Below are 72,089 nucleotides of genomic sequence, written 5' to 3'. Positions count from 1 at the left end.
TCTAGAGTGAAAAAAAGGGATGGTGGGATAAAAATAAAAAAAAAAATTAAAAATACTGTAGGATTAATGAGAAGGAAAAATAGATTTATTTAAGACAGACTCTTCAAGTGCTTCATTGACTTAATATATCAAAGGAAAGGCTAAAGGGTGATTTCCTTCAAATGCCTTGAAATCTAGGAAATTGAAATCTGATAACAGAGACTTCTTCGACCTGGCTAGTGGCTGAAACCAGAGAGGTGCAGAAAAAATAAAATGCACATTTCTAACAGGGAAGATAATAAATCCTTAAATCTGCACATTTGGAAGCTGTGATTTTACCCAAGGGCTCAGACTAGATGATCACCATGCTCTGTTCTGGCCTTCAAAAGTAAAGGAAACATTAATTCACTTAACATGTTTCCTTTTCAAAGTATATATAATTAAAGATAATATATATAAATAAAGGTAAATTGCTGCAAAGAAAGGATTAAAAAAAGCAAATAATTCTTTTGAAGCAATCTGAGCACCATTTATGTTTTTCTATTACCGAGAGCAGCAATGACTTCAGAGACTCACTGTGATGTTGCCTCCCTACTGTTATTAGTTTAAAGATATGTCAATACATGCAGTGTTCATACTCAACAATAAAAAAAAAAGTAATTCCTAATTAAAAAGAATCAATAAAAAGATCAAAAATCATAATGTTTTCAAAAATCCTTACAAAGCCTGTTTTTCTTTTCGGATGAATGCCCTATTTAAAGGAACAAACTTAGCTGGTAGTGGTTTTTCAGCTGCTGAAAGCTGATGCTGATCCAACAGAAATGATAGGATCTATGTATACTTTGGAAAAGAATTTCTGTTGGAAAAATAGAAGCATTTAACTTACTTTTTGAAAGACAACTTCATGTCTACAGAATAAAAACATTTTTTTTAAGGGTTGAAATGCTCCTTTTAAAATAAGGATTAACCACCTAGAAATAAAACAAACTTATGTTCTGTGTTTGTAGAAACCCTGCATAAGCATAAGTGATTTTGTTCCTGTATTATTTTATTATGATACTGGAGCTAAAGGTATTTGCTTATTACTTCTTAAGTTTGGCTATGAATACACACAGAAAAGATATTTTTTTCCATTACTTTATTGTCAATATCTTGTGATAATTCTTCTTGGGGTTAACAGGAGGTGCATTGCATTTGGTAATATGCAATTAGGCACAGCCAGTGAGACAAATAGCTGATGATTTAGCTCCATTAAAGAATGATGTTCCACCAAGGAACGATGTCTGGTGACAGGAAGAGTAAACCACCTAAAAGCATGAGGCTGAAGGGGGGATAAATTTCCTAGCCCTTTATTGGGGTCAGTGACCTCAGTGGTAAAATTTCTGGTCCAAACTGGTCTGGAAAAGGTATTAAAAACTGGACTGTTGCAGTCAGAGGTTGAACATTATGAATCATATAACCCTCTAACCTGTGCTGAAGTAGAGTATGGAAAAACTTACAAAAGACACAAAAGTTGATTACTCTGACTAGATATGCAAGCATGAACTGAGGGGGTATTGCTTTAGTCTATCATAACTCTTCAAAATCCTATCTAGGGATTTTATGTTTTAAAATAAAAATAGATTAGAGTAAATTGTCTATCCTAAAATAAATAACCAACTTCTCAGGTTGAAGCATGTTAATGGCTCTGATCTATTACTGTTCTTGAACAAACAGGAAAATCTCTTTTCATGTTATATCTCTGAATTCTTGTTCTCCAGGTGACAATGATTTCACTTAGGAGGTGTGTCTGAACTCCAAAGGCTAGCTTAGAGAAGACTCTTTTCTCTTCTTACTGCCTCCATGTCATCAACTCAAGGTATTTACCAAAAAAAAAAAAAAAAAGAATAACTTTGAACATGATCAAAACTGAACCTCAAAGCTACAAGGTCTTCTAACTGAAATCCTTCTCCTTAGCAGCTCACAAACTTAATGCACTTCCTATACTCTTCCTGACACCTTCCCCACCACCAAAGCAGTACACTGATAGGTTACAAAGGAAGGCTTAGTTCAAATAATAGATATTTGCATATTTCTGTATCTTTTTAATATACTGCCCTGATATATTCTCCACTGAAATTTCTAAAAATAAAAAGTGTGTTCTATTTTTTCATTTGGGTTCTATTGTTTGCATTCCAGTGATTCTGATGTAATTCCTTCAATGTCTGTAATTTAACATTAATTTAAGGCTAAATTTCTGAAGTTTTCAGTAGGCATATGTCAGTCAAGAAAAAATTGGGGTGATGGTACTCCCTTAGTGAGCAGCTTTCAGAGTAAATTTATTCATAGTAAGAGATAATGTCTGGACCAAGGTCAGGAAATCTAAATCTCCACAGAAATACAGAGATAGCTGTCTGCAGACAGCTGAGGAAATAATTATGTCTGAATTTAAAAAAAAAATTAAAAGAAGAAAAGAAAAAATAAAAAAAAGAAATGGGCTGAGGTTAATAATTATTTCAATTCTTTGACCCAACATAATTATTGCAAGCCCAGATAATTCTGGAAACTCATTAAAGGACTAAAAGATTTCACTCCTAGCTGAATCTCTGTTTGAAAATAACAACAGGATTGTTAGCAAATATGTCCTGGAGTTGGCCATTCTATACATATACTCAAGAGTGACTGTACAGGCAGAAAGGTAAAAAGTGCCAGTGACACAGAGAGAAATGTGGTGGCAGCCAGTAGGGCTTGCCTAGGGAGGTCAGGGAGATCTTAAAGTTGAAACACATGGGTTGAAAGGGCACGGACCATATCATGAGTTCATTGCAAGTATGCACACACCAGACAGACTGACACAAATCATTCACTACCCAAGGACTTCTTTATGTTTTGCAAAGGCAGAGTTTTCCTCACCAGGTATTGTAGAGCTTGGGAGCTGTGTTTACCAGGCTTCCCAAGGAGAGCAGAAAGGGTCTGCAGGACTCCCTCCACTTCAGAGGAAGGGTATCCTTCCACAGTCTTCACTATTGCAAACCAATGAACAAAAACCTAAAGCACAGCCTAGGAGAATTTAGTTTTGTAGCTTTTTCTAGTTCTAACTAAAGAGAAACTGACACAGTACCAGTGAAAGTACAGCTCTAATTTGTGGAGGAAATAATCAGTACACATGAAGAGCAGATAAAAAGAAATTACCATTATAAGGGAACAGACAGAAATGAAGAAATGAAAATTCCTGGAATGTCTCCAGTGTAGTTTTGGTTCTATGTTGTTTTACTTATTAGAGACAATTAGGAGAGATTTGTCTGCTGCTATGAGTCCCTTAGATTAGATTAGAAGACAAAAAGTTTTATTGTGTTGGCCTTTTCCTGCCCTTGGGGAAAAAAGCCCTATGGGAATGCTAATGATGGGTAGAATCTCTGAAGGGTTTCAGATTAGCTGTTTGCTCTCTTTCCTCTGCCCTCTACTTTCCCCTTTTCTTTTCTCCAGTTTGTTTGCAACTGTACCTGTACAATTTTATCTGTCAAACTGTCAGGAAGTCTATGAAAAATTATGAATTCTCATGGTATGCCATTAACTCCTTGATTTCTGATAATACTCATGCCTCTGCTTGCAATAGGAGGTGAAAGTAGGTAGTTTGTACAGGAAGTAGAAATGAGGCCCTTTTAACAGCAACTAAGTCATGTTGTCTGTCCTATCTGTTATACCCACACATCACAAAGATGGAAAATATAGACTATTTTGTTGAAGAATTTAATCAGCATTGACTTCTTTTGGCAATGTTTTTTTGACAGTGTATCAAATTAACAACAGCAAATCGGTTTAAAAAAATGTTCTGCAGTTGTTTCACACAGTAAAATTTCCTGCAGGGACCTTCACTGCAGAGACTGTGGGTTTGTGAACACCCAGGTACTAACTTTTGCAGAAAATGTTGCCTAAAGGGCAAGTTACCAGTGGTCAAGTATCATTTATCTCAGAAGTGGAAGCCAGGACCCTGCAACTTGGGGAAAGAAGAGATTTATGGAAAAGGAGGATCCAAGAATTGTCAGAATTAGATGGAAGGTTTTCTTAATGTAGCAAGAACACCTTGAAACTAATATGAGCTCAGATTAGCAACCAGCAGTGTAATGGAGCCAGGTATGGAGTTATGAGCTGTAGCTATTCAATGCCAGCAAGACCAGGCAAGGGAACTCTGTATCAGCTGTTAATTTTGCATGCAGAGGTATTAAAGAGAAACAAATCCCTGCAGCAGCTTAGCCAGGACAAAAGGAAGGGATAGCAAGGACCTCTGCATCAGCAGAATTATGACATTCTCCTACAGTGTTACTAAATTTAAACACATAAAACAAGAAGAGAAAAGATAGCCCCTATGATGTATTAAAACAACCGAAAATCCTAATAATGTCTTCCTTCCTTTGCCCACTTCAAAGCATTTTACATTTTTTTAGCAATTTCTTAGAGGGTGTTTTCTTTTAATGGAAGGCTAACCTGAAGAAGCTGTTTATTGTTTAACAGCTAAACATGATGTTAACACAGTGAAAATCTGACAGTGGCCCAAGGCTCCTAGACTCACTGCAGAGATAGCTTCACCAGTATGGATTTTAGCATCTCAGATGTGACCTGAGGAGCAGGGAGTTTTCTGTCTGACCCCATCACCTTCCTCAGCACTGCCCAGCCGAGCTTTTCCTGCCCAGCTTGAGGCCAGCTGTACTTTGGCCCTTGACCCTTCTTCTCCTTAGGCTCCAGAGATCAGTGAAGCATCAGGCTTGACTGAATCACACAACATCCAGGGGAGTGACCCTTCTGTGTGCAACCAAGATATCTTCAACAAAATTCAGGTTATATAGGCAAAATATGACCATTTTCTATTTGCCTACAGGTAACCCAGGGTCAGACTTGATTAGTCATCTGTCAGCTTCTGAAAATTAAAATTTCATCCACCTTGTAAAAGCTTCGTGAAATAGCATAGACTGACATCACTGACTCTCTCCTTAAGGTGCTCCAAATCCAAAATAGCTCTGCATTCTTTCTATTCACTCCAGAACAAACAGGAACTACTTTTGCTCCTTTGAAAGCATGTAATATCTTTGTTCAGCTACCTATAACAAATGCTGATTCTTCTTCAAGAAATAAGTATCACTGAAAGACTTGTTCCAAGGACATACTCAAGAGGAAGGTATTTATTGTTTGGGTTTTGACACATCTTCTGGTTTACACAGTCTGCCTTAGTCTGTTCTTCCAGTGAGAATTTTGAGAGCTGCCTGTGCAACATATGAAACTCATGTATCCCTAATGGCTTCCAAGCCAAAATATTAGCAAATTGCTAATAAAGTATCTTTGTTGTCATTTGATATCAACATACTCATGAGAGGGAGAGGTAAAGTATAAGGTAGGAAAAAACCACAAAATTGGCACTTTCAGGTGAAAGACATAGCCCTGGTTCCTATCTTGCCTTGTCAGTTGCCTCAAAGCAAGAGGAAATAACAGAACTGGTTGCCAGGGATATCCCCAATTACAACCTTAAGCAGCAATATGTCACACACATTTTCTCAGCCCTCCTCAAATCCCTGGCTGTGGCAGCTGGGGTACAATAGATTCAGCTGCTTCTTCTCTCAGGAGGACTCTTGACAGGTAGCATCACCTTTACATGTCATTTCAAATTGAACAGTTTTATCTATGTGACAATTTACACCTCATTTGCCAACACATAAGGAAAGTTAAAAGATTATGACAGTCTCACAGAATTAGGTCTCTGGTTGCATATGGAGTTTTAATTCCCTCTGCTGTTACTGCACATTTCCAATTCTTTGTGAAGTTGCAGAGGAGATGCTTTTCTTCCAGAATCAGTTTTTAGCAATGGGAAAACTGTAGAGGAAAAACATATACCAAGAAACAGAATATATAAATAAAATAGATTAAAATACTGGCTTAGATTCTATGGACTTGAAAATGCATACTGGACAGCTATGCATACTTCCCTACGTAATGGCCAACTGAATCTAATCTAATACAGCAAATAAGTCTACTTGCAGAACAAATCCTGCTGTCCTAATAACATACAGAGATACTAATAGAGTTTCCACTCATGAAATTGCTTTTTCAAAAAGCATATGGTTCAGTTTGGCTCTACAGTTTTTATTCATTTAAATGTCAACAGTTTGCTGAAAATATTACTATTAGTTATAATTTATTTATTACCTCCCTGAAAAATTCCTAGCAATATTTTTTGAACTCTGCCATTATATTTAGAAACAATAAGAGCCTAGCAACTGACAAAACTGTGTCATAATAAGTTGGATGTATGGTGCCTGTGGTTTTAACATAGCAGCAATGTCATTATTTTGTCTTATAACTTTAAGGGAAAAATTGTTCGCTTTTCTAAATCACAAAGCACATACAGTTATGAAGACAATACATTTAATGCAATAGTACATCTAGAAATTATAGTAAAAGGGTGTCCAATTTGCAGTCTCAAATCAGCAACTGAGGAGCTGCCAGAATTCAGCTGTCCAAATGAAGCAATATTTTGGCAGGAGAAGGTTCCTGTGTCCTGGTCTATGCTGATACCTACACACTGGAAAGAAAATGATCATTTCTTTTCTTGAAGTTTTCTGCTCTGCTTGCTCTGTACCCTGGACACTTTTCATAACCACATGGTTAAAGACTGAATAATAATTTGAAATTTTGGGAAAGAATTTAGTTCATAATAAAAGTTTTTACTCTAGCATTTCCAAACTTGTGTGTACTGCTTGGCAAGACTGATTCTCTTTCTTTTTGTTTTTAGGAAAAATAGTTCTTATGTTTAAATTCTTAGACTCACAACAGAGGGGTAGTAACCTCTAGAACTAATGACTAATTAATAGTAGTAGTGAGTGACTCTGTGAGCAGGTCTCTGGGGGTGGGTACAGCATCCTGAGCTCTTTCGTTGAGCCTGTGGGCTCAACCAAAAGCCAGATCCCTTTCCTCAAATAAAACAGAATCAGGGTGGGAATGCTGCTAATCTCTCTCCTGCTTGACTATCCAGAGCAGTTCCGAAGCCTCAGCACACAGTGGTACAATATTTGCTTCATAGACACGTCCTGATCTCTGGGAACCTGGGAGAGGGAAATGATCTAAATGTCTTGGAAGTGGAGTGCACAATCAAAACAGAGCCAGCCGGTAAATTTGGGGAATAAAGCATTTGGGTTGAAATTTTAGCTTTGAAGGAAGAAATTTGAGAATTTTGCAGGCAGCAAATCACGTGCATTTATCTGCTCTGGCATCTTAGTATGGTACAGAGTCATTAATGGAGTGATAGAATTGTTAATAACAAAGCAGAAAAGCCACGAGTCTCTCATATCTGTGTTTTCTATATCATCGGTATTAGGAGCAATGCAACCTGATGTGTTTCCATTATAATAAAAACTTGAAGCTAGAATTCCTGGCACCTCCCGCCACCCAGATCTCCCAGAACTTTTAAGGAGACTGCTGCAGAAGGGGAAAATAACCTTGTAAGCTAAGGAGAAGATTGAGAAGGCTGAAGGCAGCTAGTCCTCGCTGGAACAGCCCCCAAATCTCCTTCCTCAATGCCTCACGGACTTAAAGCACTTGTTATAAAAAGGGTAAAGAGTTTTACATCTTTTGCAAATCAATCATAATTATAGTGTGTGAAGAAAACAGAGCTGCTATACACTGGATCTGATCTCAGTGTGACTTGGAGCTGAGAAAGAGCCTGCTGCAGCTGTTCCACTGCATTAGAGACATCAGCTTCACCTCATTAGGAGAAACATTCACCTTCCTATGAGATCCCTGCTGCATCACCTCCTGCCCTGCCACTGAGACAGATGTGACTGAGCAGTGTCACTTAACCCATTGTGTTCCCAGCTGTATTTGAATGTAGGGAAGAGAAAGTCTCAAGAACAGCTATAAGAACAGCTCCTTGGCAGTACTAGTGTCTGGGTGCAATAAAAATATAATTTGATGTACAAAAATATTCGTGATGCCACTGTGTGCCTCACAGTCTGACAGACCAACATCTGGTGGAGCACCATGTGGTATGCCAGCAAACACCAAGCAGTCACTCCAGCAGAGACAATGTGCTAAGAAAAGAGACAATGTAAAAAAAATGAACAATAATTCCTTAGTCACCTCACAGGAATCTAACACAGACAAATGTTTCTCTCAGGCTAAAATCTATTTTGGATTTTCGGAGGGAACAGAAGAGCATGCAGTGCCTGCTTATATTTATTAGATACTCTTTCTGTCAGTTATATTTTCTTTTTTTAAAATTATTTTTTTATTATTAATTTACTTAGTTTTTTTTAGGAATTTTCCTTTCCAAAACAAATGTACATAGTATATGCATATTATGGACATAATATGTATAAATTGCTTTGAACCTTAGAACAGTATACCTAAAAAATCTTTGAGAATTCTGAACAGAAACACATGTGCATGCTTCTTCACGGAGCTGAGTTCTGATTTACACCTCATGACTGTCAAAATACACAAATTGTATTCATAAATGTCTGGAGAATATATGAAGTAAGGCTGGATCACAACAAAGGTGAAATCCTATATTATGGACTTTGGACACAGGGAGCTGTGGTTTTTTGTGGTTTTCTTTAATGTACTATGTGACCTTTTTTTTATAAACTTTATTAGGCTGGTGTTTATAGAGCAATAGAATAGTCTTTACTCTCAACTACTTTAATATTTTTAGGGCGTTTTGTGAGCAAGAGTAATACAAACAGGGCCTAACTGTCCTTTTATGTTATATGAGCTCTGTTAAGGAATAACCCCCTGGATTGCAAAGTCACTCTGTTAAGGAAATGACTCTTCAAAAGGCTCTGAGCTTCTCCGGTGTTCACTTCGTTTTCCGCCTTGGAACATGAACACGTTCCAAAGCAACAAATGTATATTTTGGTGTCCCCTCTTCACAAAAAGGTAGAGAAGGAAGATTGTGTAAGAGATTAGATGATGGAATTCTCCAGGCTCTTTTGTCTCTGCACATGTTCCACCCATGTGAGGCCTGAGAGCAACACCAGGGCATTACTGGAGCTTTGATCCCCTGCCCATAACGGGCTGGAACTGGGATCCGCACCTCACTGAAACTCTTTGCTGCTGTAAACACAGAAGGAAATCTCTTTTCATATTTGCCAAGCCTTCCCCTCTTAGGGAATGAAGGTACCATTGGAAAAGGGACTACTGCAGGATGCAGAAGTGGATATCCTGCAGTTACTGGGTGACAATGGGCCCAAATGGAAACAGAGCACAGGACTGGGTTTGTCCGATTGCATAAATCCAAGAGAACATTTTTAAAAATGTTTAGAGGGGTCAGGTAGCAGTGTGTGTGTGTACACCTTGTGGGGCAGTGAAAAACAATTCATAGATCATTCAATGATTTAGAAGTAACTGCTAAAGGAAAAGCTGGGGCTGTGAGAAAGAGAAGCAGTTTCAAGGAATCTTGTAAGAGGAAAAAATCCTATTATATGTTTTTATTTTAGCTTTTGTTTTGGGTCTTTTTCTAATGGTCATAAGCTCCACATAGTTTTTAGAAAGGAACATGCTTCCTTCTCACCTATCCCATAGAAGGGGCAGGGGTAAGGGAGATGGAGTGGCTACTTGCTTGGATTCCACAGACAATATTTCAGATTAATTTTTTCCAACCTTCTCTGAGCTCTCAGACTGGTCCCATTGCCTGTAATCACTCTGAGACCAGGAGTGCAGCTCAACCTTAACGTGGAACTGCTTTGTAGGATAGCTCAAGGTCTCTAAATGCTTTCCATTCCTTTCATTTAATGAGGCAACAACATCTGGTAAGATGGAGTGTATTCAACACCCAAGAGAACTAGTGAAGCATGAGCTTGGGTAATGAAGATTGTATCTCTGTACACGTATTCATGCGGACCAGCAGTATGTAGATATTCCATGTTAATACCCTCTGCAAACCTAATTTGGTGTATACTAGATAGATTCCTCCCAAATCAACCCAAACTGGATGTTCACTCTATATTAAATATTTTCCAACCCTTAACAAGTTCTTTATTTTACTTAGCATCCAATCTAAAGGACATTTGGACAGCCTTGATGACGCAGGCAGAAGAATTTTTTTCCTAGACCAAAATAAAACTCCAGAACTGCACTGAGAAAATACAGCAGTCTCAGCACCAACTGATTCATTTTTTTTTAGGGCCAAATTGCTTGCTAATGTCAACACACTGCAAGTGAGCCACCAGCAGCCTTCTCTCACATAGATCCCAGCAGCAGAATTTGATGCTATTAATGTTTATATCCCCCTTCTTACACACATTTTTCCATGGTGATGGCTAAGGAAGAAGGCCATTCTTGACAGCAAGAATGCATGTGAACATGTTGGAAAGCAGTGTATTCACTTTATACTACACAAGAGGATACAGAACATGGTGACATTTTTGGAAACTGAATTTCAAAGGATGTGGGAATAACACAGACCATCTGTGTTGTCACCTTTTTTTTTTTCTTTTTCTGTTGAAAACATGAAATTTACAAACAGGAAAAAGTAATCTGGCCCATCATATGTGCTTTTTTTGTTTGCCCTAATCCCACTTCCCTGTCTTTTTACTCCATTCCTTGACCCCTTTTGTGCCTAAGAAGGAAATCTGAGGCTCTCTTCAATTCATTTACAACTCTCAGAATGTCTTCCCTTTGATTATTTATTCCATAGGTTGAGAACCCTTTCAATGAAACAGATCTTCCTGAGTTTCCTTGGTTTAGTTTATGTTGCTACCATCTTTTGACTTCTCTCTAGTAATTTTGCAGATCAAAAATGCTGGGTTTTGCAAATATAAAGTGTTTCATATCAACCAACACCATGAGGATTTTTTTTTTACTAAAGCGGGAGAAGTAATAGCAGTAATAATGTGGAATATTAACAATATTTTTAGTATTTTTAAAGTACTTAGGTTTTTTTGAAGAGGAGGGTGGTGAAGAACTAGGAATACACAGTTCTGACTTTTTTACAAATTCCTATAATTTCCTGAATTAACGCATATCAGAGTCACCATGGCAAAATTTAGATTTCTAAAAATCAAATGTCTAAGTCTGGGTTCATCACAGTGAATTCCTGTAGCTAATGGCCAGAACAGTTTATAGGAAGTCATGATGGATATATTTTACTAGGAAATTAATTGCCCTATAAGTGCTTATATGTCTTCATCACTTGCTAAACAAACTAAAAGAATCTAAATCAGTGTTAGATTCCTAAGTCTAGATAACTAAATTATGGCTGATAAATTCCACACCATGTGTCCACTGCTCCACAATAAATATTAAGTAATTTGAAATAATAAGACTGAGACGTAGTTTTTCGTTGTGACTCCCTTTTCATTACCTTATCCACTGGACCACTACCCCAGAAAATGGAACTGCTGTAAAAGTAACAACAACTGAAGAAGCTTCAGTTTCAGTTTCATTAAATATTGCTGAAGAAGTCAGGCGTGTGACTTCTCCCTGCTGGGTAACATGGTGAATCTAAATCTGAAGATGTGCAGCCACTGACTGAGAAATGGGGCTGACAAGAAGAGCAAGCTGCTGTTAGATCATAAACCTTTTGAGGCCACTGCAAAAACAAAGTATGAGTCCTCAGAACATTCTGCAACTGCTTTAAGGAACTCTAATTCTGACCTCTGTGTGGGGTGAAGGATTTTGCTAGGAAAGTCCAACTCAGGGCATTACTTTCAGCAAAGTATGTGGAAAGCAGGAAAAGGAAAAAGAAAGGATGCCCTTCTCTCTATGCTGATCTAGATTTTTCCTGGGTAGGGATCTCTAAATGAAGAAGAGCAGCAGTAGAAGGAGAATTTTGCAGTCATGGTAAGAATTAAGCTCCTCTCAGGTTCATGTGCAATACTTTGTTCCAAAATTTTCTGCACTTATAATTTTCTTGTCTTTAACATTATTCTATCTGTCCTGCTAGTAAGTCTGCCCATTTATGTTAGTCCTTTTTGAAAACAAATTGATATATAACAAAACCTTACATGACCATTTCCACTGAACCCAGTCAGTTTGGCTGTACAATTTCTTTTGCAAATGATTTAGAAATATACTTAATATGACTCCCACGCATATGGATGCATGGAGTACTGTGTATCTCTGCAATCCCAGGAGAACAACTGATCCATTTACAATGAGAGGTGGGAGTCTGGAGGTAGAGCAGTTGGTCAGATTGTTGCTGGGCTGCCTCACAGTCACGCTGGCAAAACACCTCACTAGGGCAGGAGAGAGATTTGGCTCAGTCTGATTCTATTTTTAAATTTAATTTTCCACAGATGCCTTCTGAGAAGAGTTTTGTCCTCTCCTTATGCTTGGCACTAGAAATGTCCTAGCGAACCATATCATTCTCATCAGCGTGATCCAACTCTCCTTTATACTCTGCAGTGTCATTTAGATCTAGAATTAAACAGTGCTGGAGAAATATGTGCTCAAAAATTATGCATGTGGTAGATTGTAAAATACGTATTTTATTATTTGGTCTATTTACCACTTAGGCTGAGAAATATATATAAAAAAAATAAAAATCATCTCACTTAAACACTTGGAATTTGCCAAAATACAAGCCTATTTCATGTCCAAAACTATGGACACCCTTGGGGAGCTAGGTAAATGTATATAAATCAAAATGAGAGGCCATTATTGCAGAGAAAACAGTGGCGAGAAACACTGTGCATACAACTGGGACAGTTCTTGGCAGGTATTATATTTAATAACAATGCTTTCAGTCGAGAAATGTATGTTTTAGGCTATTGGCCCTGCACACTACATCTAACATAAGTGATATACTATTAAACTGGGTTTCTGTTTTATTGGACTGTAAAGTTTGTTCAGAAAACAATTCAAGCTGAGCATGCTTCCTTTCCTTGCTTGTGACTAGCCTTAGCTTCATATGCCAGCACAGGCATGGAGGCCAATATTTAATGCGTCATTTTGCTACTTTTATAGAGAGAGGAAACTATATGTAATTTACATGATTTCTTAGTTTCTGCTGCAAGCTGTAAAAAAAACCCAAAACAATAACACACAAAAACCAAAAAAGCCAAAAAAACCAACAACAAAAAAAACCCCATAAAAACCCGAGAGATCTTTCTCTTAGGTTGCTTTTATTTTGGTTTTTTTTGAGGGTATGTTTGCCAGACTGCAGCAAGGCATATGTTCTATGGAGGGAAAACCTTCACAGCTTGGAAAAAAGTAGCATCTGAATGTGTTTTATTCCCTCCTCAGAATTAAACAGTTTTCACAATTAACCCCACTGCTCTGTTTATACATAAAATAAAATGTGGAGAGTACACATAGTTGTTCTCATTAATTCTTGATAAGCAACTTAAAAAAAAAATCACTCTATGGCTTATGCATTACTAGGTCTTCAACTCAGTGTGAAACATATGTAGAAACAGACTTAGTCTTGCTCTGTGACAAAAGAGGTGGAAAGCCATGGAATAAATATGCTCTGATATATCTGTTGTATTGAACATCCTTTCTCTTTTTTTTATTGAAGTTTCCGGCAATACAGACAGATAAAACACATCATGCTTCTGATCTGCCTCTTCCATTTGATACTAATCAGCACTTATACTGTAAGGTGGTTAAACCCAGTAGGAAGAAAAGGTACATAAAAATATTCCATTGTTGTCTCATGGCTACATATGCAAAGAAGCCCTCACAGCAAATCTAGACATTCCACATGTTGTTATAGCTAAAAATCTGCAAACATAAAGACCCTCTCTAGGAAACACCTTGCCTGCAACCCCTGAATGTAATACCATGAACATAGGCATATAATGATTCTTCAATGGGGCAATCTGAATTTCGTTGTTTTCATCTCAGAAAGAGAGAGAAACATATCATTTGGCTATTCTGATTAGGTGATTTGAGGGTACTGAAACTCACAGCTATTTTCTTTTAAAGAAGTTATATAGTTGTAATAAAAATTACGAGTGATAAAGTAATGTATAGGTAATAAGCTGGAGCCGGAATACGTAGTGCTGTGCACCTAAAGATAGGCACTCTTTATTACTTCATTTTATTGCTAAAAAAGTGAGATGATTTTCAAAAACAGGACCCTGATGTACTCAGTGGTCATGAAAATTGAACCAATGATTTGCCACCTAGTTGCTCTGAAACTTACATTGAGTTTTATGTTTCTAAAAATGAGACTAATGGAAACATTATAAATCCCCTGGGAATTTGGAGCTAGGAAGGCTGAAAATTTTCTCTAGACATGTGGTGTTATTGCATCCCTATGAAAGACTGAATCTGGTCATTTCCAAATCACATAATTTTGGTTAGCTTCACAGAAGTAAGACTTACTTGGCAGTAAATGAAGATTTGCTGGTCTAAACCACGGCACTAGTATTCATGATACATATGCAGAGTTTTTCTCCTTCAGGATGAGATGGATCTGAATAGAAATAATCTAGGAAGGGCAAGTGTTGCTAAACTATGCTTTTTTCCAAATGCATACTAGTCTAACAAGTGCTATCCCCTTACCTGTGCTCTTCCCATCATGCCTGTTGACATAATCTCCTCTCAATGCAGACTGTGTGTACAATCATCCCAGGGCACCACTTCCCTAAGCTTGTACCCGTGGCTCTACTCTGTATCTGCTGATTCTGGTTGCAAAATGGGCAGAACTGAAGTTCAGCCCTTAACTGTTGAGAACAGGGAGATGAATATGGATTACGAGAATCATAGAATCATAGAATTGGCTGGGGTGGAAGGGACCTCTGAGATCATCAAGTCCAACCCTTGATCCACTACCGCTGCGGTTACCAGACCATGGCACTAAATGCCACATCCAGTCTCTTTATAAATATCTCCAGGGATGGAGAATCCACTACTTCCCTGGGCAGCCCATTCCAATGTCTGATCACTCTCTCCATAAAGAAATTCTTTCTAATATCTAACCTAAACCTCTCCTGGCACAACTTGAGACCATGCCCTCTTGTCTTATTGATGGCTGCCTGGGAGAAGAGCCCAACCCCCCCCGGCTACAACCTCCTTTCAGGGAGTTGTAGAGAGTGATGAGGTCTCCCCTGAGCCTCCTCTTCTCCAGACTGAACACCCACAACTCCCTCAGCCCTTCCTCACAGGACTTGTGCTGGATCCCTTCACAGCCTCCTTGCTCTTCTCTGGACCTGCTCCAGCACCTCAATCTCCTTCCTAAACTGAGGGGCCCAGAACTGGACACAGTACTGAAGGTGTGGCCTCACCAGCACTGAGTACAGGGGCACAATCACTTCCTTGGACCTGCTGGCCACGCTGTTCCTCATACAGGCCAGGATGCTATTGGCCTTCTTGGCCACCTGGGCACACTGCTGGCTCATGTTCAGCTTCCTATCAATCCAGAGTAGACGGTTGACAAAAGAGAGGTGGCACTTTGCTGCTTTCTCTCCACTCAAGCAAAGCAACCAGTTTCCAGCCAGGGGGTGGCTGCTCCTTCCATGAGACTTTCCTGTGAGCCACCTTTCTCGCCTTGCACAGAGCTCACACTATGCAAACTTGGAGTGAAGTAGAATTACAAAATATGGCTTGGCTCTGAGTGATGCCTGCACTAAAGAAAATCAAGTAAATGATATCTTTAGTTCAGCTCTAACAGTAAAGAGCCCCACTGTGACTTAAGTTCTCCAGAAGCACACACAGAGGTAAAGACAGCATTAGTTGTAATGATGAAGACATCTTTTGAGCAAAAAAGAAAATCAAAGAGAAATTTATTTCTCATAATAGCACTTTCTGAAGTAATAGAGGTTTTCCATTATTTTCAGTTAAGCTCAGGCAAAAGACAGTCCAGATATTACAGACCCTGAAAGACTACCAAAGACCACACAAAAGCAAAAGATGAGTGGTATGTTGTAAAAACAGACTGTAGGATGATATGGATCTATAGAAGAGTTACTGGAAAAAAGAAAAAGCATCTTGCTGTTTAAGGAACTGAGTTTCTAATAAGAGATCTGAGCAGGACCTGAAACCAAAACTTGAATGAAGACTCCTAGAAGAGTAAAAGATCAATTTTGAGGAAGGAATTAACATCTGTCACTACATGTGTCAGCACATACCGTCATTAAAGTAGGTATATGGTGTTCTGATACACTGCACAAAATGGAAAATTCAAAATACTAAAATAGGACAGAGGCAGAAAGATCTGAGAGGTTCAAGATAACATCCAGAAAATCCTGTCCAAAAAGCTACAAGTAGAAACCAAGACATGTCCTGAAATTCAGGAGACCACACAAAATTATACCACTCTGCTAGAAGAAATAAATGGCTTAGTTAAGATGAAGACTTTGGCACCAGCATTGCTACCTGAAACAAATTACCCAGGGTGATTTCACCCCAAAGGGCCAGAGATGTTTTAGTGTCCCCAGAGAAACATTAGGGAAACTTTTATTTCATATATAAAATTACAGACCAAGTCAAGAGAATAAGCACATTTTGATAGTAAATTTGGACTAAGTTATTATTATTATTTTGCCTGTGAAAAATTGTCCCAGACAATTATTTTTGTTTACATGTCCTTACTAAAAAATAATGCATATTAATGCATGATTATGTGTAATAAATTAACTTTTTCTAATGTGACAGGCTTCACAAAATACTGAAAATTTTTCAGTGGATCTAAACAGTTTGCAATGAAGTACCCACTTAAAATATTGCCACTTCACAAAATTACTACTGATAATGGCTTTGGAAACAGAGTGTGATATGCCATATAGTTAAAACACAAAATATCTCTGACTGGTGTCCAGATGACATGCACCCTTACCGTTTAGTGTCAGTTTAAGAGTTAAAACAAGAACTCCTGCACTCCAAGACACTGATGTCAGAATCAGCAGGAATTTCTGACAGACAAAAAAAAGAAGAAAATCAATGCTATTTGATGTCTCAAGTGATGGCGTCACTTCTGCAGAATAACACAATGCCTGCATCTGATAGTAAATACTGTTTACAATCAGAAGGGCTGTTGCATGATGTGGCTCATGGTCCTTTTAGGCTGACTCTCCTGGCAGACAGAAGTTATGGAGCCATTTTCAGGTCTTAGACTATGGGAATATAAAGGCCATTGGGTGTGTAATTTGCTCAGGAAATTCTGAGATAGACAAGAGCTTTAACAGTTGGTCACCCATCCCAGATAGGATAAGAAGTTCACTGTTTTCTGGGGACAAAGGTGCCTGCAGCTCAGGGTAGACCTACCCAACAGTAACACTTCCCTCAAAGTCTAACAGAACACCCTTAGGCAGTGTGAAGCACATTAATGTTTGGAATACTGTGTGGGACTAAAACTTTTAATCCTGTTAAGTGGCAACAGAATATGTAATAGGGAAAAAGATTTTCCATTAAAACTCTCTACTAGAAACTTCTGCCTTTGCAGAGGTACAGTACTGGCTCTAATTTCAGCCACTTGAATTTCACTCTTTGTGATTTTTAATTTAAATAAAACCCAGTCATCTGCTGCCATCTTGTTTATAGCAACACCTTACTAAGTGTCTAGCTAACAGCTCAGTAAGAGAGCCTTCTGTTAAATGTACTTTATATACACATGGGTAGGTCTCCTTCAAGCTCCATAATTTAATTTACTCCTCACTACAGTAATTCAATCAGATCCCCATTCAGTTACAGAGCTTGTCAGTGTACCACTGAGAGTATTCCCATGTTTGTCAGAACTTCTGTTAATCCACTCACATAATGCCTCACACATTTACTGAGCTTGTCTTTTCAATATGACTTTAGTGACTCTGCCTGAGAGGGCTTGAAAAATTTTCTGCACATTTTTCTGTTTAATTCAGATTGGATTTGTGAAGAGTGTTCACTTCCTTGATTATTTGTATTAAACTCTAAGGTATTTGAAAAACAAGAATTTATTTTAGGATCACACATCTTTCTTATGGTAATGTTGTTACCCTTATTTTATTAAAGCTGTGAAGTATCACTCAGGCAACTGCTAGAATTATTCATGTGTTTATCTTTGATCTGTTGCTATGTTGGTAAATACTAGATTTTTTATTAGTAACCAGAAGTCATGGGACTGCCTATTATTTCTGTTAAAAAATAGAAGAGGACCCAGTGGCACCATTAATCTAAACTCCACACATTGTCTTCAAACATTTGATATTTCTCAGCTTGACACTGAGGCAGCATGCATGGATCTTGTAAGTGGATTTGCCTCACCTGTCCTGCCATTTTCATCAGTCCTATAATCATATTTCCAGCCACGAACACTCTGTTGCAATATTTATGCAGCTCTTCAGATTCATGCAATCTATTTTCTGCAACTGTGCATGTAATTATGAAGTTCAAAGAGAAAAAAATGAGTTCTTTTAAACTGTGACAGTGATGTCCTTACGGTAATTTTTTGTTGTGTCAGTAGATTACATGTAACATAGAAAACATATGGCTAAACTGTGCTTCTTCCTGGAGTGCATGATCACAGAGGGAAAGAAAAAATGCCACTGCAAAGAAACACATTGAATGCATTTGGAAGAATTGCATTAATCTTACATTTCAATCATTGACGGGATGTATATGTATGACTGGGAGGGGAATCAAATCAAGGTAAAACTCAACAGCTGTGCCTCTGTCAACTCAGAACAGCTGGCTCAGGAAAAAATAGAAATTCGGCAAAGTTGGTATGTATGGTATCCACATGGTTGAAAAACATGAGATAACATGCTCTATCAGGATTTGCTAAGAAGTTTTTTGGGAAAGTTGGGTTTCTCTTTCTGAACACCTCATGGCCCCTGCACTCTCTTTTTGATTGGTAAAAACAGTTATTTCATTGATTGAATGGACATAGTAGTAGTCAAATTATGGGATGCAGTTTATCTATCCTGTGAAAATTCCTGAGATCTAAACATTTTTTGCATTTAAATAGGTATTTTGTTGTAGGCCCTCAGATAGTGAGAAAAAACCCTCTATGAATAAATAAATTACAAAGAAATAGATTATCCGAAGTATTGTAAAATTAACATAGCCCCCTACCTTGAAGAAATTATCAAAACAATTGAAATCCTGAAGCATGCTAAAGCTCCGGGATCATGCAGAGACCTTTAAATTTGGAGACATGAATCATATTTAAATATAGAGTTAATTATAAGAATTCTTTAGCGACATATGGAAAACTGGGTGGTAATTATAGTTCATTACTATCTACATCAGTAAAGGCAACAATTCAGATTTGGAAGTTACCACTCACATCAGCATGCACGGTTTCTGGCAACCCAAGCAAACATCAGATTTCATCACAGGCTGGGCAATTCCATGACCTGTAAACTATCTAGGTAGTTGTGAAGTCTGAGGCACAAATAATAACTACAAATATCTGTAGTTAGCAGTTGCAGAGTAATCTTCACTGGGTTACTAATACTGTTCTAAATACATGGGTGAAACCATTAAAAGTTATCAATACAACTGCAGTCTGGCTACTGCCATCTAATCCGAAATACCAATCCAATCCCTAATATAATATAGCATAATATAAAATAATCCAATATAATCTGATCCTATCTGATCCAATCTAGTCCAATCTAATCATAAACAACATCATGTGACCAATTTTAGATTCCTGTGGTGTAGAATCAGTCAACGCAGTCACCGGAGGGTGAGGTGATGTCTACATAACCTTCTATCAACATCAGGTTTAAAATATAATAACTGATCTTCCAGCTTCATTGACAAGGTTTACTAGACAAATTTTTACTGTTAAAAGAATATAGAATGCACCTTCACAATGTCTATCTTTGGTCTTCACATGCTGTTTTTTGTGTACTTTTACTGTTACCTGTGACATGAAAGAGAATTATGTGACAGCTCAGAAGATAAGCTAACAGGTCTCAACATGGCAGCTCAGTTCTGGCAAGCAGATACATCTGTAAGTGATCTGGAAATCTGACAGACTTAGCAGGTGCAACAGAAATCCTTTGGGCATTATTGTGCTGTTTGCTAAGGAATATGTTTTAAAGAGCATACCAGGGGGAACATCAGCAATGTTAATTTGGGGAACAGATGCCTACAAAGCCATGATGCAAAAAAAGCACATCAGGAATGCATATAGAAAACTGCAAGGAGAAACAAAAAGTAAAATTGGCAGCAGACTATTGGAAGCCATCAACTTATTTCGTATACTGACAGTAAACTTCTGCAAGATGCTTATTCATCAAGTAGCTGACATGGCATTAGAAAGCTTGCACAACTTTTGGTCATGCATCAGGAAGTTTATTTGCAAATTGGGATCAAACTTCTGACCATATTTAACAGTTTAAAAACTTCTTGCTTCCAAGGTGCATACAATAGACTTTCTATCAACAATATATATAGATCTCGGAAAAATTTCACCTGTAGCTTTTTTATTCCCTGTTGTATATTAGATGGCAAGGTGACTTGGACAATACAGATAGTCTGGAAAAATTAACCCATACTACTCACTCTTGCAAAGCCACGGTGGGATAGTCATATACATAGAGTAGAAGACACCAAATTCCCACTGCAGACTGCTGTGAAGGATGCATAAAACCATTGGAATTCTTAAAACTGTTTAGGTTTTTAGTCAAACAATCTACCAAAGTGTGCTAGGTGTTGTAAAAAATTATGACATGTTGTAACTAGCTTAGATGAAATTTGCAGTTGCATGTCTTTCAATCTTTGATGCCTGCATGTTGCCATCAATACAGAATCAAAAAAAAAAAAAAAAAGTATATAAATCAAGAAAGGTTTAGAAAATTTTAGTTGGATCCCCCAGTTGCCAAAGTATGATCTGCCCCTTTAATCAAAAGGAGGATCAATTTCAGCACCTTGCCAGGTTCCAGTGTCCTCTGATTACATATGTAGCTGATGAGGAAAAGACTGTTTTTTATTAAATGGCTATTTTTGGTCATATATAGCCACATTGGCTCTAATTGTTACAAATAATGTAAACAACAAGTTTTAGTTTTAATAAATCCTGCTTTTCTAGGGAGGAAAATTTTGGGGCCTTTTCTGATAGACAGAGTTTCCAGGTTCACAACATGTCTTGCTTGTTTTTCAGGCAAGATATTTTCCAGCTTGTGGATGGTGATGTGGATGACTACTAAGAAATTATTTCTGGAGCTCAACAATTATCTCAGCCCAGAACATCCACTTTGCCCTTCAAAAGCCATGTGTTTTTTTTTTCCAATAATAAACATAGAGAAACCCAACACAATTGAAAGAAATACAAAGGAATTATTTATGTAAAGGAGACATCTTGTTCTCATAAATTATTGAATAAGAAATAGCTGACAACCTGTTGAAATTTCCTACTGCTGTGCTGACTGTCTATCAACTTTATATATGATTTATGAAAGTAGAAGCATCAGGGTAAAAATTAAAAGAACCTGGGTTGGATGCTAATTAAGAAACATCAGTGAAACCAATATTTAGAAGTTGTAAATTAGGTCAAACTGCTCTGAGTTTTGCTTCAGCTGTTTTTTGTTTTTTTTTTTTCAGTCTTTCAGACATAATCGAGGTGATTTTTTCCAAACTGGTAGTTAAAAAAAAAAAAAAAAAAAAAGGGGGGGGGGGAGAGAGAAGAAAAGGGTTTTGCAGTACTCCATGCTAATATTCGCCATTCACTTCTGTTTCTCCTCAATTCCATCTACAGAAATTCTGTCAGTTAGATAACACAGTATCACCTTTGAGCTTAAGCGGGGATCTGATACAAAGTTCCATACTAAAATCAAATGTAGCTCTCCAAATGCACAAACATTGCAGCATCAGGGTTAGGAACTGATCAAATAAATTTTAAAACACTACACCATTAGAAGAGTAGCAAGGCCTTTAAAAACGGACATATTTAATACTTATAAATCCTCTAGCACTTAGGTTTTCAGAACTCTGTATTATATCATATCTGGCAATACTATACCAATATCCTTCCACATGCTTTTTTATTTGGCTCGTGGGAAAATTACTTTGCATACCAACACACGGCATAAAATATTTGTGTTCAGTACGATATGGAACAGAAAACAAAAACCTTCATGATTTGAAAGCACATTCTAAGGCAATGAACAAACCCTCTCATTTTAGAAGAAACTTCAAATGAGATGAGCACAACTTTGTAACCTCAGGCTGCTTATTTTCCAATGGAAAAAGTAAGCTGCAGGTAAATGAATAATATTGTCTGGCCTTTCCAACAGTTATTTGTCCTTGCTGGACATCTATCTAGTAATCTGTGTGTCTATATATTACTGTAAGAGGAAATGTACTTTTTAAAAACAAAAGCAATATACAAGGGCAAATCCCACCTGCATTGTCAGGGCTGCATAAGTGAGAAAATGAAAGAACAAGTAGCTCATCCTATTTCTCTACTTATAGTTGGATCTGGGTGGCAATCAGATGGCTGAAGTTTAGCGTGGGCACAAACACAGCACGGTGATGATGGGCTGGACAAAACAAGAGCAGATGAAGATGAAATATTTCTTAGAGACTTTTACTTGAGAAAAACCCTATGAAAAACTGCAAAAGCTCACAGCCTAGCTTTGATTACCAACAATCACTTACGATTAGATGACAGTAGAAAAGCAGAATATTTCTTCCCATCCAGGCACAACCAAGAAGTAGCTGTTGTTTCTCTCAGCTCTGAACTCTGCCACTCACTGTGACACAGTGTCGGCAGATTTCAAAAACCACATGTGGCCCAAAGAAGATGCAGGGGTTTAGGAGGAAACAGCTTATTATTCCATGCCTCTCAAACAGGGCACCTCAGAGAACAGAGAAGGCATTGCAGAAAGGCACCCGAATGCTCAGTTTTGCCTGTCAAGAAACACAAGGATCCCTTGGACACCAACCTCTACAAAACCTGGCTTTTCTTACTGGTACTGCAGTATTTAATGGAGGTGTTTGAAATGAACTCCTCTCATGTACCAAAACAAGATTCTGTGAGCAAGAATTTCTCTCAGCAGAAATCTCAACTCTTAAATTTTCCCTGCCTACAGACTAGAGAACCTCCTGAGAGTCCCACATTGCCTGTGGCTCCTTAAGGGGAAAAACAAAAGACATATTTCTAGTTGTTGGGGAAACATCTTCTACTGAATTTCTTTCTTTTTTTTTTTTTTTTCTTTAATCTGTACTGGCCTGCTGATCTTTTAATGTTTCTGAATAGTCTGTCTGTAAGAAATAAAATTAATTGCCAAGGCATGATTCATTATCACTTTTTGTGAACAAAGTTTTGGGATAGTTTTTCTGTGTAGAGAAATACAAATAAATTAAATAATTGCACATGCTACTGGATATACCACTGAATAATTTTGCACAGGGGTGACAGAGTAAATACCAGGCCATTTCAAGCTGAATGCATAATTACCTGTGCTGTGCTCACAATTGCCTCTACTGCACATAAAAATCTTGGATAAATGGACTTCAAGATACTCGCGTTAATTTTTTCACAATTATAATATCTTATAACTTTGATAACCGTATGACTTTATAATTAGTAACTGTAAAAAAATGCTTAAGGCTTTGAATATAGATACTTTTATAAAGCAAGATAAACAATTAGTTGAATGGATCAAAGCCCTACACACAATTCAGCAGCAGTGGGGGAAACAGAAATGAAATTCATCTGTATCAACAAATGGGAGCTCCTCACTTCCCATGCACTGGGCTTTCCCTGCATTGCCCTTTTTGTGACTGCCTCTCACACTGCCAGGTATCTAAACTATCTCTTGAGCTTTAGGATTGGGTGGAACTTGATACTGACTGCTTTACTATGTGATAAGGACAGCATTGCTAAGGAAGATGCTACATTTAATGGCAGCTTTCCATCTGGATCAAGGGGAACAAAAAGAGGGCCTGTGTTGCCTTATAGCTGGCAAGTGCAGAAGCCATGAAAAAATATGGTTGAGAAACTTTACTGAAAAAGGAAGTCGGTAGGAAGGAAGGGAACTGATGCCTATGGTTGATTTTGATGGTAACAGTCCCGTTATCTGGAAGGCAAATGTTTTAAGGTACATAAAGTCCTCTGAGTTCCTCAGAGGGTCTGGGCATGATGAGGGTGGTATATTTTCTTTCTGTTCTGCCTACCTGTGGGACACGAAACTATGAAGAGACATGAGATGAGGTCTACTCATAGTGCTAAAATGTGCAAAAGCTGGGCCAGGTCTGAAGCACTAAAGGAAACAAATCAGTTTCTGTGGCTCATACTGATTGCTGAACAGGACTGAAATGGCACACTGAGGAGAAAAATGGAGCAGGTCAATAACTTACTATTTCAGTCTGAAGATTACAGAAGGTAAACAACATCTTGACATTGAGGCCATAGCAGGGAACAAAAACGCTACAAGAAATCAAGCTTGCTATAGCAAAGGCATGCTAAATCAGAGACCACAAACCAGCAAGGGGGTTTGTGGACTCTTCGTGGGCTGTGGTTTACAACACAAGTCAAAACAACGGCAAAATTCAGAAAACAGGCTGCACTGCCTTACTTTGTAAGTTTGCTGTACTATCAAAAAAGTCTTGTCAAGGAGGAGCCTCTGTAGGAGAAGTCTCAGAATAAAGCAAATGTAAAAAGGTTTGGCACCTTCTAAGGAAGCAGGGTTGTCCTTCTAGAAGCCAAGGTAGTTAGAGGGGCACCGGCCTCCTGGATTTACATACCCAGAACACTGGACTGGAAAATAAATGAGCAGCCAAATAGGCCAGTCAGGTTGGACATCAGAACAAAAAGCAGAAGACATACCCAGAGTCTTAGATCAGCTGGACAAAGATGAGACTCAGTCCTTAGGCTTATCTGCAAGTTCATGCTGTTCTCCAGAATTAGGATCCTATTTGATCTAAATCCAAGTCTTTTTATTTTCATGAAGCGAAGTAGGAATTCTGAAGGGTTCAGCTGCTCAGTGGCTATTCTCCGAAAGGGAATTGTTACTCCTTATTTAAGTGAAGACTTTCTAACTTTCCTTTATCTTTACCACCTAAAAATGTGCAAGTTTAACATCTCATAAGTAAGTATAGCACTTACTCAGAAACGGTGCTTTTCCATGCTGCAGTGATGAATGGAAATACCTGTACAACATGTACTGTTGCTGAGCTAAGCCCAGAAGAAGCACTATTATTTGACTGATTAAGAAGATAGATAAAATAGTTTATTTGGTGACTTGTCTCATGAACTTAATGGAAAAAACTTGTCCATGCATTATTTCTAGATTTTCTACAGCTACTGTCTCAATACTTTCCTCTGAATTAAATGAGAAAATGAAAAGTACTTTAATATACATATTTATGTTGTCAACTCTATATTTAAATTTCCATAGAAAATCCTTATGTTGCATTAAATGATTGCTAAAGATTGTCCAGGTTAAGATGCAATAAACACAAAATATAGACCATTTGCAACATAATTTTACAGTATTAGCAAGAAACAGTTAGCTGCACTTTTCTAGTCTTTTATAGTTGCTTTGTTTAATTTATTTCTAAGTTAGAGCTGGAATGAAATATAGTAAGATAACATACTGAAGCTATAGCATGTTGGTTTTTAATTAATACTCTTATAAAATATGAATTAGCATGGTTAGCAACTCACTTGAAATCTAATTAACTTGCCTTAGCTTTCTTCTTAGATGCCTGCAATATTAAAATATTTTTACAAGGTTAACATATTAATAAGATTGTGATTATGCATTTCTGCTTATTTAATTACATTGCAAAATCTTGTTTGTCCTCAGATGAGCACTGAACATCAATTCAATGAGCTGTCCTTTAGCAAATCATTTGATTGCTGACATACAAAATCTGAGTTAATTCCAAATATACTATTAAGCACTTTTAGACTTAATGTTCATTTCATAATTTACTGTCAGTGTGTAAAGACTCTTAAATACCTCTCAGATGTTTTTAGAGAAGGAGAAAAAATTAGGCTTTTAATCTTGGAGTGAAAACTAAGAAATTAGCCATTCTACCTCCACATTCTGTGACAATCAGGTCTGCAGCTACAGGTGGAGTGAATCTCTAATTATTAAGGAAAGGCTGGGAATACTAATCTCATTCCAGTAAAGCACAAGCAGTGGTAGAGTTTCTTCCTCCTGGAAATGTTTTCCTACAGACTTCATAAGAGCCACTGAGCAAAATTTTACTGTGCTTAACAGGCAGGGGAAATGTTTTTTTAAGATTTGAAACATTCTTCTGTGAACACCTGTGGTCTTTGTATGAGATATGTGACTCTGAAATAGTGAAGGATTACATGTCTGATCTTTATAAAGTAATCATCTTAAGGAGTTAAATTAAAGGAGAAAGTGTTATACTGATGTTATTGTTACTTCCTCTTTCTCCCCTTGTGAGACAGATTACAAGGGGTACTGTGGTGTCCCCCTGAAACTAGCAGTTTTATGTAGGACCAAGAGTAGAAATGATAGACCTCATAGATCAAAACTGTATCTCTCCTAGGAATTCCTAATAGCTCAATTAGGGAGAGGTACCTCACAACAAGTCTCACATTTTTGTAATTATTTTTTCAGGGTTATCCTGAACGTTACTACAGATAAAAAGGTCTAGAACTTTGTTTCATAGTCATTAACTGTACTGAGTCATCAAGAAGAGAAACATAGAAGAATTCATCTTTATGTGTTAATGAAGCTGTGCTAAGTTTTCCTCAAGAAATGAGAGGCTCCTTTTATTCTGTGCTATAATAATTTATTATTTTGTAATAGATGAATCTGCTCCTCTGACATATAACTTCTTTGATCTCTGTGTAGCTATGCCTGTTAGTGTCATGGATCTTTTCAGATCTTTTTCTCCTATTATGATTTTTCCCCAGTCACACCTGTAAAATCCACATGTGCAGGTAGAAGCTTATAAATGCATCCCCAGCAAGAGTTGATTTCTAATATGACTATGTGGATGAACAAGGAATAAATGATCAAACAGGAAAGCTATTCCATAAATTTATTTTTTGCATGCTTACCCTTAGCTTTTTACTAAGAAACCATGTTTAGCTTTTTCTAGCTTAATGAACTGTGTTATTATTTAAATGGTCATGAAGTAACTATTTAATAAAAAATAATCATTTAAAGCTGAATGAATTTTCCATTAGAAGGAGTTTATTTTCTGAAATTCCTCATAATGATTATTTTCTGTTTTCAGAATTAATCTCAAGCAATTCTGTATCTTGCAGGAAAAATGTAAACACATAAAGAATAACATTATTCTATAATTTTAATGTAAGGGTTTGCAAAATTAAAATGCATAGAAAAGTATTGGAGTTTTGTTTGTTTTCATATACATAGCTGAGTGGTGAGGAACAAGATAAAACTAACCTCATAAACTATAAATCATCAGCATTACTGCTCGGTAGGATTGCTATATATAATTCTTGTGCAATTTATCTGGAAAACCTGATTAAGATACACTGCAGAATGAAACAGCTGATGCCTAAAAATTTAAGGGATGATTATAGGGACACATTGCCTAAATTCTCCTGTAGCACTGATTTCCACACAGAAGGAAATGTTGCTGTCTGACTGTGTCATTGCCACACCTCTGAAGACAACTCACATGGCTGTGCATTGCAGTTCATATTTCTGCTTGCAGTCATGCATTTAGTAGAAATATAGGTACAGATTTAGCTAGAAGAAAGCCTTGGCCTTTTGAAAAGCAACTAAACCAGCTAGATTTTAATAGAAGCCATAGCTGAAAACCTGTATGACAGCCCTAACTGGTGACAAGATCCTTCCTATCATCCAAACCTTATGGTGAGGCAGTTCAATACGGTAGTGACATGCTGATCATACTGATGATCCTAGGGATATTATTTTAGAAGAGACAGATGGATCTTTTCTCCTACACAGATGCAGACTGTGAATTTTAAGGATTTCTCAGTCTGTGTTTCAGAGCAGGGGAACTGAAAGACACATCCCCCAGTAAGATCACATTCATGAGTCATACACAGCCAGGGTGAGTATCCTCATTGTCCTTTCACGGTGGTAAAGAAGTGTCACAAAGGAGATGACTGGGTAAACAAAAAAGTGGCAGTAGAAGTGGCCCAAAATATAAAAATATCCTAGTCCAAGACAATCTTCATTCAGTCCCAAAAGTGAAGTTTGCATCACATGATCAACTGTCTTTACAGAGATTTCTCTTTCGCCGTGTTTTGCATACAAAAAGGAAGGCTACATATATCAAGCAGAGGAAGGCATGTAAGCGGAGGTGGCTGAAAGTGTGGGAGAACATATGGATGCTGCAGTAGGGAAACAAGCTGGGATACTCAGTATAACCTGTGTACCTGATGAGCCAAAAAGTGGCTGAAATTTCTGTTCAGATGAGCAAAATCTAATTTCTTCTGGCTCCATTTTATTTACCAGTGGGTTGCCAGTTGATCTTTGACTTTGTGCTGCAGGTGAGCACAATTAACTCTACATGTTACAGTCTTAATGTGTGCTGCGAGTTGGTTTTGTGTGTTTCAGTGCAACTCCTATAAGACAATCAATTTAATAAATGCCTTGCAGATGCACAGATATGTTTCTCATCCAAGGGTGATCTAGGACATCATTAAGTATAAATGGTCTGTAAAGATATCTTTCAAATGGGGTAGTATCTGAGCCTATTTAGAACTAAATATGTTTCTAACCAAAGAACTTTAAATATGTGTTTAGTTTTTCTAAGGCAGGCCTAAGAAATTTGGCCCTCGCTATATGGAAAGAATGGACATCTACAGCCTGGAGAATAATTGTTTGCTATACCTGCTTTGACCATAAATTTTCTGATGATGTCATAAAGGAAATTTAATTATCTTTTTCATAATCAAGAGGAACTAATATTTATAAGTGGTACAAAATCTAACTTTCCTGTCTGTCTTTAGTAATTTTTTCATATTTGTCTCATGGTACACATGATGTTTTTCATTCTTTGGTTGGTTCTTTTTTTCAAGTCCACAGCCTGAAATAGACATTTTACTAATTTTCTGGAAATTATCATGTGATTAGAGTACTAATGACTGCAGCAAATATTTACATTTCTGATAAACAGATTTTCAGGATTGTGTTTAGAAAGGGGAAGAAAAAAAAACAACAATATGCAGCTTCACCGCCAATCAAAATCCCAACAGATTAAAGAAGGGAGAATGCTGTTGCTTTGTGAATAGCTTTCAAATAATATTCCCCTTTTCATCCAATATGTGATCTGTTTGAGTGTACTCTTCAAATTAAATTTGTCAGAAAGGGAAAAAAAGTTCCCTTATCTCTAATCCACAGAACCCTAAAAATAAGAGACAGTAATTTATTAATTAGGGAGTAAACTGTTCTCCACTTGTTCAAGAAAGTTATTCGTAAAAGTGGCCCTAAGGGTACTTTACAAAGTATTCATCCTATTTTTTAATGAGTGAAGAGGTAAAAACTTAATTTTAAAGATATTATGGGCTCACATATCTTTGCAGTCTAAGCTAGAAGCACTAATTTCATAAAGGCTAACAGTGATAATAATGCCACATTTAGGCACACGATAGCATATATGATGATCTGTAAGATAGCCTCCTGTCTCTCTGGAACTCATTTCATAAGTTTTAATTTTTGCACATTCTCAGATTTTCTATCCTAAGCAATGCTAACTGTCAAAATTAATGAGTTAGAAATGCCATGAAGGCTATGCATAGGTATCTGTCCTTTTGAGTAAGAAATCGTTTTGTAATTCTTTATTAAGTAATTGCTGTGCAGAACTCTTGACCTGAAAAGAAATTCAGTTCTTAAAGAAAAACAAACAAAAAGAACCCCAATGTTAAGGAAGGCTGGTACTTTAAAAATCATACTAGTCACCTAAGCATAACATGGCATGGCACAGAGGAAGACTGTGAAGCACAGCAGGAGTTCAGCTTTTATCAGCTGTTAAGTTCTTCACTGATTTCAACACAAGATTGGAGCAAAGAGTACAAGTTAAAACACATTGTTGAGAGAATTGTCAAGGAGTATTACAAGCTGGTAGAGACAAAGACAAAGGGGCCAAATAAAAAAAAACCAAACAGATGCATTTAGCAAGCTACCTAAGAACAGCAAGGATGACTGGAGAACTGCATTAAGAGTGGCAAGTAGTAAATCTAAAGTGAGTGTTTACCTGCTGCCTGTGTGAAACAGAGAAGCTAATTGCAGGTGATATTGAGATGAACAAAATGTCACAGTATTCCATGAGATAAACTTCCTGAAAAAGTCCAAGCTATGAATAGAGGATTAGTGTAGGTGGAAGGAGAGGAAAACAACCAAGATCATCAAGTAGCATAGAGAAGACAAAATTTAGAGATTATGAGGTTAGGCGTTCATCAAATCTCTGAGTGCAGCCCATATTTCCTCAGGGGAAAGGATTTGAAACTGGCCATGATTGTCCCTCCAGCCTGCCCTGCTCCCCATAACCACTGGGAGGGGGGAAAGTACTGCTGGAGGAACAAGGTAGAAATTAAACAAAACTAAACAAAAAACAAACAAACAAACAAACACACACCCCCCAAAACAAACCAATCAAACAAAAAAATGAACCAAAACCTACCAAGCAAACAAACAAACAAAAAAACCCAGAAAACCAACTCCAATCTAAAATGGGAAATTTTCTTCAGAGAGGAAAACAGAGGAGTACAGGAATTACAGATTACTGACATTTCAGCAAAAATCTGAAGCAAATAACCGAACTACCTCTAAGACTGGAAAATAACAACTGGGATGTATTTGTCATGAATCATAATATATATAAAAAAACTCAAAAACTAAATTTCTTCCTCATCACATTAATAGTTATTGTTGAGAGTAGAAGATTTTATGGGGTTTGCTAGCATCAGTGACACTTTAGTAACATCTCAACAACCTACAAAAGGAGATTAAAAAAAGCTTTTGAAATTGTGCACCACAAGTTTGACAACCATATGCAGAGTAGTTATCTAACAAATTTCTGTGGAAAAAAAAAAAAAAAAAGGGAAATTATCAGATGGAGCTTTGTAGAATCAAACTGCATCCACTTCTGTGCAGTACTTTCACTAATGAAGTGCATGATGTAACAGAAAATAGTCTGGTTAAATTTCAAGACAACATCTGTTCAGGACTGTAAGTGTATCAGAGTGCAAGATTAGAATGCAAAAGGACAATTCTTGATAAATTCAAGAAATAGCCTGAAAATCTAGGCTTAAAATCAATAAAGAAGTGTGCAATGAAAATCAATTGCACAATAAAGGACATGGGAACAATGAGTTAGGGATCATTTGTGAAAATGATCTAGGTTTAGAGAAGAGCACAAACTGAATCAAGAAGGTATTGCTCTTATAAAAAGGAAATTTATCTACAAGAAACCTGGACAAATCTCCCCTTTTCATTTTGCTTTGGGAAGGCTTCAGCTACAGATGCACTCAGCATGCAATTTGTGGCATTACACTTCCAAAAAGATGTTCACCATTTCATAAAATCCCACCTGAGATCAATTGAATGTTCTAGTATCAAAAAATATTGTTCCTTGAGAAAGCACTTGGGTGATTAATTTGAAAGATGTTAAGAATGAAGAACAGAAATTATGGTGTTTTTTCAAATGTATAAAGGACTACTACAAAGGACAAGCAACATGTTTCAACTACCCTTGTGAATACAACAAGAAATAATGGATTTAAACTGCAATATAAAAGACACAGCCAGACAGCAGGAAACATTGCTGCAAGGAGTGTAATGAGGGCATGGAAAAGATTACTGAAGGACTTGAGGTTTTTGGTTGAATTTCTTTGAGAATTGAGTAGAAATATTAGTAAGGAATCTCTCACATACTGACTACCAGGTAGGCTGGATGGTGTCTTGAACCTAATTCACATTTCTCTGTGATTTCACCAGAGCCAAATGTTTAAGAATATTCTGTACTTCACATTGACTCTTCTGCTGCAAGGTATGAGGAAAACTGAAGCTTCTAAAGCCAGCATCTGGACTCAGAGCAGTGCTAGGTATAAACCAAAGGTTTGTTCCTAGATGTTCTGTTAAAAATGTCCCTCTTAAGTACAGTTTTTCTCAGTGAGGACAATCGAACTACCTAGGACTTTTAACATCAGGTGACCAAACCATTCAATCTCCTTATGCCCTACATACAGTAAGTATTGTACAGTCCATATGTGTATCTGTATATATGTATAGATAGATAAGACAGTTACATGTATATATGTATACACAACCTGTAAGTACAATAATTCACTTTGTGTTTATATATCTTATATATACACCAAGGCAGACATGTATTGTCCAAAACACAATTCAGCATACTTAAATGTTTTTTTTTTCTCCAGTGATAATAAAAGGGTACATAAAGAGCATCACTTTTAACTTAGGAAACTGTATTTTACAGCATAACCATCCTTCTCCCAAAATTCAGCTCTAAAATTATCTGTAGGCAGAGAAAAAATGAACATATGTTAGGCAATGAAAAGTTTCTAATCCAAAATCTCATTTGAATATTCTCTATTAATAGCAGAATAATCCTATTCAGAATTCATTAATGTTTTTGAGACAGCTGTGGTATATCTTTCCTCTATAGGAAGCAAATTCTGGGAGCAATCACAAGTCCCTGTGCCACATGTGAATTAATCACAGGAAAATTACAAACACACATCAGCTCTGAAGTCTGTCACAGTTGCTCAGGACAGTAGTTCTTTTGCTTCTTCAAAAGAGGACTGCTACTTTCCAATTACTTTTTTTTCTTACTTATCCCATGGTTTGGCAGATTAATTATTGCTAGAGTAGCTATAAATCCTCTCTTTTTTTCTGTGTTCCATACACAGAATTTTTAATCCAGGAGACAGGGGCATCTATCTTTGTAATCACTATGTGCATGTCTGTCAATATCAACTTTCCAATTATTTATAATTTTCTGTATTTACTTTTCTGGTCATACCCATTTATGAAGGTTGACTCATTGACCTAAGAGTCATTGAAGAATTCAGACTTAACATCTACACAGTAAACTTAAATCCTCTATTTTATTATAAAACCATGTTGTCAAAAAAAAAAAAAAAAGAAAAAAAAAGTGTCACCATTTTGGCAGTCAAACTTATTACAAAAAGAGACTGATATGTTAATTAAGCATGTTAAAACAACAAGGAAACAATGATTAGCCTGGGGACAAGAAGGAATGCATATTCTTTCATGTAGTTAGAAAGAATTCCCCATTGTGTCTGTGTGGTTCATGTGCAAACATATCCAAAACTCAAATCAGTTGCAATTTGAATGCTAAAATATTCATTTTCTACATTACTGAACACTCTTTCAGACAAAAATAGAGAAAAACACATATTTAAGAATGCTGGAAAGTTTGTTTTAAAATTAGCTGAAGATCATCCTGACCTGTCATCGTGTTTCCAGGGAGATGTATATTTAGTGTTACAGATTCATCCATACCCTCTAAACATCAAAAAGAATATCTTAAACCAGAGGGAAACCTGGTTTATTTGAGGAAAAGCTGGCTGGAGAATGGAAAGAGACCAATGCAACATAGCAATTTACACAGGTAAACATCAAATCCAGACTTACTCAAAATGAAGTTTAGTTTTACAAATAAAATTCTAAACTACTAAAATATCACTGAGGTCTACATTTCTTTAGAAAAAAATCTAGACCTAAATTTATTAGTAAGACTCCTGAGGAAAATCTGAATTTCATAGTAAGCACATTATACTTTGGAAAAAAAAATATCCAACCAATTGCTCAATACTTTTGGAGGCAAAATAATGAAAGCAGTATCTACCTAAAGTTGACCTAAAATTTTATAGCTGTAGAAATAGGCTGATTTCTCAAGATGATGAGTGGAATGACTCTGAAATCTAAAATACATGGTTAGAGACAAGTAGAATCCAACCCTGAGAACTGTCCAAAGTGAAGTTATCAAGGAACTGGTTTCCAGCTTCAACATTTTTACAGGAATGGAAAATAGTAAACCAACTCAACTGAGGAGCAGAATCTCTGATTATAGCAGAATCACTCCAGACTCACTCTGCTAAAACTGAGAGGGGGATCATATGATTCTTGCCAATTAAATCATGTTGTTGTGGAGTAACTGTGAAGGGAATTACTCCTGTATTTTATTTAAAGGCACAACTAAAGGATTTTCCTGAGTTTAGCCAGAAAATACCTTGCTGTGGCACCTGAGGACCCAGTGACACCATGGGTGGTCACCTGCTTGGTGGTATCAACTCTTGCAAACCGAGAGAGATGCTCAGTGCAGGCAGTAAAGCTGACCAAGGAATTTTACTAACACAAAGATAATCTGACATTCTTCAGTTTTTAGTGATTTGTGGTGTAATATTGAAAGCAATCGTATCCCTCTGTAACCTAGGACTCTTCTTCAGGTAGACATTCTATGGGCAACACTTATATCTTCTTCTAGCTAAAAATAAAGCTTCAAATGACATTTTCACAATCTATAGCACATAGAATGTTAAATCTATAGGTTTTTAGTGAATTAATTTAATAAATCAGAATAGTTAACATAAAAATGACATAGCAAACCTCCTCCTTTGAAGAAAATTGGTTCTGAATGGGAAATGCAGAAAAAAATTATTTTTTTTTCTTAAAGGTTGAATGGAACACTTTATCTCTTATGCATTTCCATGTTTTGCTTTATTAACATGAAAATACTACCTTCCCTGAAAAACCAATAGACCTAAATCTCAGTCATTCCTAAGACAGTAAATCTTTATTTCTCTTCACAAAATATGGAGGGGGAAAAAATTTCTTTTGTGCTAACTTTTCACAGTAAGTCATAAAACATACTCAACTTAGAAAATATAAATTGAAAATAATCTTCAGGGAAGATACAGAGTGATGTTTCAGGTAGTCTTCCTTAAAAGGGAGAAGTAACATAATGTGTGTGTGTCTATACCTTTCTGTGTGTCTGTTCATGTAAATGGAAAATGGGAATTAAAAATATTTAGGGATAGAAAAACAGTCTGAAAATGTACATTTATCATTTGCACGTAGAGACCTGTGTAACTCCTTGTGGAAAAGAAATTGAAACTCACAAGTGTGCAGTATATTTTGGCCCCAAAGCAATTCTGAATGGATACATTTACTGCACAGAATGGCTTTTAATTTCCAGATTATATAGTAATTTTATTATATCATAACTAAGATGAGAAACTAAAAAATAAATTTACCACTAGAACTGGAGAGTGTTAGTGGCAGAAATTAATTCAGTTCAGATTTGACTGGGACATCAGAACCTAAATACTATAAATTCTTTACCTACATTAAATAATCTAAAATGCTCTTCCCACTTAAAGGCTTCCATTTCTGGGAAAGCCAAGCTCTCAGAAATGTGATAGAGAAATTAGGTTTTATTCTACTAGAGAAACAAGTATTGGATCAGCATAAGTATATCCTGAAAGATACCATTGTCACCAAACCCAGCCTGCCTCAGGGCCGCTTGCCTTTTCAATCTACTGGAAACGTTTCATTCCACAGGGGCAATTTTTTTCTTCTCTCCTTTTATTTTTGGATCCTTTATTTTGTGGCTACATGTGAGGTAATTCAGGTTGCCTCCTGTATGTAAAGAAGCTATGGTCAGAAGTCAAATTCTTAGCTTTAATTATGAAAGGAAAGAGTTCCAATGCTTTGAGAATGGACTTTTTAATCCTTTGAAAACGTCAACACGGTGTGAACTAAACAGGGAGTATGAAACTGTTCCTCTCTACTGCGATACTCTTTATAAAGGGTTATGTTATACTATTTTCCAAGTTATTAACTGGCACAGACAGGAAGAGACTAGCAAATGGTCAAGACTGAGTGTATTGTCCCTAAAATCTTTCAAGACCTGGTAAGGCAAATGTCTTCACATTTTGTGATAACTGTCAGGAAAGCTGAAAGAGCTAGGCTAGAATTGGGTGAGAGATGTGGTGGGCGTGAGATCTAGTAAAACAGTAAATACTGACAGTCTTTGAACTACTTGTAGGTTCAGTATTCTCTGGTTTCTAACTTTTCTCCAAACACTGAAGACTGAAATTTTATCACCTCCTTCAGAATCTCAGAACCACAGAACGGCTGAGGCTGGTAGGGGCCTCTGGAGATTACCTAGTTCAAGACCTTCTACACTGAGGGTAACTCAGCTTTGCTCCAGGCTTTCACCTTGGTGGTAGGGAATTTGGATTCCTGAAAGTCTTTGTGGTAAAGGTTAAGGAAAAGAAAATGTTAATAACCTCAGCCTTTTCCATGTTCTTTGTGGCCAAGGCTCCTACCCCATTCAGCAGCTGGCCACTTTTTCCCTTCTTTCTGATGCTTATGTAGAAGCCCTTCTTGTTGCCCTTCGTGTCCCTCACTAGACTCAGATCCTGCTGGATTTTGTGTTTCTTGAACCCATCACTGAGTCTATGAAAACAAATTTCCTTGTTCAGCCTACTGATTCCAGGGTCTGAGACCTTATGAAATCAGCTAAAACAGTGTCATCTGGCTTTCAGATCCAGATAGGTACACACAACACCAAACTTTGTTACACAAACACAGGCTTGAACACAGACTGTAAAGGAATAAAAGGTGTAAGACAACTCCTGGAAAACATCAGCAAACCAAATTTACTGCCCAGCCACAGCTACCAGAGGAACAGGAGAGTTGCACAGCAGCTATTCTTTCTGGAACCTTGTCCTGGTCCTGGCCCCTTGTGCTAACAGAGGTCTACTGAGTGCCTTCACCAGTGCCAGGGATGAAGCAGTAGCCAGTGAGATGACCCAACTACCCAAAATTCTGGCATAGCCAAAGAAATTTAGTTTGCTGTTTCTTACAGTCTACTGCTCTGGGTAACTCTAATTTCCAAGTAGTAAATGCCAGCAACAAACAGGGGCAGGCAACAACTTTGGAGACAAACGACAAGTGTCTACAAGGAGTATTTAAATGATTTTAACATGAAAAATGAAAATTTTATATCAGCAGCCTATTCTAATATCTACAAACAACCTGAGCATGCTCCTATCCTCTGCTGCAGTGGAGAATTTCCCACTGAGCACAGGACTGCACAAGGCAGAAGGCAAAAATCTGGGATTCACATTGCCTTTGAAGAAAGTTGATATTTTGTCTACCTGGGTGAGAAGGGCTTCTTTCCAGCAGGGGGGGATGCTGCTTCTCTTGCAGATGGCACATGCTCATTGTCTTCTTTTTTCCTGCAAACAGGCAGAGAGAAATACATTTAGTTATGCACTGATCTGCTTCATGTATGTATGGGCATAGGGTTTTGCATATAACCTCTGGAAACTGTTGCTGTAAGATTCTGAGAAAGAAAAAAAAAAAACCAACTTCAGTCACATCTCAAAAAAAAGATAATTTGATTTCTGTTTTTAATTCCCAGCCTGGTGGTTTGCTGTAGAAACTCAGTTCTTGATTAATATGCACCATTAATCATTTAAATAAAAGTGGATTCCATAATTTCAAAGAACAAGCAATGCCACTTGACTGCTAATTCAGCATCATAATTAGATGTCTTCAGACATGCTGGTTGACAGAATACGTTTAATAAAATTAATAAACCTTGCTCTCAGGGTCATCCAATTATGAATATTACTAAGTTCTTCCTCTTTTTATCTTGTGTGTGTATATGTTTATTTATACACTTACATTCAGATCAAGGCAATTTTAGATAAAGAGAAGTGAGTAATGGTTCTTGTAATTAGGGTCTGAAGAAGGTGATATTGAAAAAACTGCCAAAACCTGACATGTCACTGCACGCCTTGCTCTTCTTATCAATCAACAGTTTTGCTCTGGGTTTTTGCTCATGGAATTGTTATTCAACAAGCATGCCTTAAAGTTCTGTTCAGTCTGTATTCAGGTACACCACTGGGAAGTGTCAGCAGACCAGCATGATACAAAATGCAATAGAAGAGTACAGAAAGATTAAGGTTCTGAGGTATTTGTACAGGTTATTACATGTCCCATATACTTATTCAAAGGGACACATGTGCAGTAGGAGCACATTTCCCTGTGTTCAAATCATATTCCATTTCATCCTTAGCTCATAATCATGCTGAGTACTGTGACCCACAAGAGTTTAGGCACAATGCAAGTCCCAGATTTGGATGCGTAGATCAATGAATTGATTATTCCTCATTTAGTGCATATAGATGACTCTAAGATGAATATAAACTGCTGAAAATGTTAATGACAGAAAGTTAGGACAGAAATTCTGGGCTAAATGGAGGTCATCGGGTACAGACTGTGTTTTGAATGAGAAGACTTAAACGGATTACTTATCAAGCCAAATCCATTGTAATAAGAAAGCACCAAAAGTCCCTGACCTTATATAAAATCAAGATCTATTGCTGGAACAGCTTTTAATAATACATCAAGTGACAAAATTTATACTGAGGCGACTTGTAACTATGCCTGAACCATTCCTACGCTTTTGTCAATCACTCCCTGAATGCCTCTATGTTCACATTGCCAGCACTGGTAATTGGACATAAATCTGGACAATCCTCAGTGTAAAGTCTAACAAAATGGTGTTTTCACTTGTTGAATGTATCTCAGCACAGTATTTTCTTGTTGTCTGGTGATACGTCTGCTGTCTCCTCAGGCAAAATCAAAAATAGCTAGTGCAATAAATCCTGGCTTTTAGAAGCTTGTGATTTTTTCTTTTTAATATACAAGTAATTTTTATTGTTTGTATTTTTTTTTGTTTTGTTGGTTGGATTGGATTTGGATTTTTGGATGTTGGTTTGGATTTTTTCTGGGGTGGGGGTGGGAAGGGGGGTGGATTGCTTCTTTGTTTTTTTTTTTTAAATATAGATGGCACTTAAACTTCACCTCTTAGTCTATAATCAGAATGTGCCAGAAAATCCAGAAATGTTATTAACATTAAGGAAAAAAAGGAAAATGTTAATAAATTAAGCAGGAGATGTGGAAACTCTCGTTATTCTTTTCATGGCTTTGTTTTTTACCCAGTGTATGATGCTTGTTAGCTCATAAACTGTCTTAACCTGTTTTTCTGTGAAGAAAATGGCACTGACAACATTTTTCCAAGGATATACATATAAACAAAGACCACACCAAGCAAAAAAAATTCAGGGCTTTATTCAATTCCTACTAGATGTTAATATCAAAAGTAGTAGTAATACCATCAGCTCATGAACATGAGTAAGGGGCTTCTTGTTGCTAAAAAGTGATAAGATTTTCCACTCCTTCAGCAGAAGTTCTAACTGATCCTTCTAAACAAGTCAGTAAGCTGCCAAAAACTTGAAATCAATTCACCTGCTTATGAAAAAGGAAACTACTACAAATCTACAATCCTAATTAAGATTCATGTAGTAAGGGCCAGGGAAGAAACTTGCTCTCAGATTACTCAGTACCACATAATTACAGCTATTATTCATCTATTTCACGGGAAGTGAAACTGCTGAAGTGTAGCTCAAGAATCAGTTAGCAGTTCTGTGCAGATATCTAAGGCCAACAGTATCACATGAAAAAATTATTTTATCTTTGTAGCTCCAAAGAATGGACTGAAGACAACAGTATACTTTCCCTGTGGGGACAAACTCCTGTAAATTGAACTCCTCTACTTTAGTTCTGTCAGCAAAAAACACAACTTTTTTTCTCTTCTGCAAAATACTCTATGCCCCAGGGTACCAAAGTCTGTAATAATGTTTATCTTAAACTGTCCTAAAACCTGGAACATTAAACTAGTGAGCAATGTAGGTCTGGACTGAAGAGAGATGGGCCAGGGGAAGAACAAAAATTATACCCCTGACACTAAAGATATCCAGTGAAATGGATATAGACAATGGCAGGCACTCCTGAAATCCTTACTATACTTTTATTTCCATTGAAAAAAAAAAATTCTACCAGGATGAAAAAGGAATAGGATTTCAGGGTTGGCCCTTAGGTGAAAAAGATACATACATGTGTGACTGCATGCTTTCTTTTAAAAAAACAGAGGCCAGAACTGAGCTTTTGAATAAATGCAGTCTTTTTCAAAAGGGCTAAGCAGCCAAGAGTTCCATCTGAATTTAAGTGTATATTTGAGGGAAAAGCCAGAACAACTGTAGTAAAACTCACATTTATGTTGTCTAATTGTTCCATCATTAAATAATCATGAAACTGACAAAAAAAGTAATAAAACAAATTCAAACTTCTCAGTCACTTACAGGAAATCTTTTCAACTGAGTAGAATAAAAAGCTGAAGGAAGTTCAGTTTCTTAGTCATGTGAATCTGTGTCCCATTTTTGCCAAGACATGATGGGCTGAAGACTGCTGTTTCCACCCCTTACTACTTGTAATACAAGAAAACCACTTGTATATGGCCTTTTATGAGGGATTTCTCAACCTTGGAGAATTGAATTTCAACGATGTCTTTGTTTGTTATGTTTGGGTTTTTGTCTACAAAAATGGATGGAAAAAATTTCAGGAATCAATACTGTTAATATATCATTCACTGAATTTGGCCTGTTGAAGAAAACAAAAAGGGTCATTTTTGCCACCAAAGTTCTATGGAAACACAGCTGTGCAGGTATGCCAGGAAAGCTAACCTGTGGGAACATACTCCATACTCTTGGAAAAGGCAATAAAGAGAGACCATGTGCAATGTCTGCAGCTTCAGACTCAAAGAAGTGCTTGTTAGCTTAAGAATCTGGTTGAGGTTTTGGGTTTAATTTTCCCCAATAGATCATCTGTTTTCATAAAACTTACTAGCTTTCCTTAAAAGTTTTGCATTCTTTTTCTTCTTTCATGCACCTTTCAGAGCAGCCATCACTACTACTGGGGGTTTCCCCAGAATCTGTCAGTCTTTTGAATACTCCATTACTTGCTAATTGAGTTTAAATTAATTCAGCTTTATGCCAGATCTTGATAACTCTACAACTGTTTGCTTCTGAAGACCCACACAAGATGAAGACAAGACTTACTGAAGTTCAATTTTTATTTTTTTTTTCAAAAAGACATTTGGGGAGCACTCAAATACTCTTCCAGATTATTTTCCTAGATGAAAATTTCTTGGATTTCCTTACTGCTGGGTAAAATGGTAGGGCTTTTTGGCTTTTTTTTTTTCTTCCTTGTTTGATTGATTGGTTGGTTTAGCTTTGTTGCTGTTATTTGTTTTGGTTTTATAATGTTAAAAGGGTGTTTGATCTGAAATAAGTGCCTCTATCCCAGACCTTATTAACATGAAATGCTACTGCATGCGGGAGTGGTATCTAATTTACTCTAGTGGGACCATCACCCTTGCTGAGTGGCTTCTCAATATTTACTTGTAGAGAGAAGGAAACAATTTATTTCATGTGAAAAACATTGGATCAACTAGCTCTGGTGCCTAAAGACTCTTACTCAGGCTTTATATGAGCAGTATAAAACACTGAGCAAGCTGCAACAATGGCTTTTTTGACAATAATTAAAGATCAGAAGCACATACACTTATTTCCACAGAGCATAGCTGAGCTGCTGGAATGACCCCCCAGAGATAAGAATTTAATTCATTATGTTGCCCTTCTCTTGCTCTCTCTGCTGAGAAAGCAAATTTAGGGCTTTATTTTGTGTCCATCCAAGGCAATGACAAAAAGCTTCCCTGTTTGTAAAAATTAACATGCTTTTCTTAAAAAGACATCTGCAGAGGGGAAAGGGAAGATAGGATTGCATTGGAAACCAATTTTGCATCACTTTTTCAAGAAAAGACATTGGAACTGAATGATCTTTGCAGCCACCTACCAAATCAGTCTTTATCATCAATTCTACTTTACTTGATCCTTAGCTTTTAAAATCTGATTTAACACATTCTGTGGGGGAAAAAAAATCCATTTTCCTCTGAAAGCAATTCTTCTCTTGAACTGCTTTTCGTCATACAAGTCTTCCTGCTGAAGATTTGCTGTGGGGTTCTCCCTCCCTCTCTAGGCCCTTCATCTCTCAGGAGGCTGCCTTTTAATTAAATAGTTACTTTACTTCAGTTCATTTTTTATTTTTTTGTTTAAATATTTTTGTTTGTGCTTGGAATCGATCACCCCTGTACAATCCGAAGCTGAGCATTTGCTGTGGCACTGAGTGAATTTCTTCTTTTATTGCCTGAGGACTGTACTGCAAAGAGTGTTGCAGTTGATAAAGATTCTCACAATAAAAGAATTTGCAACAAAGGAGAAATTAATTTTTTCTAAAGCTCAATGGCATCAAGATCAGACACTATTTCTTTTTTTCTCACTTCCAATTCCCATTTGCTTATAAAACAGGTTTCCATTTATCTGGACTAATATGAAAAGCACATTGTCATACAGACAGCCACAACACTCAATAGAACAAATGTGCCTTTGTCACCAGTGCTTCTTTGTAGCTACCCTTCTAGCCACTAACAACAGGCTTAAACCAAGTGGTACTATTTTAGTCCCCATGCAATTTTCTTGTCCCTGGAAAGAAACACCTTTTACAGTTCAGTTAAATGCAAATTGACACTTCCAGCCATGTCGTGTTGCAAACTTATTTCTTTTTATGGTATTTCACCACTTTGTTCTCACTGAGGTTTCAAAGCAAAGAATTTCTTTGCATCTTTCATATTTTACATATATATACATATATATATATGCTGGTGATTGTTTCAGTTCTATAGAACAGTAAAAGAAGATAGAAATATTTTCACAAGAAGAGAAAATTAGCAGAAATGTGCAGGCACAGTAATACATGAAGAGCAGCAAAAAACTTTGCTGCACTGAAACAGATTCAGTGGTGGTAACTTCTTCTGATACTTATAATGCTTCTGCATGGATCTTTTTTCTACATAGTCTTCTTGTGAGACGAGCATCAAAGCTCCCTTTCCTTTTAAAACAGGCTTCCTTTTAAAAAGGCTTTTGCCATATAGTGATGGGCTGCAATTTATTCAGAAACAATCTGGCTCTTGAAATGAATTTGGATAAAAGTCTGCTCCCTGAGTCTGCCACAAGCCTTTCATTCTGATCTTAAATACAACAAAACCTCCCTATCCATTTTCTACATAGCCATCAGTGTTCCACTACCAAATGGATATTATCAACAGAGCTTTAAAGATACCTGTCATCACAACAATAGCACAGAAGTATAGATTTTATGAGAGAAAAGAAATAACAAGTGAGTCACTTCTTGGCTACACTATATTGCAGTGTTGTGCACAACAGCGTAGGTCCTGTTGCTTTATCTAGTCTAGTTTTAGGCATCGGGAATTGCAATTTCCCTGGGGAGCCCATTCCACAGTCTATTACATTTCCTTCTTCGCAAGCTTTTCCTGATGTTCACTCCAAACATCCTTATACCAGATCATTCCAGATCACCTGCTGCACTGAGTACCTTTTAAAGTCAGTGAAATCCAAGTCCCTTAGGGGATTTTAAATACCCTGTGGATTGCAGTTCTAAACTTTCGAGTGCAAGTTGTTTTGCAATAGTTACTTGAGTTACATGCCAGTTATGGAATAAGTGCATATTACAATATTCAGTTAATGCTTTACTTTTAGTTAGTGCTTTACTTGGAAAATCAGGGTTTAGATTTGCTTTATAGAATGCTGTTCAAATATTTCCTTTTCTGAAACACTGGCTCTAGATTTTGCCTGGAATTACTCTCACTCAGTGCAAACAAGCAGTCCAGTTTTGCAGATCTTCTGAATGTAGAGCACTTGAATATTTTTGTTAGGTCCAAATCGTTATCAGACTGATTCTTTAGGTTGCCCTAAGTATTTATTTCAGGTACTCAAATCAGAGAGTTTTGCCATCAAGGTCTGACAGGGTAGTACATATGTCCACCATCTTCTCAAGCTTCTGTGTAACCCAGTAATGTAAGGACCCTATACAGACTTTCTTTAATGCATTTTTGCCATTTGGTGATGCAATTCAGGTGTCTTTTTCTGCCTGGTCTCAAAATTTCTTTGTTACTCCCCTCTGAGCAATTTACAGTCCTCTTATTCTAAAACAGAATATGTTTATATGTTGACCCTGAGATGAATATCCATCTGTGTCTCAACCAACATATGACTTTGATGCTTGCGGTCTGATATATCATGGTAGAGAATGTACAGATCATTATAAAAGAGGTCTGAAGAGAGGCGAGTAAAGAATTATTTCCTCTAAAAGACTACAGACCACTCTTAACCTGGCCACTTGGGTGCAAGGAGGTTTTCTGGATACCCAAAGTTTTTGTTTAGCTCTTTTCTAGCCAAAGGGATCTCTACCACCGTGAGAAGCAGTGAAAATTGCCTTAAGCCAAGTAGGTCCTTCAGGACCTACTATGACCAACAAACTACTTAGATAGTCCCATTTTTTAAGTTGTAAACTTGGTATGAATTTCCTGGTATTTTGGTGTCCCCTGTGGATACTCCATGAATACACCAAATTTGACTGGAAAATAGCTGATACTGTGTCAAAGGACTTCTAAAAGTGGATGTAATAGATGTTTATTTTAAAGCAGGTCTACAAATGCACATTTCAGATTAAAAGCTATTATCAACAAGAAATTAAATAATTGATATTTTAATCTCACCTGTATATTACTTTTGAATGTTATATCTACATCTGTACATGAGGACAAAGTGGAGTAATGCTCCTCCTCTCTTGTGTATTGCAGCACTACATAGCAGCAAAGAGTAATGCTGCCTTTTTCCTCCAAGAACCCTAAGGGCTATTGATGAATGACTCCTCTGGAAGCTTTGCCCATGCTAAAGCAAGCACAGAAGAGGCAAACCTGAATTCCTGCTGCCACCAGGGCTTCCAGGCAGCTGCTGGGGACGGAGAGGAAATGTTGCTGGGCATTGGGTGAAGGGCATCCCCATGCTTATTCTCCCTGCCTCTATCCAAAATATCCCAGGGCTAGGGAGGTATTTTCCAAGCAGAGAGGTCTGAACCTTTGCTATTGGCCTGCAGCAGCTGCAATCACACTGCTAGCTGGCAATTACCTCTCCATGTAATGTGAAGCGTGCAAAATCCAGCAGCCTTTTGGCCTTTTGTATCAATAAGTGTGTTCTGCAGTAGTTTCTTTATGAAGGCTGGAGAGTGCAAGCTCCTAAGTGGTAATACCTTTTAGATGGCCTGAAGTTACAATAAAAAGAAAATTAAACCTTTTAAAAAGTCTTTAATGAAGCGATACGGTAATTAAATTCTAATTAACCAAAGGAATGGTTATTTCCTACTCTCATATGCACATGTAAAACTTGTGCTGTTGCACCTAGTTCAGTTAAGGGTTTCAGCAATGCCACATCCACATAATTACACATTTTAGAAAATCACATAACAAGCAAAAATTTGAGGGGGTCTTTGTGAGAAGACAACAAGCAGTCTCTGAATGTCTCAGAGTCACTGACGCTTAAGCACTGAAAAGCAAGCAAATACTACAGAGCTGATTTTATCAATGAGTAACATTCAGAATTTGATCAGTAATTTGAGATCAATCCTTGCCTATTAGATCTTGATCAGATTTTTTACCAATAACATAACCAAGTCTCTGGCTACTATGTGGGCTAGACTGTCATTTATGAGCTCCTGCACCTGGAACTGAGACTTCCAGAGGGCAGTTTGTCCTCTGCCTCATTTCTAGACTTATCTCTGTCACAGAGAAACTCTGGTAAAGTTTACAAAGAAGTGTTCCTTAAACTTGCAAAAATGTGAGTGAGAGACTCTTATATTTTTATACTTTTTTTTATATTTAGATTGGAGTGTCTTACACGTAAGTCCCTCTGACACAACTTTGAAAGAAGGACATAAGCAGATGAACTTAATCTTCCACTCCTTCCAGAGACTGTCAGTTTATTAAGACATATTCCTTGTGCAGTTATATAAAAAAAATAAATATTAATGTCGAGAATAGACATTATGACCTCTTCTAAAATTTAAGAAATTAAGGAATTTTAAAACAAACTGCCTAACACTTTCAAAAGCAGGGATTGGCCAAGCTACAATCAAAATATACCATATCAAACTTCACATCTCTCGAGGGGCTTATTGAAAATAGAATGAAAGGTAATGATTTCATATCAGTTTATTTTCACGACCTCTCACATCTCACTTCATGCTTAATCTTTTCTTTAATTACACATCACACATTTAAGACTTAGTGAAAGTTATTGAAAATCAATAAGGTTATAAATGTATGATTGGTAATTACTCCACAAGTTGTAAAATATCTTATTTACATAATTCATTTACTGGCAACTTGAATTTTAATTAACCTAGAATGAGAGCTTCAATGAAATTGTAATTAAGTGTGTTAAATTGAAAAAGTTGTCAAATCTTGCACTTAGTCATGCAACTGTGAGTTCATTGTCTATTCAGAAAGATTAAGAACTGTTCAATTAAGGAGATGGATTTAATCCTTAATTCCCAATGTATTATATAAATCTTTGATTTTTTTTTTAATAAATTCTGTTTAAAAATTGGTAATGATCAGAATCATACAAAGTTACTAAGTTTTGCTGACCAGATTTTTCCCTATAGTATTCAATAGAAACAGATGTCATAAAACACAGCTAGAAGGAAAAAAATTAGTGAAGAAGCAGGGACATTAACACCTCCTCAAATTTTCCATTCTGAGACTGTAAATATGAACAGAAGAGTACCTTGTCCTTCCACTGCTTTAACTGGGAATATCAACTACTTGCTTCCTTTTATTTTATAAACAAAAGGCTTAATTACAGCCTAAGAAGCCAGTGCTGGTAAACTCAGTATCAAGATTTTCCACAACTAGAGGGACCAGAGATGGGGAAATTATGCAAGAAAAGTAAATTTAGCTCTTACAGTAGAAAGAAACTTGAGTTAGATATTTACCTACCTGTTCAGCTGTAGTAGTTTATACATAAAATCAAATATGTAAAATTCCCTTTCTCAGCTATCTCCTGCTGACAGTTCTTCGTACATGGGATGAAATTTCCCTAATCTTTGATTTGACATTGATGTCTGTATTCATGGAAAGAAATTTCCTAATGGCTTTTCCTCCAATTTTTTTATTGTAATGTTTTTCAGAACACATTATTAGTATTCCTCTGGAATATTTAAAAAAAGCTGTGTTATTTTATGCCAGTTATCTGTGCTCTGACACAACCAGTCTTTTCAGAAAAACCCATAAAAATGCAATTGCTTTTCAAAGGGCAATCACATTGGAAGTCATGTCATCTTATTTATAGCCTTCCTAAGCTTGTTATTTTTTGGCATAAATATTTAGGTTAAGTTAATAATGAGAAAGCTGTTTCTTTATAACACACAAACCTGGAGGGTTTTGTCACACTTGAGCAAAAAAGGCAGACAAATATTATCTTTCACCTGATTTTCAATGTAGTGGCTGAGATTTAGAGAAAAGATATAATTCAGTTATTTCAAGGCACTTCTATGCCAGTATATACCCCACAAGATGTAATAGAATTTGTCTGCTACACCATTTATGCAGCATGCTGTCTGGCACAATGTTCCCTCTAGACAGAAGGTGCTGACATATTAAAGCAGCAAGCAACAAGCATTTGATCTTCTGTTTATATTTCTTTTCTCAGAAAAACAAGAGAGCCAATCCAACAGAGATTTGGTTGCCACTGTGCTAGCAAAGCTCCTGACCTGAGGGAGTAAGCTGGAATTTTATCGTTTTATTGTCTCAATAAATATAAATACAGCATAATCTTTAAAGATAAAACAAAAAACAAAAAAATCCTAGAGAATATCTATTTCGCATTTACATTTCAGGTGCAAGTCAATTATGCTGTTTTGTATTATCACACATGATGCCTGGCATTTTAGCCTAGCAAATCTGAGGCAGAAGTTTTCAAAAAGGAAAAGAATGTAATCATTTCCTTAATGGCTTCCCCTCCTATCATCAAGAAAATTCTGCATGAAGCATCAGAGCTAAAAGAGCTCCTAATATCAGACTAGCTTACTGTGGGAGCATACATCTGAGTGACACAGATTGTGCTGAGTGAGAGAGAACATTAAGTTTATATGCAGCAAGGATCATGAGGTTCTATCCCCTCTACCTTACTAGATTTTAACAAAATTATGTACTGGATGAAAGTGTCATTAATCTCTCATGTCTCCAGATTTATGTCCTTAGACTGAAAATGCTAACTAATTTTATTTTCACAATCAGATAGCATGGTTATAATGCACTGGATATATTTTACTGACTGTAGTATTGGTCTTAATTAAATGAGGTGAAAGAATAGGGCAAATGGAGACAAATACAAGGAAAAACTTTAACAGGTACTATTTTTGCTCTGAAAAAGGGGAATTCATCTCTGTTCCAAGCTACAGGCTACTTCAAGAGTACCTGAACATGATAATTGAAAACTATCTTTGGTATCTCTGCTGCTCTGAGTGAAAGAGTGGCATGTATTTGGCAAATCTACATCACTTTAAAATGAATAAAAGGTTAAATAAAAAGTTAATAAAGTTGTTTTTTATTTTTTTGTAATAAAAGTTAATAAAAAGTCACTCTGTACTGATCCATGTCTAAAATGATGTTTCAGAGTAAGATGAACTCATTCTTCTATAGGAACTCAGCAACCTGTTTGTAGAATTTTTTAATATATCTCTCTATAAACAACCCATTATATTTTAGTTCCACTCAGGCATTACAGCAAAATTGTGCTGGTTTAAGCCACTGCAAAATTGTATTATAACAATTATTCATGTTTTGAGTACTCTAATAAAAGACACTTGAACACAAAGTATTTTACACTTTTGGTGGATATGTATAGGCTTAAATAGAAAATATGAAGAATGAGTGCATATAAATAAATACTCACAGTATTCAGATGTCTGTTTTCCAGAGGAAGATGGTCCAAATAAACACGATAAAAAGAAAACCATAACTTTTCACTAGGCAGCATTACTGGGACCTCACAGTGTGGACAACTCTACTAGAAGACTTTTTCCCTTTTAAATACGTTGATTTTTTTGTCTCAGTGGTGTGGGTAGCACTGGCTATTAGAGCTGTGATAAATACACATCTATTTAAACTCTTAGCTCAAGAGTTACTTTCAAATGGAAAGTTTATTTATTAAATTAATCCTTGCTTAGGGGAAAACCTCTTTATCACAGGTGGAATGGGACAGACCACACCTGGGTTTCAGGGCTTTTCTGCTCTACTACTCCACAGCTGAAAAATTTCCCAAGGGGCTGAGCACATCAGGCATTTGCATGTGGTAATGTGAGTTGCTTTGAGAATTTGAAAAAAATTCTGTAGAAACCAAAAATGCCTGAAAGTATACCAACAATTAAACTCCAGAATTATCAGTGTAAAATAACTTCGAAGACAAGTAGAAGCCAAGCTACCACTCACAGCCAAGCCATTTGCCAAAAAAGTAAAGTCAGTTTGGAATAGTAAAGTTTGGGGTAAAGTTTGGTGCATAATTACCTGATTTATTGGATGGGTGATTAATTTTGGTAAGAAAGAGATCACCTGCTTGAATGGTTGATCTCTAATTTCCATTGCTTCCTCAAATGAGCAGGCTAACATCTTACTAGCAAATGCAGAAGCTTAGTACACTGTGGTTTGCAAGTAGAACATTAAAGAGTTTTTACCATGGTCTATGCTTACTACTTTCACGATCCCTTATTTATATGAATGACAATGAATGACAAAATTGGTTGCTGTTCAGTTGAATTTTCTTTTTAAAAGGTGTCAGGTCTTTCAGCAGTTTTACTGGTAGTCCAGCACCTCAAAACTGGGGGATCTGGGACAACTTGGATGCTACCCTTGTATGGCTGATCTCCTTGTTCTCCCCTCCCCTCGCCTCCTCTCCTCATCATTGGCACTTTTGATTCATCAGATATATCTTATCCTGTTCCAGGGAGAGACCCAAAAGATGGTTTAGCTTTGAGGAGACTTTAAGAGAAATCTCAGGACTCCTAAAAATTATTCCACAGCTTCATCAGCTCCTTAAATAAAGTCCACAATAAAATAAAAAATATCTCTGGATGTTTCAAAATTTGACACCAGAAAAGGAAGGTCAACTAATTCATATTTGTTCTGTATTGCTTTTATTTTTTTATGCTTTTATTTTAATTTCAACAATTTAAGGAAAGGTTAAGAAAGAAAGTATTTGGTAAAATGTATTCTTTAAAAAATATTGCAAGACTCCAAAGAAGAATAGCATGTTTTAGGTAAAGTAATTTCATTGTTGGTTTTTGGTTTTGTTGTGAATTGGTTTGTGTTTGGTTTTGTTGTTTTTTTTTTTTAGATTAAGATTTGCAGATAACTTTCATTACCTTCTGTTACTTGGACTCATGCCCAGGATAAATGGCAATGAATGAAAGCAGACTAAAAATTAGAAGTAGTATATTCTTCAGCTAGAATTCTTGATACACAGGAATTCATTGTATTTCTCAGGAATAAAAAATTGTGGTTTTAAAAGAAACTGAATCATCTGAATACCACCAGGGTAATTAACTTAATTAATCTACAGTTGTCTCTGTAAAACACCTACTGCTCTGCACAAAAAAATGATAGGGGCTTTCAATTGTAGAAAGGGATTTCTATTTTAGATGTCTGCCCAGTATGTGAGAATGTAATCCTTAGTGAGTTTTAAGATGGGTTAAATAAAAAGATATTAGGAAGCAATTTCCACTACATATAATTTTTGTGCATATCTCCACCTAAAAATCCTGCAAAGATTATAAAATTGCAGTTTCGGTATCATCTCAAATTATCAGATGTTATTTTCTCTAATTATGTCCACTCATCTCTGGGGTTTGAACTGGTGGGTTATCTTAATAGTAATTTAGTCTTCATTTGCAAAGTACATTTGCCTGATGCCAATGTAAGTTTAAAGTTGTTAAAAACTTTGATAACACTTTTTACAGCTTGTGTAATTTTTTATCTTCCCTATGCTCTTTAGCACTTAAATGCTCTTAAAAGTTGAGGAACAGTTCTGCACAAATAAGGGAAATGTACTTTGCTTTCTACTACTTTTTAACAACTCATAGCTGTACAGTTTATTCCATTACATGGAAATGCACAATCACAGGTACTTTTCGTGCATAAACAGCTGTCTAAAAGGGCACATTAGCCAAATCAGAGCTTCCTATGGCTGTTTGGAAGGAATTCATGCTGACCACATAATGCAGTCCAGGCTATGTAATCTCCCACACAAGCTCTTTGCATTGCTTTTTGTTTGCTGAAGACACCAAACTGTCATGAAGTCAACACACTGGAGGGAAGGGATACCATCCAGAGGTATTGACAGGCTCAAGAACTGGACTTGTGCATGAAGTTTAACAAGGCCAAGTGCAAGGTTCTGCAGCTGGTTGGAGGCAATCCCATGCATGAATACAGGTTGGGAGGAGAAAGGACTACAGACAGCCTTGAGGAGAAGGACTTGGGGGTGGGGGTGGACCAGAAGCTCAACATGAGCCATCAATGTGTGCTTGCTGCCTACAAAGAAAACCATGTCCTGGGCTGCACCAAAGCACAGACAGATGGTCAAGGAAGGTGATTCGCCCCCTCTAGTCTGCTCTTGTGAGACCCCACCTGGATTGCTGTGTCCAGTTCTGGAGTCCCCAGCATAAGAAGGACATAGAGCTCCTGGGATGTGTCCAGAGGAGAGGCATAGAGATGATCAGAAGGCTCAAGCACCTCCCTGTGAAGACAGGATGAGAAAGTTGTGATGAAGGGAAGGTTTCAAGGTGACCTTATAGTGGATTTCCAATATCTGAAGGGGCCTACAGGAAAGTTGGGGTAGGGATTTTTATTCAGGCCTGTAGTGAGAAGACAAGGAGCAACGGTTTAAAACTTGAAGGGGGGAGATTTAGGTTAGACATTAGGAAGAAATTCTTTAATCTGAGGGTGGTGAGACGTTGGAACAGGTTGCCCAAGAAAGTTGTGGCTGCAGCCTATCTGGAAGTGTTCAAGGCCAGGTTGGATGGGGTCTTGGTCAACCTCAGGTGTCCCTGCCTAAGCAGGAGAGTTGGAACCAGATGATCTTCAAGGTACCACACAAACATAGCCATTCTGTGATTATATAATTCATGGTGAGTTTCTGTGACTGAAGGATCTAGGCTCTACAATGTATGCAAGCTCCTCAAGGTCTCAGCCTAAATCTTGATCACCTGGAGTAAAGGATTTATTAACTCAGACGCTGCCACAAGAATAGGTCATGAGAGATGCTAGGAATCTGGATCAAACCCTCTTCCCTCTGTACCACAGCTACTTTTAAAGAAGGTAATATTTTAATGGGGCTATCCCTCATACTGCACAGATGTCCCTCCTAAATACACATTCTTTCTGTGTTGGCCAGTCTATTAAAAAATTTCCCTCTGCTCTGTTTCCTCACCTGCAATTAAGAGAGATGCTTTACCTGTAAAACAAAGAGGTCTTTTTATACAGTTTATACTTAGTAATGTACCAGATGACAAAACAAAAATATGCCACAAAGTTCTTAAGCTTAGGGTTCATATCATGCATTTAAAAATCCTCAGTGTATCACAGCTTGTTGTTTCTCAGAGTGATGTCATTGGCCTTTGTTTGGATGTCACCAGGAGAACAGAGAATTGAGTTACCTCAGCAACTGTTGTGAGTCAAGTCTCATTTTCTGACCTATTGAAATGCAAGGGGCGAAGTATTAAAATTAGTTTCTTTGGGCAGTCAGAACCCTATTGTAAAGTAGAATATCATTCTGCCTCTGAAGAATAGACATAATGATAAAACAAGTAGAATGATAATGGGTAGAGGCAGCAGCTAGAGGAGCATTGACAGTGCGCAGGACAAGAACAGCTGCATTTTTAATACCCAAAAAATTTTATGTCAGCCAGGTCACAACTTTGCCTTTAATTAGATGAAATGCCTTCTATTGGAAGCCACCTGCATATAGGTTAGGCTATATGCAGCCTGCTCAGCTCCCAGCAGGTAGTCTATTCTGTGAAAAGTACTTTTTGCTTATAAAGAAACCCCCCTGCAATGCATCTGTTGTGGAGTGTAGCTAATGTGTCATTCATATGCAATCATAAACAGCTTTAAAAGCACATTGATTCTGTTTATTTTTATTTGAACGATGCTTGTATATTTGAACATGTAGTTATTTCTTGAAATAACTGGGAAACAACAATCAAGAGAAAGCAGTTGATTAGCAATTTAAAGTAAAGCAGAATGGAAACATTTTTCATATACTGTCAAGATTTATTCTAAGTGCCTCTCGTTAAAATGGTATTGCTTACAGTAGCAGGCTGAAGTGATTCACTGAAATATTAATATGCATTGCTGAGTACAAGTGAAATCTATATTCGGTTACATAAGATTCCAGTGTTTTGTTGTTGATGGCCTTTCCTTTGAACATAAGCTTTTTCTGCACATCACATCATAGTCCATTAAAACATGAAACTCCTTTGACTAATGTCAAAGGCTCCTCCCCAAGGTCAGTGGAAATATACCAGCTTGAAGCTGGAAAGAAGACAGGAGAACAAAGCACTCAAGCGCTTAAGGTATTTTGAGGAATTGGAGCACAGCATCTTCTCCTACTGATTAATAACTTCCCAGGCTGCAGCTTATAGTTTATGAACTTAAAAATCTCTGAACAACTCTTGTGTGTGATACATATGTATTTACACCCAAGTAAAACTGAACTAAAAAGGAAATATGTAGAAATGTAGTCATGGACAAGACTGTCACAAGGAATTTCTGGGTAGCCACTGCAGTTTGATGTGAGTTTGCTGAGGAAATGGCTATTTTTAAAAATTATTATTTTTATTTTTTTGTCTAGGAATTCTATATTTGTTATACAAGCCCTTATAAATAGGAAGATACTTAAAAATATGAGTTTGTATAATAAATCTGTGTTATCCTTAAATTAAAAGTTATTTTTTTGGGTGCAATCTCTAGTCAAGCTCTCTTCAGACAGGTGCCAATCACCTCTCATGAGCTAGAAGACAGAGCCAGTTTAAAATCTGAGCTGACTCTTCCCAAAATCCGGTAAGTACTGCAAAATGTGACACTGAAGATAATATAAAAAACAACCATTCTTAAATCATAACAGAGAGCTGCACTCTGAAGACAGTGTGATATCTCCCAGTTCATGACTGATATATGAATCCAATGGTTCACCATGTTTTGTTTGATTAAATTTTTTTTAGTGTAAATTAAAGTTATCTCAGTATATTCTTAGATAATTATCTTTTTACTATCTTTTTTTATGTTGCTAAATGATTTTAAAACTATTCCTTGGAAAGGACTGGATTTCTATACTAATTGTAGCCATGTTTCTCTTTGGAAAAGATTACCATAGATGGTCAAAAGATCTTCACATACAGCTGTTATATCATCTAGAATCTAGATTCTTCATGTGCTCATAAGTATTTTTAATTTTAAATTTATAAACAGTTCCACTGTGCTTTCTTTCATGCTTGGAGCTGGAAGAGGAATTCAAAATTCAATGTGTGAGACTTACATATGATTCCAATGTGCTTTCTATCATCTAAAGTAAGGTAGAACTCTGCCCAGCATTATGTTAGATGGTCCAAAAAGAAGAGCCAGGAACATAAAGCACCAAAGAGCTAAATATTGTTCTAGTGTATACCACTAGCTGTATAAATAAACTAATTAAAAAGGAAAAGGAAAAAAAAACAAAAAACCTGAACAATCCCCTTAAAGCCCTCAGTAAAATTATAAATACTTTGTCTGTGTATTTATGTTTTAGAGACAAGTAGAAATTGTGATATGGGTGAAGGGCGCAAAACCAAATTGCATGGAATTCCAAAGCTCACATTCATCAGGGCAGTTATGTGGGATCAGATACACACATCTCCTTCTCTAAAATAAATTAAATATTGAAACAAAAAATAACTAACCTAACTGGTGCTATTTGTGCCAGATCTTGTCCTCCTAGTTTTCAAGAGAAGGCACATCAATAAGTGCTCATATTCACTCTGATCGAAATGAAGCTGTGACAAAGCTGGTGAAGTCTGATACTGGCACCAAGATGTGATCCTGAATGACTACATGTAAAGCTGTTTGTTGCTCATTTATGCTCAAAAATTCATGTACTATAGAATATGAAGCAACTAGAGGAAGGTCATCTAGTCAGATAGGTAGCATTCATTTTTTATGATACAGAAGTAAATGAGATATCGTGTCAAAAAAGTTTAAAGGGGAAAGTGACAAAAAAAATCATTCCACTGGAGTTGTTTATGCATATATTGCAGCAAAGACATCAGATGTACCCACACTTCCTCTGTGCTAGAGGAAGGTTCATAATTTTTGCTGACATGTGCTAGTATCATTACCCACTTGTTCTGGCATGTGTAACATATTCTTGAGAAGACATATTAAAGCTCAAGGAAAAGAAGAAACCTTAAAAAAAGGGTATGCAGATGGTTTCACTCAAGGGACTCTAATGTGGGCTCAAAGCATCTGTTCTAAGAAAACAACTGCTGAAGAAAATGGGATTATATGGGATTTGGACTGTTGCCACAGGTTGCACACATTCATTTGGGTTCCTGCAAAACATTAATGTGATATCTCTGGAACACTGAGGAAGCCTCTGGGACCTACAACTGGTACATCTTTCTGGAAAGATTTTGGAAAAAAACTCTCGAAAAATCTGGAGTTTAGAGAGTTAAAGTCCCCACCAGTGAAAACAAGTTGATTTTTTTCCCCATTTCGTAATTTTGTAGGATAAAGTCTTCAGCCTCAGTTTGGTCCATTCTTTAGAGGCACTGAGTAGTCTGCTTTAACTTGTGGCTTTGTCCGTAAGGCTCATACCAGGCAATGCCTCACTAAATAATTTCCTGGACAAATAAGACTCCAAGCTTAGCTTGAAATGAGGTTTTTCAGACCATACCTACATTTATGGGAAAGGCAATGAGGTAGGAGAAGGTGTAGACCGTGAAACTATTTGGGCTGAATACCTTTTCTTACACAGCAGTGGAGTGAGATGAAGTGGGAGGAAAAATTCTCCAAACTGTCCTGGCCATGTGGAGTGATTGCCCACTAGATAATACTAATTGAGATCCTTCAGTGTATTTTTGGTTTATTTTAATCTGAAAAGAATATGACTTATGTGCTCTGCAATGTAAACAGAAATATGGCAGGTAGGGGCACATGGAAGATCTGCTTCAAAAATCAATTCCTGTGAGATACTTGAGGCCTTGAGCTAGGTTGCTCTAGTGGAGGTGTCCCTGTCCATGGCAGGAGGGTTGGAACTAGATGACCTTTAACATCCCATTCAACACTAGCTATTCTCTGATTCTATATATGTTATAGAAACCACAACAATAATATTATTGGCTTATTTGTCACACAGGTTTGGGCATCTGGAGGAGAGGAAAAGTAGCTGTGACCTGTTCACAGTATTTATGTTGATGTTCCATCCAAGAACAATTGACCAAAATTCAATGAGCCTGTTTTCAAGTTTCTATGCGAATGGAACTGCTTTGCTTCTGCAGTTCTCCATCCCCGAGCACCTTCAACTACTGAAGGTATTTGATGACTACAGGTCAGAACACCTAAAATTTAGGACCATTTTAACCAATGTTCTTCACTTAGTCAATGTAAACATGTAGGAATCTCCAAGAGTAACCCAGATTACTTGAACTGGATGCCTAGTGAGTAATTCTTTATTTTTTATTTTTTTAATGAATGTTAGTACTAAACTCCTGAGTTGTGATAATAACATAAATGTAGAGAATGATTTTTAACCCTCTTTTCCTCAAACAGTCAGGCAATGATGCTGGCAAATCAAACACCAAAACCCAAAATCGAGGCTGACAAACTGTAAATTTTGAAGAAACTAAATGGGAACAACAAGTTACCATGGACATCATGATTTTAAATAGAAGAATTCTATTCTTTTTAGCAGTGTACCTGTTCATCCTGTTCCTTCCTTCAGCTGTGTGGGCACATTATTATTTTCTTTGCATCAGTACTGAGTTTATATATGGGCCCTCCATTAAATTCTGCCACATCCTCTGCTCTTTTTCAGCCCCACCAAATTATTCATTGCTACAAAAATCTGTTCTAAGTAAAACATGCAAAGCACCAGGAAGAAAAATGCTCTACAACAATGCACCACTTTTAGAGTATGTGAAATTTTGTTTCTAATCAACAGTGTCCTTATTTTCCACCTCAGTGATCTTCTTTAATCAGTTCTCCAATTTGTAAATCTTTTTTTTTTTTTTTTTTTTTTAAGGATTTCTTTCCCCCTACACCTCGTCCTTCTCTTTTTCTCCTTCAACTCTTTCAGCTTGTAGCAATGGTACAAAATTCTGATGAGCAAGACTTGTCTCCAGCCAGGTAATCATTTTTAGGCACCAAACAATGACTGCACTTCTAAGGGAAATCTGCAGGTTGAGCAAACCTTAAAAGTACAGTGAAAGCTTTTGCTACACACGCGTTTCAGGTACATCCACCACTCAGCTTCTTCCTGTACTCAGAACAGCTCGTACAAGGATTTGCTTCATCTCTGATTGCACAAGAATGATACTCTTTCTCTATTTTAGATAGTATTTTGGCCATCATCTGGACATTACAGTAATAAAACAGGCTTTAATGTACATGTGGAATGGTACCGTGGTGGTATGCAGTACTGAACAAAGAGCTCTATGATTACCATACAATGTGAATCTTTGCATAACTGGTCACTGGGAAAAATTCTTGGCTGGAATACATGCAGATAACTCCTGGGAGATCAAGGGATCTTATGCTAGTGGGAATTCAGACTTAACATCACATGCAAAGACGAATGACTCTTAGTTGGCATCTGCTTCTCTAAAAAAAACAATGCAAGGCTAAATGTTTGAAGAGGCTGAGTCTTGTAATCCTCCATGCGTTTGAAGAACGATTTAGGTGAACAGCTGATTATTCAAATCTCTGAATACCAGCTTCTTTCTTGCAATCAAGTATTTAGAACTGTTGGCCTGGATTCATATTTGCAGCTCAAGTGTGGGTGTAAATTGAACCCAAAATGAACTCATGAGCTTCTGTACAAAAAACCTAATCCTAAATGTAAATATGCATGTCCTTGCTTAGGGACATCATTAGAGAATATCATTCTATGTGGATTTTCAATTGCACTGTTCAAGAATCAGACAGATAAAAATTTGATTTCTTTATATGTTCTAGTTGATCTATTTTTGTTATGATGGGAACATTTGTGGGGAAAAAATAAAATAAAGAACAAATTTATTTATGTTTTTTCAGAAACACACAAAGTCTCTCATCACTGGTAACTTTCCATTTTCTAAAATCTTATTTTCTTTGTGTTCACTGCTGGAACATGAAAGTTGATTTATATCAATCATTTCACTTTTTGTTTCACAAGCAAAACCATCATTTTGTTTCAGTAATGTGTTACAATGGAAAGTCAATAGTAAAGAGGAAGATTGCCAATATGATACAGTGGGTGCTGAGAGAAATTTGACAGAGGTGATCCGTATTTTGCTTTCAACTTGCTTGCCCTGAGAATGAGGCACACAGTGATTTGGAATTGGAATCTGCCCCCAGCAGAGGATTCTAGCCTTAAGATCTTGATGGCTAGACTACCATAGTCAATAAATCAATATTATTCTTTCTTCTGCATCATCTTTTTAAATAGTACATGAGAAGGAATTAAATCATGAGTTCCTCCCAACTTTAGATACTCTATGATTCTATGAACAGATACTGCTTTTCTGAGCCTTAAAGTTTTTCTTCCTTCTTCTAACTGAGGAAACAGTGAAGTCAGTGTATATATTTATAATAATTTTATAGTCAGAACCATATAGTGATGGGGGATCTGAAAGTTTATTTCAGGACTCAGAGACTGTGCCATATAAGAACATTGTTTTGGACATAAGCACAGAACACTGTATGATTCTAATTGCAATTACATTTTTGTTTAAGGAGGATCTAGCTCCTTGAACTTATAATGTTTAATACCATAACTGATTTTCCTATAATGATTGCCCATAGTAAGATCACTTTTGATAATCTTATTGAATAAATTTAATAGTGGACACAGAAAAAAAGTCTTTAAATCATGGGGAAAGACAGCTACTTTGCACCTCACTTGGTTATAAACTTCTACCAAGGCAGAAACACATCATGGTTAACACCGGGGAGCTCAGGATTCTCCAAGTAACAGGAGAGAGATGCACAAAGCGTATCTGGCACAGCTTTCTCGTTTTTTGTATAGTCAAGAGAGATATGTATACAACGAGCTGAATTTAAACTTAGATATACTGTTTGGAAACTGGCTCTGTATTTTGGTATGGAAAACTCAAGAAGTACTGAAAATAACAGATTCTTGAGACAGAAAAAAAACATTACACTAGAGGGAAATACCAAAAGAGTGTTGACCATTCTATATCTTTCTCATGACTTTATGTCACAGCTGTTCTTGGAAATTTTGTTCTAATACACTCTATCAGTAAATATATCTCAAATATGTATTGACACCATTTGTCTGAAACTTCCAATAAACTCAAAGATCAGAAAAGTGTTTATTTTTATCTAGTGATGAGTATGCAGAGTTTTTTTCTTTTCAGAAGTAGGTGTGATGTTGCCAGCTTTTCAGACAAGATGAAAAATCTGTCTGGAACTGCAGAAAATGCAGAGGCCACATGTAGTTGCATTATGTTTATCTACTGCAGTGGATCATTAAGAAAGAGGTCAAATTTAGCTAGGTGTAAAATTCTAGCTTACTTAAACATCTTATTCTTCCATTTGTTCTGACCTTAAGAGTAGAATTTTTTTCCCTCACTCTGCAGTTTCTGAATATCAGATACCTGCAGTGTGACCTGGAATAAGAAGTTGAAAGCAGATGTCTCCCTCAGATACCATCTTCTGTCAAATCTTACAGTACTAACTATACACAGCTACTCTCTTGTACCAGTCTGGCACTGCTTTTGAGAAGTAATCGACCTGTAAGTGGGATCCCAGCACTGGAGTGTGTTTAGTTCTTGCTGTTCCTAGTCATCCTTTCTTCCCCTCTTTCAAGTTACACATTCGCTTTGCCCCTCATGCTCCTTCAAGCCACACAGAAAGATCTTTTTCTTAGTCATAACTCAGTCAGGTATGTCATTTTTCTGCAAAAGCAGACAATAGGATTCTTCTCTCACCCCTTTGCCATACTACACATATCCCAGGATCCTTTCATAGTGCTTTTATGGAGTGGTAAGAGTATTTTGGTCTTTTGTTGGCCATGGCTTCAGCTTTTGTCATGTGGCTTCATCTTATCATTTGCCAGGATCTTCACTGGAATATGGATTCTGTGTATTTTACTATTTTTAACCACAAATGGAATTTTACTATGCTTGAACCTGATGACAAGAGCTCATGTAAAATTATCAATTTCCTTTCCAAGTTGATGCTCTTTTTTTCATATTACAAGTTGCTATTTGAACAATCTCTTCCAAATTTGTATTGTTCTTTTGTTGAAGTATTTTGCTACCTGGCATAATCCCAAAATGATAATTTCTGGTTCTTTTTCTATAGCGAATTATACTCTCTCTCCCTTCCTCTGGAAAGATTTTCTTGTAATCTAAAACAGTTGACAAATTTCATCAGCTAGTTACTTCTAAATATTTCTTAGCCATCTAAATGCATCCGCTAAATATAGATGAGGCTAAGTCTACCACTTTTGTCTCCAGATTTGACCAGACTAGTCACCCAAGTAGTGAGCAACCTCAAGCAAATCAAAGCTGACCTCCAGTTCTGGCAGTCATACTGCAGTAGGCAAGGGATCACCAGCGTAAATTAAGGCTGATGTATACTGCTTTACTTGGGATTTTTATGCTTTCATAGGCACTTCCAAGTTTATTATTAATGCTGTTTTAATATAATGTGTTTTAGCATGTATTATGCCTCTTCTGCTTTTTTTTTTTTTTTTTTTTCATAATTGATGCAATAAAGTATTTGCTTCAATACCAGCTTTCAGGTTGAAATTTTGATGGAATACAGAAAGGGAAGACTGAGGATTGTGGTAAATTAGTTCTGTTATCATTCTATACTGCCCAAATCTATCACGTGTTGGTTCAACAATGAATTTGTGACTTTTGGTTTTGTTGGAAAAGCTTGGTCACTCAGTACATTGAATAACAGTGTTTTAATCTTCTGCATCTTTGGCACTACCCTGCTAGATGGCAGATATTAGGGGAGGAGGGGCTGTCACAGAACAGGTATGGACAATTTTGTTGGCTAAGCTATTACCAAAATTGTTTTGCTCTGATCTTCTACAAATTGTAGTCTATGGCACAGAGATTATTTCTGCTTTGGAATTAAACACCTTTTGCTTTCCTGCAAGCTGAAATTAAAATCCCTTGGCAGCCATTCTTTTAGTTCTGTATCACCTACATTGAACATAGTTTGCCTTTGATGAAGGATTCCTCGATGCTGTAAGAAGTTCTGGGTAGAGCTTTTTGTCTCAGATCTTTAAAATGCTCATTTTCTATCTAGATATAAATGACAGCCAGAATGGATAGCATTCAAATACAATGTTTTTTTTAGGATTGCATTATTTCCTAAGCATTGTTAAGACCTAAACCATTTTTATCTGGCTACATTACAAATGCTCCAGAGCCTCCTGTCCCACAGTATGCAAATACCTATTTTTGAGCCCTTATTTTATTATCCATCTGAAGTCACTTGTAGAGTTTTGGAGATGTTGCTTCCACTATCGTGTCTCTGCAGTGTTGCTAAGATAAAGTGGGGTTGTGTTACTGACTTCCATGTGTAAGAAAAATCGTTGTCCTGCCTGAATGCTTTATATTGGCTTCATTTTCATGTACTTATATCAAAGATAAAAAAGACATTCTTTGCTTCATATCAGCAGAGAATACAGTCAACATCATGTTACATTTTCTACATTGTTGAACTTCTGGTTTGTTGGGAAATAAGAACAAGACCAAACATGAAAAGTTTGAAACGGAGTTCAGTATCATCCACAAGGTGAGGTGGAAGTATGACAAGCAGAGTTTAAGCAAGTATTTGTGCCATACTGGACAACTTTTCCAAAAAAGCAACTGTCCTTTGATGGCCCAAAACTGATTTTAGGAAGATAATGACCCATTCATGACTTTGAACACTTTTCCACATGTTTAACTTAAGAGCAAGATTACTATCTAAAAAAATATGTCACTGACACTAGTCCTTTCCATTAATGTCTTTAGCATACTGTCTGCAGTCTACAGACCATAGCCTGATGACCAAAGAGGTCAGAATTTTTCCCTCATGGGGTGATTTTCTAGATCTTCTTGTACCATAGGAAGACAGCCTTATAAATTATTCTTATTAATGCTAGAAACATAAGGGGCAAAATACTGTACGGCAGAGGTGCCTTCCCTCTGTGCTCCAGAAAAGTTTGGGTGCCAGTGCAGAGTAAGAATACTTAAGCACCCAGAATGACTCTCATGATTTGGAGCAGGGCAATCTAGCTTCAGACATATTTCAACACAGCTGCTGTGAGCAGGGCAGTTAGATTGCATTTTAACATGAAAGGATTATTTCCAAACTCCCAAGTGCAGGTGCATTCCCAGTTACACTTCAAGTCTCTTTTGACCTTTCCATGTAGAACCTTCCCCCTTTAACCCTGGCTTAACCCCTTTGAAAAAAAGACAATATATGTGCAGGTGACATTCAGTTTATGGTGCTTTTCAATATAACCTTGATTTTTATCCTGTCTATCAGTAACAGGAACTCACAGCACAGTTTAAAATTTCTTAAGGTTTTGGGAGAAAATATGACCAAATTACAGAACTAATACCTTAAAACTTGGGCTGACTGGACCAAAATTAGGCATGTAGCACATTTACGTATCAGAGAAAAAAAAAGCGAACCCCTCACAACCCAAAAAACCCTAAAAATAAAAATTGTATTAAGAAATAATATTCTTCTCTGAAGTATTGATGAGGGCATTAAATAACAGCAATCTCACTGCAGCCAGACAAAGCATATGTAATAGCATGAGTCGGTCTTTGCCTGGAAAAATTTAACACTTTTGTATTAAAAAATTGGAGTTGTTCAATTTCTGTAACAAGGCACTAGCTATAATAGATGATGGAAACTCAGATTATTAGTTATGAGAGAATATTTCACTGAACAAAATTTTGTAGTGAGAATTTTTTTCTAAAAAGAAGCAGTGAGAATACCTCCTTTTTGCTGTTCTTCTGGGGTTTTATCTTTAAATTATATTTAACCCATCTATTACTAGTGAAGAAGAGCAAAACTATATTCAGGAGCTTAATATAAATTACCTGATGAAAGTTCTGTGGAGCTACAACCTTTATGAGACTTTGAAATTTCTAGTTTGTTTTATAGTACAGAGATTTCTTTAAGTCTCCCTCATTATTTCTTTCAGATAGTATGATAAACTTTGGCATGCAATGGGTTTTTTTGTTTGGTTTTTCCTCACTTGAGCCATCATCCAGAAATAAAAGTCTACTAGAAAAATAATAAAAGTATTCATTTGATCATGTTCAGAAAGAGCTTCATTGTTCTATGCAGTTATGAAATTATGGTACCTCTTGAATGATTGTCACTTAAAAGGGTTGTAACTTTCCTGGTTTATTAGAAACAGCTGGCAGATACATCAGAAACATCAATGAGATTATTACTTTCAAGCAGATGTTTAACAGAATGGGGCAATAACAGATGTTGCAATTAGAGGCATTGTGGGCACATTTCTGCACATCTCTTGCTCAACATGACAATGATCCAACAGAAGACCAGTCAGTAATAGGTTATTTTTCCAAATATTCAGAAAATTTAATTTCACACAACCAGTGCTAAGAATGTGCTTTTTCATATAGCTTATGTAATTTCTGAAGCATTTTAGACAACAGAAAAAGCTGAATGAGATCTCAAGTGCCAGCTGATACTTTTTTACTTCGGCTTCTGATGAAAATTCACCCAATAAAGATGGTTCCTAAGGATTTACACAACAACCTATTGTTGAGTGGGAACAGAAAAGGCTTGCTTAGGTAGAGCAGCAGGGTCACTCAGCACTTTGGAAGGCCAAGGTAGAGGGGAGGTAGAGTTACATGATGCCCAGCTGCATGGGTCTCCTGGGAAACTTCTTGTTTTTCTTACAGTTTGCACCTAAATCCCACAGTGGGTGTGGTAGTACAGGATATCCTTCAACCAGCTCATACATATATACTAATCCTCTGATATATGTATTTCCTCATTATTCATCAATGTTTTAAATTCACAAAGTCTTGTTACTGAATCGCAGTTAGAGAACCAAGGTAAATGACAAGCTTTGCTCTCCAGAAGCTCTGCTCTCTCTTGTATAGAGGAGTTGTTGAAAACTAGCTCGACTCTGACTGGACAACATAGTTTCAGAAAATTATAAAATGGTTTTAGCCACTGATCAAATGCATTATGGAAATCCTCCAGACTGATGAAAAGACCAGAAATGGGCATAAGAGAGACAGAAATCAGGAAAATCTGATTCATAACTTCACATCTCTGTGCCCTTTTCTCCTAAGGACCTGGGCCTTCACTAGCTGTGGCTAATATTTCTATCTGCATATTCCTCAAATTCTCCTTAGCTGAGAGTATTATATACATTTTATATGTTATATATGTATGTATATATATTATATAATATTATATAAACTGCAGTTTCCAGATATTTCAGTTAACCACATCAATGGCTATGTCAGACTATAAGAGGTGAAAAAAGAGTTGAGGTGCTGATGGAGGGGCTAGGGCAACTTGACCACCCCAGAGACAGTCTCCTTGAACATCCCCATACAGAATGCTAGATGAGAGAAACAATAGTACATGTGATATATGATTGTAATATATGTCAATGAATTTGGATTCCTAACCAGTAAATTCAAAATTAAACTAAGAAGAAAGTGAATATGGGGCTAGACAACGCAATTGAGACCTATAATTTTCCACAAAAACAGTGTAAGCAACACAAGGCCTTAACGAGACTGACTTCTGTCTCGGTGATAATTGAAGCGTGGGTCTTGTTCTTAAAACAAGGCACTACCAAGGCTAACGAGGCACCAAAAGAATGCCAACACCTACACAAAGACAAAATAAAAATGCCACAACCAATAGATAAAGGAAAAATTATGGCTAGGGTCTAATTTTGCTCTGTAACAAGATAATGAAGTCAGTGAAAACAAGAAAAGTAAAGAGTTCAAGTTTGAGGAAGGCTTCTTACTTCATCCAAAGACACCCTGATGCCCCCCCCTGATATCTCCCCAAGAGAGGACTCCGCCTAGACTCCACCCAGACTCTGCCTATCATGAATATTGTAATAACATGCTGCAATCCCTATGAATATGTATGTAAACCCACCCCTTTTTAATATTCATAGAATTGTAATCAACATAAGGTAATTCTAGAGTTTTAGAGGTGTGCGTGTGAGTGGAGCAGAGACTCTCCGTGTACCCAGCGTTGTTTTGCTCATCGCAATTTCAATCTTATTAATTAAATTAAACCATTAACAGAATATTGAGTCTCGGTCATTTTTAACAGTACATAAGAGATACAAATTACATGCATCCCTCTGGCTTTTGGAGAAGATGGCTATAATCAAATCCATAAAGAAAAAAGAAGTCAGCAGAGGCTGCTTTAAGCATTGATGTGATAGTAATACAACTATTATCTGTAGAAAAAACACAGTGACAGGGGCTGGTCACTGACAGCCTGGAAACAGACTAGATTTTCTCTAATCTTTAAGAAAGAGAAGGACGACACAAGGAATTATAGGTTGATCAGCTACTTCTCAATCCCTAGAAAGATCATAATGTCCCTTCTCTGGGAATTCATTTGCAGGCACATAAGGAACAGAGGGTTACTGGGAATGGCCACTGCACTTGAACAAAGGGTAAATCACAGGTCACCAAACTGATGTGATCAGCGGACATTCTGTTTGCCTCCTTCACACACTTCAAAGATCCACAAAAAAAGAAGGTTTTGGTGAAAGAGTGGCAATTAATGTCCCTGTCGTGCAGCTGCACACCTCTTTCCCCAAATCCCAGGAACAGTCCCTACTTTTTGACTGAGGCCTGCATTCAGATCAAGTCCACCCTGCACATGTGTCTGAGAGCTGGTGTGACTGTTTCAGACAGTTGCACTTCAGAGATACCAGAGGGTACCCATATAAATTAATATATTAGTCTATCTGAAGCCAAGCAAGATGTAAATGGTGAAAGGGGAATTAGTGAGCAAATCAGCAAGCCTGAAGGAATTCTGTCTGCGCTGGACAGAGGCACAGACAATGTCCTTGCAGGAACAGAAAATAGTATACATGGAACACAAGAGATTGGCAGTTAGCCAGAAATTTGTCTCCTTGATCTTGAAACTGAATCTCATTGACCTATAATTTTCCAGATGTGTTGTCAGTTCCTCATCCTTTTCAGATAGTGATAAAATCCATTCCTTGTCTAAAAATTGTTTGGTTTTTTTTAAATATTTTTTTTAATACTTTTTGCATTCTTTATCTTCCAGAATTATTAGAGTGGATTCACATTCTTCCAGTGGGGTTTGCACGACAGTGAGCCTAAGACACTCTACATATTTCTTGAGGATTGCAAGGAGCAGAGAAGTGTCAAGCACACCATTTTGACTAGAAAACCATCACTTTTAATGGTCTATTTACACAGACAGAAGTGAACTGACTGATATATTAAATGATAAATGTGTCTCTGATCTAGTGAGCAGGAATGGCTGTCATTTTTATTTATTAATATATTGTTACTGTTGGAGGAAGAGATAACAAAATTAAGTTAATGAGGTGAAACGGGATAATGGGACAAAAAAGTCAACTTTCATTTTCTTCTTCCTCAGGAAATCATACTTAGAACTAGTACTTGATATTTACTGAAAACATTAATTCTCTTCAAACACAGAGTTTTTTTCCATTACCTGAACATGAAAGATAGAAAAAAGATCTTAGCCTTATGAGGATCTTATGTTTAGCCTGTAATTCATACTGTGGTAAATTCAAACCTTGATGAAAATTAGGGTGGGGGTTTTTGGTCTGTGGGGTTTTTTGTTGTTTGTTTGTTTGGTTTGGTTTTTGTTTTTTTTGTCTGGGGGGGCTTGTTTGTTTTTGTTTGGTTGGTTTTTTTAACAAGAAGTCTGGAAGTATGCTTACTTTAATCAAAAATGCAATAATATTTTTTTTTTTTTTACTTCTTGAGTAAAAGTCCTGGCCTTGGTGTTACTGCATCTACATATTACCTCATAGGATCTGGAGAAAGTATTTTATACTTTTTTGTCTGTCCTGGCTGTTTTTCACCTCCCCTGCACCTTGTCAGCCAAGTGCCAGCATGAGGACTGTCAAGGATTGATCCCTGACAATGCTCTGGGACTGACAGACCCAGCTTCCAGACTGCACTGGAGAGGCAGCTGAGACACAACTTGTCCCTCATGCTCTGCTGTTGTCATAATGGTGGCTTCTTTCATGAACCTCATGAGAAAAACAAAGAAAGAAAAAACCCTCCTCCCTTGTCCCCCAAAACACAAGGTGTTTGATTTTTAAGAATCTCGTATCAAACAAAATATTCTCTTGAGTGAAAGCTGATGACCCCACGTCCTTCTGGTATCTTATGAGCACTACCAGACAGTATGACAATGCTGCAATATTTCCCATATCTATCATAATCTCTCATTAGATTCAGGCATGTTTAAGATGGCACATGTTTAACAGCATTAATCAAGGACTACGTCTTCTGTTATCTACCACTCATGTCAGCAGTTATTAACCATGTTATGCAACCTTCCTAAGAGTATTAAAACTGCTGTCATTCAACAAATTCTTTACTATTATTGCCAAGATTTATTTTTTTCCGTAGATCACATAATTCATGACTTGCACACCACAAATGATCAGTAAAAAGGTATATCTGGCTGATGTCCCCCACAGACCATTCTATATTAGAGAATACAGAAAAATTTAGGCAAAGGAGTCCCAGTTCATCTGCCACCTGACTCTGAAAATCATCCACCACTAGTAGCTTTTGCTCAAGCTCTGCCTTTAAACACTTCTTTGCAGGCAACGAACTGCACAGTGGGGTAGATACCATCAAAAGGAAAAATAAACTTATGAATCTGCAATCTTATATGTATACCCACAGCATGAATAAGAAACAGTATTTCACCAAAAGCCACTTCTGTTCTTGCTTTTTTGTATAAGATACATGTGAAGATACAGAATTCCTCATCTTCATTTTAAGTGAACTGTATGTTCATGGACTATTTCTAACCTCAGAGAATGAAGGCCTTTCTTTATCACCAGAAAAGTTAAATTCAATTCAAGATTCATATGTTACACTTTCAACATCCCTCATTTCCTGAAGAAACAATCTTCCTGTATGAGAGGGTACATTTTGTTTTACACACTTTTCCTCCCTTTAAATTGTAGTCCTTTACTGGGAACACACAGGAATGCCAATTACTGACAATTGCAGTACTGTTTTTTGCTATGCTAGCAAATCTTTCCAGTAGTAAATCTGTCCAGAGAATGGATGTGCTTTGTTTTTGTATCTACTGTCCTCATTGTAAGTCTCTTTTTAAGAATACATTTATTCTTGCAGATGCTTTTACTTTCATTGCCATCTTTGTTATTAGACCCTGGAAACGAGGTTCTCTTTGTATTGCTGTGCCAGCACATCACCTTGTTATTTAGAATATATTGGATGTAAGGAAACATTTGTGATATCTTTAGCATATTTTTAGGATAACAAATGGAAATAGGTTGGAAAATTACACAAATTGTGTTTCTTGTCAAGATAATACTGATAACAGGAATGGGAAATGCAGCCAGCTTCACTGATTTCACAAGATTTTCTGGCTTGTTGTTTTTTTGGGTTTTTTTTACATTCTTCAAGGTTATTATCTGCTGATGCTGTAGTTACAAAACCAAATTTATCAACTCAGATGCATTTTTATCAAGCACCACAGCTATCCAGCTATCCATATGTGTAGATCAGTACTCACTCAGAAAATAATTAATTGTTCTTGTGATACATATTCATATATTTTGAAAATATTACTGAAGTCTCCCTAGAAAAAGTAAATTTCCAACCTTTTAAATTCAACTTCTGGCATAAATATCACTGAAACATAGATATTTGTAGACCCACTCCAAAGGGTAAACCCTATGAGTGTCCTTTTTCTGACTTCTATTTATGAGCCTTTGGTTGGAGCACTATCCTGGTTTCTTCTCCTACCCCCTCATAACAATGGGACAAATTTCCTTAATAGCGGGAGCTGAAGTAAACCTTGGATATTGGAAATGCCTCTTTGGCAAAAGCCCAGTAGTTATGTAATGAGTAAGATGTAGATTTAAAAGTAAATCACTCTCTGTCATGACTCCTCCAAGGATTATGCAGGTGCTTAATTATTAAGGACTATGAATCCTCCCACTGTAGTCAATAGGATGATTCATAATGTGGGAATTCAAGAGCATTCATAATTATTCAGGATAAAGGTTATTATGCTAAAATGATTGTGGGGAAATCTAACTTCAGGTCCAATTATAATTATTTAGGTGTCCTTAGAATATTGCTAGAGTTCAACAGGTTAATATTTCCATAAAATTGAATTTTAACTCTGAGCTTCCTCATTTATAACACTTAAGTTTGGGGGATAATTAGAGACTCCTTGTAATACATTTATTTTAAATTATTTATTTGCACTGTCAAACTTAGTTCTATCATCTACTGTGGTATCTGTACTGCATAATTATGCGAGTTAGTGGAACTCATGAGCAGGTATACTGGACATTTAAATTAATTTATATCTGGTTTATATTCAGAGGAACATAGCTTATGGAGGACAGAAAATTAATAGCTATTAATATGGGAGTTCACATATCTTATTTATTAGAAGTATATTAAAGCAGAGGGATAAGATTAACATTAAAAACATGATACTTTTTCCAATATTGAATACACTAGACAGAGCATTCAAAAGTACTAGTATTTTGCCTCCCATCCTATGTATTACAATAGATACTTTCGCTTGAATGAGTGGCTCAGTAGCCCACCAGGATATTTAAAGAATAATATTAAAAATATATGTATTCCAGTTCCTCTTGTGCAAATCCATTATCTTTGTTAGGGTTTCATGGCTATCTTCTAGAGAAAACTATCTTTGCCCACCTTCTGATTTGTTGCTTTCATCACTTAACAGGAAAAAGAACATTGTCACCAATTTGAGCAACTTCCGTCAGTTCAAAAAAACCATGCTTTTGAACTGTAGCAGTTATAATTTAGACATTTCTCTGGAAAGAATTCCTACAGAATGAAAATTGAACTTCACCTGCCCTGCAGTACTGGTAGTGCCATACAATTGAGCTGAGACACTTTGCAGTTACCTAAAGAGTGCTCACATCACAGGCACTGGGTATCTGCAATACACAATCCACTGCAGAGGACAGGGCAGACAATGCAAACCAGTCTAAGTGGGGCTGGCAGTGGGAGACATCTACCTCTTACAAATTTTCTTTTGGCAAAGTGTCAAAAACATGAGACTGAAATACCTAATTGCTAAAGCCTCAAAGGTGCAGCTGGTTGCACAAAATCTGTTAGACAGGTAGCTATTAACACCTGACAGCCTTTTAAATATTAGTTGCTGGCTTTTTCTTCTTTCCCCCAGGACTGTTCTAAGTACAGTCTACAGATCCCTGCTTTCAAAGTCTTAGTAACCAAAATCACCGAAGCCTTCCCAACAAGATGCTGAACTTAAAACTGGCTACCACTTTAAGTCTATAAGTCACATGCTGCTATAAGGACCAAGTGTAGACAAACCAGTTAAAGGGTGATTTTAAAATATTGCTATTATATGCACTATATTAGGTGCAAAGCTTTTACTGTTTGTAGTCTGAACTCTCAACAAATGCAGTGCAAGATGTCTGGGACACATATGATATTTGCGGAATATTTCCTTCCATTAGATGATCACAGAAGCTGCAAAATGTTTTTTGAAAAGGGAGTAAATACTTTCTAAAGTATTTTAATACCTATAAATGACCTCTGCTCAGACAGTGGCCAAATCCAAAATCTTCAGTCTGAGAAGCTGAATATAGAAGCTGAAATGTAGAAGTTGAGTCTACTTCACTTCCAGCTTACATTTCAGATAACCAAATCTGGTGAGAAATTCCAAAATCACACAGAAATGTTCTCTACTTGCACTTCAGGTCTTTTGCTCTGCACGTGTGCGAGATGATTAACAGAGACAGCTCTAGTTAATAAGCAAATAATACTTCACATTTCATTTTCCTTGTGACTTGCAATTGAAGGTTTGACTTTAAAAGGATGACTTTTTCCCTAGTACCTCCTGAACTGCAAAATCAGCTTTCACTCTTTCACAGCACGCTGACCATGCTGATATCACACCAGATGAATTACAGTGTTATCAGTGAAAATTTAAAAACCTACTTGTGACATTTTAAACATCAACACTTCTACACTTAAAACCAAAGCAGTCACAAGGTATATATTCCATTAAAATCAACACTGTGAAATCTTGTTCTGAGTGTAGGATCTTCCGCCCCCCAATCCCCCCCCCTTCAAAAAAACAACAGCCAAACAAAAATCCCGCAGCTTGGTAGGGTTTAAATTGGTTTAGACAAGATGGGAATGCATCCCCCAGGATGTAGTTTAAACTCCTCAGTGGTATTCAGGTTTCTCATTCTTATCAAAATGTCATTTCCCATAAGAGTTTAGACTCCAGGTACTCTAGAGGAATTTACGCCTCATGTAAGCTGGCAACTTGCATTTAAAAAACAGATAAACTTTGAGGAGCACTGATCCATGCACTGAGAAACATCTAAATACAGAGGAAGCTTCACTGAAGGTGTTTGCTCTTTGGCTTGTTTTTATGTGTTAGACTATCTGCTGCTTGAAACTTGTTCCACTGACCTTACAGCCAGCCTGATACAAGCCAGTTCTAAAATAAAAATGCTACAGTCACTCTGAGATGGTTCAGACCAGATTAACTCAGTTCAGTATCTTCTTACCATGACTCCACCTTTCCCAGATAAAGTTGACCCACACCTAGAACAAGATTAAGTTTACCTGCAATTCACAACACAGATAGTGCACTGCATCTTCTGTAGAACTGTAATGTATTAAAGCAGGTTTGTGAACCATAGTGACATCTAATTTTGCAATTGGTGGCATAAATTTTTCCTAAATGTTTCCCTATTGTACCTGATCATATAGTTTTCTTCACACACTTAAAAAGAGGGTTTTCAGAGCAGGGACTCATTTACTGAATGTTTGTACACTGGGCTGCATAATGGCCCTGTTTTATCAGTTGTCTGCAAAACACTGAATTATAAAAAAACTGAACTATTCAACAGAGAGTATCAA

The sequence above is a fragment of the Calypte anna genome, chromosome 2 (genome assembly GCF_003957555.1).
Source record: "Calypte anna isolate BGI_N300 chromosome 2, bCalAnn1_v1.p, whole genome shotgun sequence".
Taxonomy (NCBI): domain Eukaryota; kingdom Metazoa; phylum Chordata; class Aves; order Apodiformes; family Trochilidae; genus Calypte; species Calypte anna.
The sequence above is the reverse complement of the archived record's forward strand: the minus strand, read 5'-3'. Positions refer to the sequence as shown.